This window comes from Rhincodon typus, chromosome 35 (genome assembly GCF_021869965.1).
Source record: "Rhincodon typus isolate 14 chromosome 35, sRhiTyp1.1, whole genome shotgun sequence".
In the NCBI taxonomy this organism is placed as follows: Eukaryota; Metazoa; Chordata; class Chondrichthyes; order Orectolobiformes; family Rhincodontidae; genus Rhincodon; species Rhincodon typus.
Genome location: NC_063366.1, coordinates 5,829,662 through 5,901,750, shown reverse-complemented (window position 1 = coordinate 5,901,750; position 72,089 = coordinate 5,829,662). Strand labels below are relative to the sequence as shown.

Below are 72,089 nucleotides of genomic sequence, written 5' to 3'. Positions count from 1 at the left end.
AATGGTTATCTGAGTGAGGTCCTAACTAAATACCCAGAGGTTTTTCAGGAAGGTCTAGGGGCCAAGGCCACCTTACTTTGGTGAGCAAGAATCAATTCCATGATTCTGCAAGGCCCACCAGTGCCATTTGCCTTGTGTGCAAAATTAGAGGCAAAAATCAGAAGGCTGGAAAGCGAAGGAATCATCAAACCAGTACAGTTTGCGGAATGGGCAGCACCGGTTGTACCGATTGTGAAACCCAATGGGTCAGTTCACCTTTGTGGGGATTTCAGACAAACAGTAAACTGCTTTTCGCAGCTAGATGCATACCAAAGCCCTCGCACAGAGGGCTTATACGCAAAACTTTGTGGTGGGGGGGGGGGGGGGGGTGGGGGGGAGGAGGGTTGTCTTTCATGAAGCTAGACATGAGCCACACCTATCTGCAATTGTGATTAGATGAGGATTCCCAGAAGTATGTTACAATTAATACCCATAAGAGTTTGTACCAATATATGAGACTGCCTTTTGGAATATCATCAGCCTGTGCCATGTTCCGGCGAACAATGGCAAACATTTTATAATGTTTACCCCAGGTCGCTGTTTATCTAGATGACATGCTGATAACCAGGAAGACCAGTAAAGAGCATTTAGAGAACTTGGACACAGTGCTTAAACATTTCTCCAAGGTAGGTGTACAACTTAGGGTGGAAAAATCTGTGTTCCAGGCACCCCAGGTGACCTACTTGGGCTATGCAGTAGACAAGGCCAGTTACACCCATTGGAAGACAAAGTGAGGGCAATCAAAGGTGCCCCAGTTCCCATTGGTATCCAGGAGAGTGCACACCTGGTAAAGTCCACCTAAGCTGGCTTGGAACTAAGTTGGCTTAAATTGCTCAGCAACATCCAAATTAAAACCAACCAGACCTGGGGTTGGTGATTTATTAAGGAAAATTCATTTGTAACCTGACCTCCGTCCTGGCACCATACATTTGCTATTGAGAAAGGGTCAGCCTTGGAAATGGTCTCATAGCCAAAATGCAGCCTTTAGGGAATTGAAGAAGCACAGCTATTGTCGTCTAAAGTGTTGACACGCTATGATCCCAAATGAGATGTGATGCTGACCTGCAATGCCTCCCGTATGGTAGAGGGGTAGTGTTGGCTCACATGGCCCAGCGGAGAGGAACGCCCAATAACGTATGCTTCCAGGACACTGGCTGGTGCTGAACAAAGATACACCCAGATAGAGAAGAAAGATGGGCAGTCATCTTTGGTGTGAGAAAGTTCCACCAATATCTTTACAACGTAAATTTGTAATAGCAAGAAACCCCTGCTAGGGCAGTATAAAGAGGACAGTGCCGTGCCGCACATAGCTTCAGGTCAAATTCAGCAGTGGGTTCTTACTTGAAGTGTGTACAATTACAAGTTGTAACACTGTCCGGGTGGGCGATTGGCAAATGTGGATGCATTGAGCTGCCTCCCACAGGTGGATACACCACAGGTCGTGCTGCCACTGGAAGAACCCACTCAGTCTCAAACTTTCAGGACACCCTTCTCGTCACCACTGACAATATCAGACTGTTGACACACCCTTCCTGGCAAAACTAAAACAGCTGGTGGTGATTGGGAAAACCAAAGGGCCATCACAACCTGAATTGAAACCTTTCTCGACCTGGCGAGACCAGATCACCATATCATGGGGAGCAAGAGTGATTCTCACGAGCAAAGGTCACTACCAGATACCGGCTGAACTCCACCAGGACCATCCAGGGGTTTCAAAAATGAAGATGTTAGCGAGAAGTTATGTCTGGTGGCCAGGATTGAATGCCGACATAGTGGTGGGGCAGTACCCAGAGTGCCTACAAGGATAAAATTATCACCAGCAGGTTCCCAGATTTGTAGGAATGGCCAGGTAAACCCTGGACTCGGTTACATGTCGACTATGCCGGTCCTTTCATGGGCTCTGTGGACACCCATTCAAAGTGGTTCAACAGGCATAGATTCATTCATTAAATACACGGACAATGATTGAAAAGTTGCAGCATCTTTTGCAATACACAGACTCCCAAAAGTGTTGGGCCATCATTTACCAGCAGGGAATTCAAGTATTTCCTAAAGTGAAATGTCATTTGGCATGTAAGGACAGCACCATATCATTGGATGGCACAGTGGCTCAGTAGTTAGCACGGCTGCTTCACAGCCAAGGACCTGGGTTTGATTCCAGCCTCAAGTGATGTTTGTGTAAAGATTTAATGGTCTCCCCGTGTCTGCGTGGATTTCCGCTGGGTGCTCCAGTTTCCTCCCACAGTCCAAGTTAGGTGGATTGGCCATGGGAAATACAGGTTAGGGGGAATGGGTCTGGGTGGGATGCTCTTCGGAGAGTCGATGTGGACCTGTTGGGCCGAATGCTTGTTTCCACACTGTGGGAATTCTATGATTGTACGATTCCAAAGATGTACAGGTTAGGTGGATTTGTCATGTTAAATTCCCCATAGTGTCCAGGGATGTGTAAATTAGATGGATTAGCCATGGAAAATGCAGGGTTACAGGGCGAGGGTAGGGTAGGGGTGGTGTCTATGGTGTGGACTTGTGGGCTGAATGGCCTGTTTCCACACTGTAGGGATCCTGTGACTCCATGATTCTATCCCACCATCCAATGGTCTGGAGGCAACAGCAGTCCAAATTTTCAAGACAGGTTTAAGAAAACAGATACCAAACTGTCCCGGTTCCTGTTTGATGATAGAACCACCCCTCATGCAACTACAGGGACAGCTCCAGCTGGGTTGTTAATGGAGAGAAGATTCCGCACCAGTTTAAATGGACCGGTTGGGGGAGGGAGGTTGAAATGGCATCAGGAATGCTAATACTGGACACAAGACTCCTCTAAGTGAGACAGGCAGTTTATTTCAGGCGACAAAGTTTGGTGTCGAAATCATGGGAATGGCCCTGCATGGGTAAGAGGCATGGTTGAAACAAGGTCCGGTCCCATGACGTACAAAGTACAGGTTGGAGAGGCGGTCCTGAACAAGCATGTGGACCACATGAAAGCTGCAACCTCGTAAATGGGGCAAGAGCAAAACATACCCAGTCCCTCAGAGCATCTGACAAGGATGTCAAAACCTATGGGTTCTCCCCCTTCATCTAGCATCAAAGAAACCTCTGAGGATGAGATGTACATGTACATGTTGCAGCCTCAACGCCACTTGAAAAAATGATGAATTTCAGCCGAGACGCTCCAGGCGCAAGAGGTGGGCTACGGTCCGCTACACACTATCAGTATCCGAAACAGAGTCAGATGAAGCAGACCTGGTTCGAACACACCCCAAAGAGAAGCTACAGGAAAAAAAATTGGGTCTATGTTCCACAATTTAGAGGTGGAGTGATTGGAACGAGATCAGCCAGGTGGACCTCAAAGAATATGAGATCCCTGACTGGGCCTGTTAACCAGGGTGTCCTGGCTGACAGATATAAACAGGAGTGTTAGGGGTTCTGTTCACTCCAACAGTCAGCTCTGTGCTGGTTGGGTCAGTGTCATGTACTATGCATGTGTAAATAAAGGGTGACATGGTGACAGGATACTGGCCTTAATGGAATTATTTCAATAAGGTGACTCATTATTCTAGTGGAAAGCCATTGGATGTAATGATAGAATAGATATACTGTAATGAGAGGGATTGCTCGACAGGTGACTGACACCTGAGGAAACAGTCAGCAGTTAAAAGTGAGTGACATCAGTCATGATTGCCACCATTAATAATCTGATCAAAGATTGATCCCACACTAACTGAACCAATCAGCAACTGATCATACACTGAAACCCAGAGACTGAACACATTCTGTCTGAACCAATCACAAGCTGAGTAGATACTACTTGAATCAATCACCAAATGATCACATGCTGCCTAACCCAGAGACTGAATACATACTGGCTGATCAGGTACTACGTGAACGAATCAGGGACTGATCGAGGAATCATTTCTCTCAAGCTACTCTATCAACTCATTTAATTATTTTAAACCCCTCAATCAGATCGCCCCTTAATCTTTCACAGTCAACTCAGTCTACACAACCTGCTCTCACAAATTAACCCTTTTAGTCCAAGAACATTGTAGTAAATCTCTGCCTCACTCCCTTCAAATGCAATATAACCTTCCTGAGTGGCAGTGCCCGGAATTGAACAGTTCTCCAGACTTGGGAGTTGGTTATCTCAGTTGTTGATTTCCAAGAGTCACACCAATAGCTTAGGTTCAATTCCCGTACGTCTGAGGTCACCATGAAGTCCAGCTACCATCCCTCAATCTTGCTCTTCGCCTGAGCCATGGAGACCCTCTGGATAAACTGGTCTGCCAGTCATCTCTCTACAACTTCTGTAAATGTGATGACTTCCTTTACAAACAGAATTCTGTATAGCTGGAACATAACTTTCACTGGCTTTGGGATAGAAATATTGTCGGTTGTATTTTCTTGTCAGGATAGTCCTAGAGTAATGAACAGTTTGACAGGAAAGGAGGATCACTAATATTTAATGTGGTCTGGTCAGACCTGGTAATGGATGCCTAAATCAGTTGTGGACCAAATATACTCAAATCTTCATCCCTTGGACTTGAACAGCAGGAGGGTTGACCAAAGGTAAATGTAATTTTTGAAACAAGAATGTACAAGCTGGGTTTGAGGGAGTGGCTAAACCAAATTGACAGTTATAGAGCCATTGTGGTGAATGGAGGGTCAAAGGATTAGAAACTCCAAAGTATTGTTCAGTTCACCTGGGGGATGAGTGTCTTGCAAGAGTGGTAGCCAATTGCTCTATGGGCTATACAGGCCACAATTAGTGGGTTTGAATGATGAAAACAAGTTCCTTGGTGTATTGCTAAGGATTGATGTCACTTCGGACCATCAGGATTGGGAGATATACAAAAACATACATTTTTAGGAAATGTCTATTGTATTTGACAAGATTTTTCTCTGATATTGATGACTGGGTCATGGTAAAGTGTTCTCAGGAGTTTGGGTGAGATTCCACCCTTAAAGATATTTTTAAAAAGTCTGCATTATTTATTTACTCAAGATATTTATTCAGTGATGTGGATTATAGATAGATCCTTTTCAAGTGATGGGTCTTTAATCAATACCAAGTATTATTTGTACACTGCTGTCTGGGAGAATCTTGAGTATGGTGAGGCAGTAGGGGTGAGTATCTACAGACTTGAGTTCCTGCAATCCATCACACCAACATGTTGACCTTCAGAGATAGTAAGAACTGCCAATGCTGGAGTCAGAGATAACAAAGTGTGGAGCTGGAGGAACACAGCAGGCCAGGCAGCATCAGAGGAGCAGGAAAGTTGATGTTTCGGGTCGAGACCCTTCTGCAGAAAATGAACTCAGAATAGAACTCTGAGAAAGGGTCACCAGACCCAAAACGTTAACTCTGATGTTTTCTTCTCAGCTGCTGCCAACTTGCTGAGCTTTTCCAGCAACTCCTGTTTTTGTTCCTGCTTTACAGCATCCGCAGTTCCTTCGGTTTTTACCTCACTTGTTAGTGTGGTGTGTTCCTATTCACTGAAACATTCAGAATCCTACAGTAAGAGTTCTGTACTCAATATATTTTGTGAAATGAAACCTAAATCCACAAACCTCTTACTTAGAAGTGATATGGTTAACTAAACCACAGCTGACAACAACTTATAAAATTTCTGTTGTTTTGGGTTCAGTTTTCAAGGGGTTAAATTTCAAGTCTGCGTACAAAATACCCGCTACCATAAACTGACAACTTTGATTTGAGTTTGAGTTTGATCAACAAGTTTGATTTGAGTTAAAGTGGTAACTTGTTAGAGCTGCAGGTCATAGAGCCATATAGTACAGAAACGGACCCTTCAGTCCAATTCGTCCATGCTGACCAGATAGCCTCAGCTGATCAAATCCCATTTGCTGGCATTTGGCCCATGTCCCTCTAAACTCTTCCTGTTCATGTACCAATCCAAATGCCTTTAAAATGTTGTAATTGGACCCATCTCCACCACTTCCCCTGGCAACTCATTCTATCACACACACACACCACCATCTGTGTGAAAATGTTGCCCCTCTGGTCCCTTTTAAATTTTTCCTCTCTCACCTTAAACCTATGCCCTCTAGTTTTGGACTCCCCTACCCTGGAAAAAAAAGATCTTGGCTATTCACCCTATCCATACCCTCATGATTTGATAAACCTCTATAACATCACTCCTCAGCCTCCAACACTCCAGGGAAAAAGCTCCGGCTTATTCAGTGTCTCCCCATAGCTCAAACATTCCAAATCCTGGCAACATTCTTGTAAAACCTTTTCTGAACCATTTCAAGTTTAACAGCATCCTTCCTGTAGCAGGGCAACCAGAATTGTACGCAGTATTCTAAAAGTGGTCTAGCCAAAGCCTCGCACAGCCGCAAGATGATGTCTCAACTTCTATACTCAGTGCACTAACCAATGAAGGCAAGCATGCCAAACATCTTCTTCACCAAACTGTCTACCTGTGACTCCACTTTCAAAGAACTATGCACCTTCATCCCTAGGTCTCTTTGTTCAGCAACACTCCCAGGGTTGTCTTTGGGTCTGGGTTCCTGAAGGTGTGAAAGGTGGTAAAGTCCCTGGTGTCAGCTAGAATGAACATCTGGAGGGACTGTCTTCAATCAGTACTGCTGGTTAACTATTATGCTTTCATTCACTCAGGTAGTTCAGTCGTTTAGACACAGTTCTAACAGTGTGTCAGAAATAAAACTCAAGATAAAACTTGATAAATTCCAAGATAGCTCAGTGCTGGCTTTCGTGCCATTTTAAATTTGTTCTTAATTCTTTCCCTGGCTTTGCCCCTCCCTGTCTCTAATCTCTTCAATGCCTCAGTAATATTCTGGAGTAGAAGCTAGTATATTTTGTGCTTAAATCTTGGATTGACCTCTGACACTGAGAAGAACTTTGTAGGTTGTGAATTCTAATCCAACTCCAGATGGATTACTTCATGAACATGGATTAAAGATGTTGCTGGGGTCACATGCATAATTCCTCAGGCTCTGGGCTCCCTGTAGAATCTGCCCTCTCGCGCCTTTCATTGAGACACGCACATGTTGTAAGATGAATGAAGACATTATCCTGTAGATGCTCACACACTGCATCAATCATGAAGCCAATCAGAAAATAATGTACCATCTCTAAATAAAACTACTTCAGTTGAACATATACCAATTTTTTGAAATATTTGCTCCTTGACAGCATGGTTACAAGTGCCCAGGTTGCAACCAAAGGTTTACACTAGATTTTGTCAGCTTTATCATTGTAATCAAGCTGAAATTGACCTTATTTGGAGTTTTGAATATGTCACATCAAGTATAAATTCAACTTACACGATCTTCAAAACTGATTTATTAAACATCATGCAGAAGTTGGTACCAACCGTAGAAATGACTCTAGACTGTAATAATGAGAGTGGCAAGTTTCTGTTGACTGAGCATGTTTTGAGGTGGTTCTTCAAATTATGCTTTCAATTTGGGGTGTTCAGACACCAACCATCAGTCATATTCCTGACTCCAGAATACAAGCTGTGGCAGCAATTATTTCAGAAAAATACAAGCCCACAGATAATATATATTTTCAATTGTGTCACATAAACAGGAGAACTTTTTAAAACAAATTATTACAGGTCTACAATCCAAAATTTGCATCGTCAAGCAGAAAACCATGCCAGGTTTTGGATTTTCCTGGATTTTGATTAAGGGATCTGTAAAACGCACAATCCTGCTGGATATCCCTAGGGAGGCTCAGTGATAACTAATTTCAGGTCACTGTGACTCTTGGTAGGTATCAGAGACAGGGGTGGCCTGCAGATGTGGTTCAAAGACCTGGAAAGATGAGAATATAACAATCAGAAATGGGAGTGACCAGAGGCCAACAGCAGCCTATGTTTCTAGTTGACAACTTCACTTCCTGGCTTTGTGTTCAAGCAAATGTTTTTCTTCTTCTGGTAGAGGTTAATGATGGCCTCTTTAAAGGCTGTTGCTTAAGCTGTGTGTCATCTTAGCTGCTGCATTCAGGGCAAACCAATTGCCCAAATGGAGCACAATATGGGCATGAGGTCTTTATTTGGAAAATGCAGAGACTATTTGTGGCACAGCCCTGGGAGGCCTTTTGAGTTTTAGGCCAATATGGCATGTGGATGTCTGCCTCTGAATGTCTGTGCACTGCCCTCTGTTGGCAGATGCATAGATATTAATTAGAGACAAAAAAAACTGTAGATGCTGGAATTCAAGATAGACAAACAGGAAGCTGGAAGAACACAGCAAGCCAGGCAGCGTCTGGAGAAAAGGAGAAGTCAATGTTTCGGGTATTACCCTTCTTCAGGACTGGATGTGGGGGTTGGGGGAGCTGCAGATTAAAGCGGGGGTAGCAGAATGGTGGTGTTAGGTGGACACTGGTAGTCGGTGTGACTTGGTTGGTCAATGGGAGGGATGAATCCGGGTCGGTGGCTGAAAGGGAGGGTCACAAGATGACTTGGAGGTGAGGCTGGAAAGGGAGCCAGGGGATGGGTGGGAAGATTATTTGAAATTGGGGAACTCAATGTCAAGTCCTTTGGGCGTAGGGTGCCCAGCTAAAGATAAGGTGTTGTTCTTCAAATTTGCATTCTGAATTGCAGCAATACTTGAGGAGGCCCAGGATGAATATTTCAGAGACGGAGTTGGTGGGGGGAGGGGGGAGTTGAAATGCGCGGTGACTGGGAGGTTAGGCTGGCCATTATGGGCCACGTGAAGATGCTCAGTGAAACGGTCACTTAGTCTATGTTTTGTCTCACCAAAGTAGAGAAGACCACATCGGGAGCACCAGATGCAATAGACTATGTTGGAGGAGATGCAGGTAAAGCTCTGTCTCATCTGGAAGGACTGTTTATTGCCCTGGATGGAGGTGAGGGAGGTAGTGTGTGGCAGGTGTTGCATCTTTTACATTCCAGGGGAAGGTATTGGCAGGTTGGAATGGTTGGTGGGGATTGTGGCGTGAACTAGGGAGATATTAATTCCTGTTTGTGGCACTGCCCTTTCGTAGTCTCGGCAATAATGGCAAGTGGAAGTCTGCCTCAGCTGAAGACAACAAATGCTGGACTTCACAGCGGGTCAAACAGCATCCATGGAGAGAGAGCAAGCTAACGTTTCACATCTAAATGACACTTCATCAGAGCTGAAGTGTGGAGGGGGCAGCATTTATGCTATAGTTGGGGAGGGGTGTGCAGGTGATGAAGTATGGAGTGCTGGGGAAGAAAAGATGTTGATAGTTCAGATAAGTGATCGGAATGTGAGAATGGCAGAATAATAATGTGTCTAACTGCAGGCTAGAAAGAACCGGCAGTCCCACTGGGGTGGGGGGAAGGTTGACCTTCAATTGCACAAGGGTGCTGTGTATCACTCCCAGCATCTTAGGGAAGCAGCTAGTCCCTAAAAGCCCCATGAGCTCTGATGCTATTCTCTGAATGTTGTCTTAAATTTAATTATGTGATTTACTCTGCAGAGTAATTTACTCTCATCTTCTCCTATAATTCCTCATCTCAATTACCCCTCTTTATTCTCTAATTCTTAAACTTTCATTCTCATCCCGTCTTCTTCCCTCTTCCTTTTTCATATTCTTTCTTATCTCGCTGCCATTCCTCTCTCATCTCCATCTTATAAAGATGAGGATAGGGAGAACTTTCAATATTTTAGATGAAAAGATAATGCAGAATCTCCGCGTTAGTGAAGTTGTCCAAAGTCTGGCTATCTGAAAACCAGAACTGTTAGAAAACTGGACATTTTTGATATTCTGATCAATTGGAGAAGGCTCATCTGTTTTGCAGGCATCCAACACAGAGGGCAGTGCATACAGGTTCAGAGACAGACATCCATAGGAGCAGATTACTGCAGATGCTGTAATGTATACTGAAAACAACAAATGTGAGATCACAGCAGGTCAGACAGCATCCGTGGAGAGACAGCAAGCTAATGTTTTGAGTCTAGATGACGCTTCATCAGAGCTGAAGTGAAGTGTGGAAGGGGCAGCATTTATGCTATAGTTTGGGGGGGTTGTGGGGGCGATGGGGTGTACAGTGCTACTGAAGAAAAGATGTTGATAGTGCAGATTAAGTGATCAGAATGTGAAAATGGCAGAACAATGATGTGTCCAACTGCCAGACTGGAAAGAACAGACAGTCCCACTGGGATGGGGGTAGAGGAGACAGGACATAGTGTGACAATGCTGTCACTTTAGAAAAGTTATTTTGTCATGGGTTTTGTTGAAAAGAGGTTGTAAAGGCAGAGGCGCCGAAGTGGCTACGGGAGGGGGCCTAAGTCAATAGATTAAGAGGCCTTTAGGTTTTTTGAAAGCAGTTGTAACAGTGGAAGGAGAATGGCTAGTTCTCCCAGATCGGGCTGTCTAGCTTTGTTTTTAGCTGAAGCAGTGAGAACCTGTTGCGATCACAGAAGAGTTGAAGCTTCAGTAAATGATTCATAACTGTGACTTTCTCTGAAATCTGTCTTGAAGTTGAACGGCATGTAAGAATCTGTATATGAATTTACCTTTTTGCCAAGGGGTGTGTTTATTTGATGTTACTATATTGGAACAGTTAATTAGTAATAGGTACTATGTTATTATTCAGTTAAGTTTTCCAATGGTTATGTTATTCTAAATTCCTATTTCTTTTGTTTGTATTTTAGCTTTAGTGTTTAAATACATTGTGTTTTGCTTAACGTCAAGTAGTTTGACCAGTTGCATCATATCTGGAGTACACGTCACATCTACTTTTAAAATAAGAAAAAGTTAGGGTCTAGGCTACCTTCTTAAAATATTTTGAGGGGGTCTGGTCTGGTCCATAACAATGGTGACGGAGAATGTAAGAAGTAAAGCTAAAAGAAAGGGAAGAAATGGGAGAATGTAACAAGTAAAGCTAAAAGGGAAGAAATGGGAATTGGTTCACAATTTGAAGGTGTGGAACTCAATGTTAAGATGAGAAGGCTGTAAAGTGCCTAGTTCAAAGATGAGATGTTGTTCCTCCAGCTCGCTCTGTGATTCACTGGAGCACTGCAGCATGCCGATGACAGACAAGTGGGTATGCAATCTGGACACGGTGTTAAAATGACCGGCTACGGGCAGGTCAGGGTCATGCTTGCACACAGACTGTAGGTATTCTGCAAAGCGGTGACCCAGTCTGTGTTTGGGGTATCCAATGTAGAGAAAGCCACATTGGGTGCAGTGGATACAACTCATAAGATTGGAGGAAGTACAGGTCAATGACTGCTTTACCTGGAAAGACTGTTTAGGTCCTTGGCTGATGAACAGGGAGGAGGTGAAGGGGCAGGTGTTACACCTTCTGTGATTCCATGAGAAGGTGCCATTGAAAGGGCCAGTGGTGTTGGTGGTTATGAAATGAACCAGTGTCCCAAAGGGAACGATCCCTGGGAAATGCAGTCAGGCGGAGTGTTGGGAAGTGTGGTGGTGGCATTCTGCTGGAGTTGTCTGAAATGGGAGAATGATCCATTGAATGTGAAGGCTGGTGGGATGAAAAGTGAGGACAAGGGGGACCCAATCAAGCTGTTGTCAGTGATAGGAAGGAACAAGGATTGAAGCACAGGTGATAGGTCAGATGCAGTTGAGGGCCCTGTCAACCACAGTGGGTGGGAAACTACGGTTATGGAAGAAGCAAGCCATGTTAGCAGCATTGTTTTGGAAGGTAGCATCATCTGAACATAGGCAAAGGAGCTGGGAAAATGGGATGGAGTCCTTGGAGGTCATGGGGTGTGCAGAGCTGTAGAGAAGGTAGCAATGGCAGTCAGGAGCGTTGTAGTGGATGGCAGTGGACAGTGTATTGCCTGAAATGAAGACAGAGAGGTCAAGAAAAGGAAGTGTTGGAAATGGATAATGTGAAAGTTATAGAAGGGTGGAAATTGGAGGCAAAATGAACAAATTTTTCTCGGTCCTGGTGGGAGCATGAGGTGGCATCAAAGCAGTCGTTGGTGTACCTAAAAAAAAGTTGGGGGGATGCCAGTGTAGGACTGGAACAAGGATTGTTCCACATCCCCCATAAAAAGGCAGGTGTAACTGGGACCCACACAGGTGCCATAGCTACTCCTTTGACTTGGCAGAAGTGAGATGCATTAAAGGAGAAATTGTTCAGTGACAGAACAAGCTCAGCCAGTCGGAGGAGAGTGTTGGTGGACAGGGAGTGTTCAGGCCTCTAGTCGGGAAAGAAACTGAGAGCTCACAGACCGTCCTGGTGGGAATGGAGGTGTGGAGGGATTGGACATCCATTGTGAACATGAGGCAGTTAGGGTCAGGGAACTGGAAATAATCAATATGAAGGAGGGCATCAGAGGAATCACGGATATAGGTGGGCAGGGTCTAGACAAGTTGAGAGAGGATGGAATCAAGGTAGGAGGAAATTAGAATGGTGGGGCAGGAACAAACTGATACGATGGGCCTATCCGGGCAGTCTGGTTTGTGGATTTTGGGAAGGAAGTAGAAGCAGGCTGTCCAGGGTTGGGAGACTACAGGATTGAAGGCAGTGTGTGGGGGGGCAGGATCTCCAGAGGTAATGAGGTCGGAGACAGGCCTGGCAACAATGGCTTGATGTTCGGATGTGCGGTCATGGTTCAGGGGACATTGGGAAAAAGTGTCCAAAAGTTGGCGTTGAGCTTCCCCTCACACACACAAACCAATGTGATAAATGACAGGATAAACGTCCTTTTTGTATGTTATGAAGATGCTTCAAATGTAATTTTATGGCTTTAAGAAGTGTGTTTTGTTCTTTTGTTTTATGAAGAGAGGAGGAGACAGAGGTTCCAAGCCAATAAAGTAAACAGGTTGTGAGGCCTGAATTTTTTTAAAGTTGGAATAACAGAAGCAGCGTGAAGGGACGGGGTCAAACTCCCAACAAAACAAGGATTTTGGTCTAGTCCATAACAATATTACTTCGAGAACTAAAGTTTTGAATGCTTGTGGAAAAGAGGAGTTTATTTCAAGTTTTGTGTTTTTCTTTGGAATTTCACTGTGGATATTGGAGTCTTTTTTAAACAGTTTCCTGGAAATCACATGACTGATGATAACTTTTTGCTCTGCTGTGATCCTCCTGGGAATGTGAGTGGCTTGGAGAAATCCTTGTTTAATTTTGTTCAGTTTAAGATAAGTCTGGTCAAAACCAACTGAGTTGGAAGAATGCTTACTATTAATAAGCTTCCCAGCTTCTCCCATTTCTGAAAAGAAAGCACTCTGCATCAATTCAGAGTAAAACCTATTTGTTCTTTTGAAAGAACATTTCAAGATTCTATTTCCTGATCAAACTATCTCCAAGACTTTAGAGACAACTATGTATGATTAAGAACTTTACCAAATGTGCCAGAACATCAGAGCAATAGACTCCGCAAAATCCCACACTTCATCTTTTGTCTTCAAGAACAACTCACTGGCCAACGTGATTTTTTTTTCCCAGGAAGTAGAGGGTTACATGGAGGTATGACTTGGTAGGGAGTGCCTCCAATGGACACAGGGAGCCCCTGATAAGATATTTCTCCTTACCTGGCACCAGCTTTCAAAGGAAAACTTGCAAGCCCACCCCTGGTCAGATGGGGTTAGGCCATTAGTTCCAGTTAATGGCATCAATAGCCCATGAGTGGATGGGTCATCCAACTCCTCCACTGCCCCTGTAAAACAGGAGAGGCGAGGCTACATGCTACATTCCCCTGCCTATCAACACCCAACAGCAAGGTTGTGACTTTCACACATGCGATAACCATCCTGACGAGGGAAGTTTTGCCAATCACAGACTCTTGGATACCGGGTGAGGATGTGTTCTGCCCTTTAATTTGATGGTATGATTAGATAATTGCATCTAGGTTTAACTCCCTGATTCCTTACATTTACCCTTTAACCTTAATTCATTTAGCCTTCTGGGAACAGAGGACTTGATTTATATAATTCCTCTGAAGGAAAGTTGGCCTGTTAAAGTGGCACAACTGAGAGAGTGAGAGAAGAAAAAGAGCTGGCTCCCTGAAGGAGCCAATGGGAGTGGTGTCAGGAGAAGTGCAGAGTTTGCTTCCATTCCAGTAGGATTGAATCAGGTGGGGAGGGGATGTTGGGTCAGGTTTGTGGGGAGGCTGGGGTGGTGGTGGTGTTGAGAAGGTTGGCTGTCAGGTCCACAAGGTGTCAAGGAGGTGTAGTTTGGAACAGGGAAAGCTGAGTGGTGAGCCAGATTTTCGGTTTAATAGTTAGTCAGAAGTTAGAGTATCTTTCTAATTCTCTAACATTTCCTAAGCAGCTGTTAAGAACAAAGAACAATACAGCACAGGAACAGGCCTTTTGGCCCTCCAACTTGCGCCAACACATTTTGTTCAACTGAGCTGAAGTGAGTCAGAAGCCTCAGAATTGAAGCCTCTGACTTCTCTGCCTTTAAGGGACTTTTTGGGATGCTTCTGGATGCAGGGGTTGCCCATCAGAATTTTCAGTTTGCCTGGCACTTGGAGTATTTTTAACATTAAACACCTAATGTCAGGGTAAAACTGGTAATAGCCAACCCAACGTGACCTTAGAATGAATTGGCGAAATGATGGTTTATTTTACACACTGCCCAAATGGGAAGATTGGGGCTCAGCGAAGGAAAGAAAGATGTCATGTTGTGTGTTCCTGGTCACCAGCCAGTGTCGCTATTGGAAACAGTAAAGTGAGGTGGGGAAAAACCATTGCTTCTGGTCCCCATAAAGAACAGCAAACTGGCAGTCACCCCAAACTAGAAATCAGTCCCTGCAGCAAAGGGGAAAAGGCATTTGGAAGAAGTCATGTTATCCTTTCCTGTTTTACAGAATAATTGCACCATTCTACACCAGAGAGGAGAAATACCACAGAGAGATCCTTACCATCACCCAAGGAACAACAGTAGGAAGACACTAGCCCCGTTGCAGCATTGTTGAACACTGATAAGGTTGGACAGTAAAATGATCATCTAGAAAATAGTTGAGTTGGGGAGCTCTGACATACCATAAGACCTGAAACCAGTCAATGGTGTGGAACCTTCCATCAGGACTAAGACTTGAGAAGAAGTGTGAGTGGTTTCAACTGTGGTGAGAACTTCAATCATTTAAGTCACATGAACCACAAATTCTTTCCTCCTTGTGAGAGACTATTCAGTGTGAGATATCTGAGGAGGCCTCCATATGCTCATAAGATCTACAAACACGCAAGGTCCATCTGCTGTCCAACCTTGACAAGCACAGTCACATGGAACAGAAATTATTGAAGTGTGAGGTGTGTGATAAAACCTTCAAACAGTCATCAATTCTCGTAAAACACTGACGCATTCACACTGAGGAGAAGCCTTTCGAGTGTGAGGTGTGTAACAAGAACTTTGTAGAATCAGCGGCCCTAGTAAAACACCGCCACATTCACAGAGAAAATGGAGAAAAACCATTCACGTGTAAGGTATGCACCAAATCATTTTCACGGTCAGACCTCTGCAGGCACCAGCGCATTGTCACTGGGGAGAAGCATTTCAAATGTGAAACATGTAACAAAGGGTTTACAGAATCCTCAGACTTACTGAAACATTGGCACATTCATACTGGCAAAAAGCCATTTACGTGCAAGTTGTACAACAAATCATTTTTGTGGTTATCGTCCCTCTGTGTACACCAACGCATTCACACAAGGGAGAAACCATTCACGTGTGAGGTCTGTGATAAATCATTCTCCCGGTCATCAGCCATCCGCAGACACCAACATGCTCATATAGGAGAGAAGCCGTTCACGTGTGAGGTGTGTGACAAATCATTCTTGGAGTCATTGGACCTGCGCAGACGCCAACTCATTCACACTGGGGAAAAGCCGTTCAAGTTGTGAACTCTGTTACAAATCCTTCTTGTGGTCATCAGCCCTGCTCAGACACCAATGCCTTCACACTGGGGAGAAACCATTTACTTGCGAGGCATGTGTCAAATCGTTCTCGAACTCATCATCCCTCTATGTACATCAAAGCAATCACACTGGGGAGAAACCATTCAAATGCACAGTCTGCAACAAATTATTTTCATGGTCATCAGCCCTCCAGGAGCACCAACACATTCACACAGGACACACACCATTCAGATGAGAGGTGTATGACAAATTGTCTGATTCATGGTCCCTGTGTGCACACAAATGTTCACACAGGAGAGAAACTATTCACATGCAAAGTGTGTGACAAATCATTCCCACGGTTATGAGCTCTCCATGTACACCAACGCATTTTCACACAGGTGAGAAACCATTCAGATGGGAAGTATGTGAGAGGGCTTTCACCCAATCCCCTGATCTCCTGAGGCATCAGAGGATCTACATAGGAGAAAAATCCTTCAGTGTGAGGTGTGTGATGGAGCCTTCACACAGGCATCGACACTCATGCAACACAAACGCATTCACACTGACGAGAAAACATGTGTGTGCAAGGTGTGTGACAAACCCTTTACAAGTCTTCACACCTCCTACCCCATCAGCAGGTTCACACTGGAGAAAAACTATTCATGTGTAGAGAATGTGGAAAATCATTCTCTGGGTCATCAGACCTCCATGTACACCAACGCATTCACACAGGCAAGAAACCATACAAATGTGAGATGTGTAACAAAACATTCTCAAACTCAACCACCTTCCATGTACACAGATACATTCACACAGGGGAGAAGCCATGTGAGGTGTGTGACAAATCATTCTTGCTGTCATCAAAACTTCTACTCTATCAAAGAATTCACATAGGGGAATAAACCTTCAAGGGAGAGGTTTACGATCACATTTCCATCTTCTACCCTCCAAGGATTCCAGAGAATTGACAAAGAAAGGAAATTCTTCAGATGTAATGTTTCTGACAAGGCTTTCTGTCACATGTTTGATCTTCTGAAGCAATAACAGCCAAAAAGTGGTGAGAAACCATTCAGGTGTGAACTGTGTAAAAAAGATTTGATGTAGTCAGTGTATCTCTTGGTCCATTAATGCACTCACGTAGTGTGAGTTTTGTAATAAAACCCCAGCACATTTATTGAACCTCCTAGAACATCAACAAACTCACTTCAGATATGAATCATTCCAGTGTGAAGGGTGCCAAGATTGTTTCCTCTAGTCCTCCACTCCCACCTGAATTTGGAGCCAGGTCACCCAATCCGGTGAACTGAGAGTTATCCGTCTTGTTTATCCTCCAATGCTCACACAGGAGCAGTTGTTATTCCAGTGAGCTGCCCGTCTCAAACCTCTCCAAACATCAGTTATTTCAAGAAGGCAAATTTAACCTTTGATCAGATTGTCAAACATCACCAAAAAAAAAAATCAATATGCAAAGAAGCTCCTGCTTGTGCACAGATGCTACTGTGTCTGCGAGGAGTTATTTTCCTTCCAAATCTGTGGGAGAAAATATGACATGACAAAGGCTAGCTTTGAAGACCTCATCTCGGAATGATGTGGAGGTGCCGGTGTTGGACTGGGGTGGACAAGGTCAAAAATCACACAACACCAGGTTATAGTCCAACAGGTTTATTTGAAGACACAATCTTTCAGAGTCTCGCTCCTTCTTCAGGTGTCAGTGAGAGAGGTGGCATCAGACACAGACTTAATAGGCAAAAGATCAAAGGGTCATAGAAGTGATGCGAATGCATTGAACAAACCTAAGATGGCTGTTAAATCTTTAATCAGTTAGAACGGATTAATGTGCAAATCCCAGAGGTTCTTTCAAGTCACTGCCCTGAGATAACTAAAGATTTTATCAATATAAAATCTCAGGTGACATCTCAGGTCAGACAATGCATTTTAGGTGCGAAGCCTTGTTTAGAAGCTGGCTGTGTATTAATTTGGAATCAAACTGGTTTTATTTCCAAAGTAGGAATTTATAAAATGCCAAATTGACTGTCTACAAATTGTGTGCTTTTTGAACAAAATAGAATGTATCTGCAATTACAAATCTGCAAATGCAAATTCACCCCATAGATTTTTGTGTGTGTGTGTGTGTGTGTGTGTGTGTGTGTGTGTGTGTTGGGGGGGTAGAGCACTGTGGCGAGGAGAGTGTGTATGTGTGTGTGTGCATGTGAGGGAGAGAAAGTGGGCGAGAGTGTGTGTGTGGTAGAGAGAGAGTGTGTGTGTGGTAGAGAGAGAGTGTGTGTGTGGTAGAGAGAGAGTGTGTGTGTGGTAGAGAGAGAGTGTGTGTGCGCATGAGAGTGTGTGTCTATGTGTGTGTGAGAGAGTGTATCGTGTGGTGGGGTCACCTGTAATACGACATGAACCCAAGACCCCAGTTGAGGCCGTCCTCATGGGTACCGAACTTGGCTATCAGCCTCTGCTCAGTGACGCTGCGTTGTTGTGTATCTCGAAGTCTGCCTTGGAGGATGTTTACCTGAAGATCCGAGGTCGAATATCCTTGACCACTGAAGTGCTCGCCCACTGGAAGGGAACATCCCTGTCTGGCAACTGTTGCACTGTGTCCATTCATCCATTGTCGTAGCATCTGCATAGTTTCCTCCATATACCATGCCTTGGAGCATTCCTGCCTGCAGCATTTGATAGATAACATTGGCTGAGCCACATGAGAATCTTCCGTGCACATGGTGGGTGGCATTCCCACATGTGATGGTAGTATCTATGTCAACGATCTGATATGTCTTGCAGAGGCTGCCATGACAAGGTTGTATGGCGTTGTGGTCGATGTCCTGAAGGCTGGGTAGTTTGCTGCAAACAATGGTCTGTTTAAGGTTTAGCGGTTGTTTGAAGGCGAGAAGTGGAGTCAAAGGGAAGATCTTGGTGAGGTGCTCATCATCACCAATAACATGTCGAATGCTGCAAAGAGCATGGCGTAATTTCTGCACTCCTAGGAAGTACTGGATGACGAAGGTACCCATGAGGGCGGCCTCAACGGGGATCCTGGGTTCATGTCGCACTACAAGTGACCCCACCACACTATACACTCTCAAACACACACACACTCGGTCACACAAACACACAGACCCTCTCTCATATATACACACTCTCTCACCCACACTCACTCATAGATCATAGAAGATCATAGATCATAGACTCCCTGCAGTGTGGAAACAGGCCCTTCGGCCCAAAAAGTCCACACTGAACCTCAGAGCATCCAACCCAGACTCATTCCCCTGTAACCCACCTAATCTACACATCCCTGAACACTATGAGCAACTTAGCATGGCCAATTCACCTAACCCGCACATCTTTGGACTGTGGGAGGAAACCGGAGCATCCGGAGGAAACACACACAGACACGGGGAGAATGTGCAAACGCCACACAGACAGTCACCTGAGGGTGGAATCGAACCCGGGTTGCTGGCGCTGTGAGGCAGCAGTGCTAACCACTGAGACACCATGCCGCCACTCACACACACTCTCTCTCTAGCATGCGTGCACACATACTCTCTGGCTCCCTCACACATGCGCGTGCATGCACACGCGCACACACACACATTTAAATCTATGAGATGAATTTGCATTTGTAGATTTGTAATTGCAGATATATTCTATTTTGTTCAAAAAGCACACAATTTGTAGATAGTCAATGTGGCATTTTATAAATTCCTACTTTGGAAATAAAACCAGTCTGATTCCAAATTAATACACAGCCAGATTCTAAACAAGGCTTCACACCTGAAATGCATTGTCTGACCTGAGATATCACCTCTGGTATATTGATAAAACCTTTAGTTATCTCAGGGCAGTGACTTGAAAGAAATTCTGGGATTTGCATATTAATCCTTTCTAACCAATTAAAGATTTAACAGCCATCTTAGGTTTGTTCAATGCATTCACATCAGTTCTATCACCCTTTGAGCTTTTGCTTATAAGTTCTGTGCCTAATGCCACCTCTCTCACTGACACCTGAAGAAGAAGCAAGACTGCCAAAGCTTGTGTCTTCAAATAAACCTGTTGGACTATAACTTGCTGTCATGTGATTTTTGATCTTGTTCATCTCAGAATACCAGCTTTGTTGTTTTTTATCGATTTGATTGCTTATTGAGGAGTTGTTAAATATGTTCTTTCCAACATTAATGGATGGAATTGATATCATTAAAATGTTAACAACTATCCAGCTTGAAACGGAATGGATGGATACTGTTTATTTTCCAGATAATTGAAGATACCGAAGGCTTTTGCCAATGGCTTCAAAATCCTGAACCTGTTTTCAGGACTTCGAAGTTCTGAACCTGTTTGCAGACTTTCAACACCACAATACAGTGATGGATGAAGAACTCTCAATCTATCAAGCCACTTATTAACAACACATGTCAGCATTGGAGAAATACTGTGAAAAACATTAAGTGTATTGAGTAGCAGGAATTTTAAAACCACTAAGCCTGGATACATTTAAGCATGTCGTGATTAATAAATGACATTAAGACTCACATGACCTGTCATTCTAAAACATTTAAAGGGAATAGTTACCTGAAAATTTAAAATGACTCTGGAAAATGATGAAATGCAAGTACAGTCTGAGTGGTTTTGGTACATACAAAAATTGTTAGTGACTGAAAGAGTAAACAGAATATTACATTTGGATAAATTTGCATAGAACTATAGCAAATGTCTAGAATGTGTTATCAAGTAACATTTTTTAAAAATGGACGTCATCCCAGAGAAAGAACAATCAAGTACATTTTTGAATCAAACAGAAATGTCTGACTTTTAAGATATTATAAAATTATGATATGTTACATTGGACTACCAATCTCTTCAGCACTCTGGAATTAGATAGGATGGTAACAGTTAAATTGCAAAATTCAATGAGAGGAAATAATTAAGGGTTGAGAGTGGTGACTGAAGACATGAAGACAAAAAAAATAGAATAATAGGTTGTAACAGCAATTGAGGTTAAAATTGGGTGGCACGGTGGCTCAGTGATTAGCACTGCTGCCTCACAGTGCCAGTGCCCTGGGTTTGATTCCAACCTCAGGTGACTTTCTGTGTGGAGTTTGCACGTTCTCCCCGTGTCTGCGTGGGTTTCTGCTGGGTGCTCCAGTTTACTTCCACAGCCCAAAGATGTGCAAGTTAGGTGGGTTGGCCATACGAAATTGCCCATAGTGTTCAGGGATGTGTAGGTTAGGTGCATTAGCCACAGGAAATGCAGGGTTACAGGGATAGAGTAGGGGAATGGCTCTCGATTGGATACTTTTCGGAGGTATGGACTTGTGGGGCCAAATGGCCTGTTTCCACACAGTGGGGATTCTATGAAATGAAAATGCATTTTAGTGTAAGGGAAGTTAAGATGAGAGCACTAAACTGATAAGTTTCTCTTAATGATGTTCGTGTTCTTGTCTTTCCTTCTAAGAGAACTGAATTTGATGACCCAGCCACTACCTGAGGCATTGACAGCATATATAGAGAGATAAATAAAAACTCAGATCTTTGATAAGATCAAACAAGGGTCAGAAATGTATGATATGATCTTGGGATACTGATGTAAGTGTACAAAAGTGATTGTTACCTTGGAATGCGTGGTGAAAAAATGTAGTAAACAATGGGTCTCAGACATGCACATGTACTTGACAAAAGGATTAGTGTGCCTGGAAGAGCACAAAAACATAGTGTAAACGATAAATCACTGACCCTTAATCCATAGAGAAGCTGACTTTAAAACAATGGAAGTAGTATTAGTGAAAGAGAGGTTAAAGAAAAACCAAACCAATAGGTGTGATTGGCTATTTTGTCAAAATGTTCCAGAAATGAAAGAATGTAGACTCTGGGAGGAGTGACAATGAGTTGAGTGAAGGGGCCCATCAGATGACATACAGATACCCTGGGGAGAAAAGGGGGAAATCATAAGCAGAAGGTAAAGCCTGATGAACACACTGTAAGTTGTTAGAGCTATATGTTTAATACCATGTGCATTGCAGCTCTGATACAATCATTCATAAAATTGGCAAGGAAGGAAGCATATTGAAGAAGTATCCTCAAGACGTATACAGTTGAAGAGAGTTAGGGAAATTTTAAGTATAATATTTTACTGTTATTGTGTGAGGTGATCTGCGGACTGAGAACTGGTGGATTAAAAATACTAATTAAGGAGCATGAATCTGAATTTATAAAATTCAGAGGTTACAGAGTTTGAATAAAATGCATTTTAGAACAAGTTATGCAAGTAGATTAACTGAAAGTAAACCAGATGTCGACAATTTGAGCAGATCGTTAAACTCGATCAGGGGAGAGCCAACTGCCGAGAGACAACACCTTTTATTTTGCTCTCAGAGAAAGCACCATCTAATTAAATCAGTACCACGGTATTTCTAGCTAAAAGTCCTCACAGAAGCAGTTACAGAGAAAAGCATCCCTGACAGCAGAATCAGCGGCAGAAAGACAATTGTGACGTGAGATCAACAGAAGAAAGGCTGGAGAAAGCAGAGTGTTCCAGAAGACCGTCTGTGCAAACTTGGAGAGATTAAGTTTTAATTTATTGTTGTCTTATTAATTGGGTTTATACAAGTAGGACTTGTGTTTATTTGAACAACATTCCAGTAGAATTTAGTTCAGTTAGGGAGTAGTTAGTAGTCTAAGGGGGAATTGTTCATTTCATTAGTAATTCTGTTAATTTGTTCATTGTTAGGATTAAATAAATAAATTGTTACTTGTAAAGTGGAGATCAGGGATTTTCTTTCTTTTAATCACTCTTTTAACAGATTATGATTGGAAAGGCAAGCTTCTCTGCGTGTTTTGGGGCTAATTATTAGAGGGGAACCTCTACTCCTGTCACAGCAGATTAGGGCTTGTGTTTTGGTTTAATTTTCAGGGGGGGTTTGGCCATTCCCTCTCTGTAACAGCAGTATCAGATGGCCACAGAGCTAAATGAGAGTCTGTGCTGCTCCCAATCTCTAAACATATTTGGGAAGTTAAAGTAGTAAACCCAACAGGACTGATGGTGAGGGAAGGGAATGAGCACGAGTGCATGAGAGAAGTCAATGAAGGAAACGGAGTATCTTGGGGTCTGTCTCTGGAGTTATTGGTAGATGGATCAAGCAATATTATAAGGGAACACCTCGCACTGCACAGGCAGTGGTAGATGTAGAAAGAAACATAATAGATTCCTGGGAAATATTCAGCCTAAGTAGACCAAAAGGATAAATAAGGAAGTGGGGAGGCCCTCTGACGAGTTAATTGTATGTGGGTTTTCCCCCTGCTTCAACCGCACCACGCGCTCTTCTCTCTCCAACAACACGAAGAGAGTAGAAATGCCCAGTCTTGACAGAAGGTCCAGTTAATGGAATAGTACTGTTAAACAAAGGAGAAATATTGTGTGATATTGTAAAGCATAAGCTTATAGCCGTCCTGTGCAATGTCTCAGGCATTCAAAGTTCAGAGTGTTGCTCAGTTCAGCTGAAAAAAAATGTATAATGTATTAACCAATGCAGTAGTGCATCAAGCTGCTGATGTCACGGAGCCAGTAAACCCAGGGAATACCATACTTTCACTAGACCCAAGATAACAGAGGTCAATACCAGGCCTTCCAACTTATTTCATTAGACATACAGAGTATGAATGAGCATGTGCAATGGTAAGATAAATTATGAAAGAATTATAGTGTGGGCTGAGGAAGCTCAGATGGAACAAGGGCTAGGTAAAAAGATAATGAAGATACAGCAAGGTGGGGTTTCTGCGACGGAGGCACATGCTAAGACAATCGATCACTTGATTGACAGAGAACATGAGGATCGCACATACAGATTCTGGATGGTGGGCTGGATAACCTTGGCCAGATCCAAGGGTGGAAGTATCCGATTGGATTGGTGGTACGCAGCTGGTGCAATTAATCCAATCTAAGAGGATACTAGACCACTGTAAGTTCTATCAAGAGTTTATAAATATGGATTCAATGACACAAAAGGGTGTATATTAGAAATCATCCATGCTCCCTCTCCCAACATATTACTCAATCAGGATGAAAAGGGGGACAGTAGTGTGTGTGAACCAGAGATGACATAGATTATATTGCCCCATCACACACCCTGGTTACTATCGCGCAAACTCAAATGAGACACATCAAACAATGAGAACTGGGAATGCTACCCGCTTCACAACCATCTCAAATTATGAGGAAATAGAACCAGCCCCTATTCCACATTTTTAAGTGAACAGCTTAGGGAAATTCAACAGATAGTCAAGCTTCACTAGCAGTCACAAAATAAACTAAACATTCTTGAACAGAATACAGAACAGGAATTTGAGGAACAGAAATGGTAAAGAAAAATATGAATGTTAATATACACCCCTGGATTAGAATAATATCTCACTTAGTAGTAGCAATAGAACAACTATTGGCACTATCAAAGGGACTGATGGCTTGTAGATACTGTCAATGGGCCTTAGTAAAGGAACAACAAAAAACCATGAAAGACATCCGTACATGGGCATATTGATTTGATTGATGCAAATGGATTCCTCAAATCAGGAGTGGCAAGCACAAATGAGGCGAGGAATATCAAGTGACAAATTGTGCGCAAAACTGGGTTTAAGAAGGCTGCCTTTACCGAGAGGGAAGATTGCTAGGGTTGTCCATGACTGAGCAGCACAAAATGACCACTGGCTACCCACGGTATTAGTAGCAGAACATGGCTGCCATTAGTTGGAGACCTTGGGAAAATATTTGATTAAATTAGTGTTCAAAAGTAGAAGAATATTGTAGACTCAAGATAACAGAACGGAGATAGAATATACAGCTGCAGTTGTTTACACATAAGCCACACTACATTTAATTAGTGAATCGATCTGTGACAATACTAATAGTAGGTTTAAGTTAAGATGCTTCAAATCATAGATATACATTCTGAAGTAGCTGAAGACTGACCTATATACAAAAAATATCACTAAAAGCATTAGAGGAGAACATTCAAATAAAATTACAAGAGCAAACCAGTCTCAGACAGTAAAAGAAGCCCCTGTATTATTACAGGGAGAATTTTATCACCTAAACTAGCAGAATTTAGAATTTGGGTTAAATGAACATTTTGCCTTAATGACTACCACCTGGTGGCTCTGACCTCAATAATCATGAAATGCTTCGAGAGGCTCATCATGGCCCACATCAACTCCAGTCTCCCAGCCTGGCTCAATCCCCTACAATTTGCCTACTAATGTAACAGTTCTACCATATCCGTAAGCCTGCACTCAGCCCTGGAACATCTGTTCATCAAAGACACCTACGTCAGACTTTTGCTCATTGACTACAGCTCCGCCTTCGACACCATTACCCCTCCAGACTGATCTCAAAACTCTGTGACCTTGGTCTCGGCTCTGCCCTCTGCAACAGGTTCCTCAGCTTTCTGACCCACAGGCTGCAATCAGTGAAGATAGGTAACTGCACCTCCTCTACTATAACACTCAAAACTGGAGCCCCCAAGAGTGCGTCCTCAGCCTCCTACTGTACTACCTTTTTACTTATGACTGTGTTGCCAAATTCTGAAAGAATGCCATTATAAGTTCGCTGACGACACCACCGTAGTGGGACAGATATCTAACAACTACAGAAGAGAGATAGAAGGCTTGGTGATGTGGTGCAATGAAAACAATCTGTCTCTCAATGTCGGCAAAACTAAAAAACTGATCATTGACTTCAGAAAGAAAGGAGAAGAACACACCCCCATCTACATCAGTGGAACTGAGGTTGAGAGGGTGAAGAGTATCAAGTTCCTCGGAGTGACGATATCCAACAATCCACCCTGGACTTCCTATGTAGATGCGACAGTCAAGAAGTCACAAGAACGACTCTTCTTCCTCAGGCGGCTCAGGAAATTTGGCATGTCCATAAGGTCCCTCACCAACTTCTACAGATGCACCATTGAAAGCATACTGTCTGGGTGCATAACGGCCTGGTGTGGCAACTGCTCTGCCCAGGACCATAAGAAACTACAGCCCAGACCATCACAGAAGCCAACTTTCTATCCAAGGACTCCATTTACATGGCTCGCTGCTGCGGAAAGGCTGCCAACATCATCAGAGACCCATCACATCCTGGTAATGATCTCCTACAATCTCTTCTGTCAAGCAGAAGATACAGAAGCCTGAATATATGCACAATCAGGTTCAGGAACAACTTCTTCCTGGCAGTTATCAAACTGATGAATGGACTCTGTAGCCTCAAATAACACTGATCCCACTAACATTGATCTCACCTAGGGCACGCCCTGTGCAGTGTAACCTGTATGCCTCGATCTAAATCTTTTTGATCTGTTCATTCTTTGCTTACTATGATCTGCCTGTACTGCTCATAAACAAAGCTTTTCAGTGTATTTCAGAACCTATCACAATAAATTAATCAATCAATCAACAGATTGTAAGACACCCAAGGATAAAGGTAGAGGTGTCTAGTAAACATGGTAAGAAAGAAACTGCTCCCAACTCGGTAGCTAAAGAATTCTAACAGTAGGTGTGACCATATAACTTTATTGGAATTAATATTACAAATTTATAACAACTAGTTAAAATTTGTATGTTCTGTAATGAGGTTAGTAAATTGTATAATGGAAGTGATAGGCAAGTATCCAATTAATTGGCAGTTAACATGGTGCAGCTGGCAAATATCTGGGAAGAAATGTACTTCAATACACTGTCCATTGTGAAAAGCCTCAAGAAGGGAGATAAAAAGAGCCTGGGAAACATCATGAGACCGTGGAAGGCCAAGGGATTGCTGCAAGCCTGTCCATCTCCAGTTGTGCAGTTATATGATTAGCTTAACTGGAAATGGATGTAATTAATAAATAATATGATTGGTTTGTAAATATTAAAGGCAGGATAAAACAAGTGTATAAAAATATATGACTTTCCTTTGTTTGGGTAAGAGCTGTATAGATTTTCAGAGCATTTCTTCCCACTGGTATGATCGCAATAAACTCTTTGACACCAGAAGTGAACTCTTGGGTGTGGTGTGAATCATTTGATCATTCCAACCCAGCAGCATATTGTCCTTTATTCTTTGAATTTCTCTTTGGGCATCAATCTTGAGCAGTTTAAATGCTGCCTTCTTGAGTTGTAACCTTGAATTATTCTGCTCAGCAATGAAGGGTCATCACTTTAGTTCCAGGTCACATATTTGAATGTCATGTTCACCGAGCCAGTTCTGGTGATGACAATACTGAAAACAATGGTCTGGGTACAGGCATTTAGTACAGCTGTTTGGAAACTGAGTTGGATGTCTGAAGATTTTCCAGGTTGGTCGTGAGCACAACTGGAATTCCGCTCTTTGGTCAGGCTATTATTCATCTGAGATATTGGTCTTCCTGGTGAACCTTTGGACCTTGTAATGTCTTGATATTGAGTGGATGTTCATCACTAACTTGAACAAGTCAATGATTTAACCAACAAGCCGCATTCCCCCGTGTGGATTTATTCATATAGATGTCAATTAGATGACTTAGATTTAGACCTTTCAGAGGAACCTGCAATTTGATTTTTGTTGCAGACAAAAATAAAATTTTGAGAACAACAATTGGAACTCTTCATTACATTCATCCATGCATCCAAATATTCAACTCCTAAATCATAAGACCAGAAGACATAGGAGCAGAAATTAGGTCATTTGGCCCATCGAGTCTGTTCTGCCATTCAATCATGGCTGATAAGTTCCTCAACCCCATTCTCCCGCTTTCTCCCCGTAACCCTTGATCCCCTTGATAATCAAGATCCTATCTATCTCAGTCTTAAATGTGCTCAATGACCTGGCCTCCACAGCCTTCTGTGGCAGTGAATTCTGTAGATTCACCACTCTCTGGCTGAAGAAGTTTCTCCTTATCTCCATTCTACTAGGTCTTCTCTTTACTCTAAGTCTGTGCCCTCGGCTCCTAGTCTCTCCTACAAATGAAAACATCGTCCCAACATCCACTCTGTCCAGGCCATTCAGTATTCTGTAAGTTTCAATTAGATCCCCCCTCATCCTTCTAAACTCCAATGAGAATAGACCCAGAGTCCTCAAACGTTCCTCATATGTTAAGCTTTCCATTCCTGGGACCATTCTCGTGAACCTCCTCTGAACCCACTCCAGGGCCAGTACATCCTTCCTGAGATATGGGGCCCAAAACTGCACACAATACTCCAAATGTGGCCTAACCAGAGTCTTATAAAGCCTCAGTAGTACATCCCTGCTTTTATATTCAAGTCCTCTCAAAATAAATGCCAACATTGCATTTGCCTTCCTGACTACTGACTCAACCTGCAAATTTACCTTGAGAGAATCCTGGACTAGAACTCCCAAGTCTCTTTGCACTTCAGACTTCTGAATTTTCTCCCCATTTAGAAAATAATCCATGCTTTTATTCTTCTTACCAAAGTGCATGACCTCACTTTCCCACGTTGTACTCCATCTGCCACTTCTTTGCCCATTCTCCTAACCTGTCCAAATCCTTCTGCAGCCTCCCCACCTCCTCAATACTACCTGTTCCTCTACCTATCATTGTATCGTCTGCAAACTTAGCCAGAATGCCCACAGTTCCTTCATCTAGATCATTAATGTATAAAGTGAAAAATTGTCCCCACGCTGAACCTTGCAGAACACCACTTGTCACCAGCTACCATCCTGAGAAAGACCCTCCGCTTTCTGCCAGACAGCCAATCTTCTATCCATGCTAGCATCTTGCCTCTGACACCATGGGCCCTTATCTTACTCAGCAGCCTCCTGTGTGGCACCTTGTCAAAGGCCTTCTTGAAGTCCAGGTAGATAACATCCATTGGCTCTCCTTGGTTTACCCTGCTCATTATTTCCTCAAAGAATTCTAGCAGATGTGTCAGGCATGACCTCCCCTTGATGAAACCATGCTGACGTTGCCCTATTTTATGATACACTTCCAAATATTCAGAATTCTCATCCTTTACAATGGACTCCAAAATCTTACCTACGACCAAGGTTAGGCTAATTGGCCTGTAATTTTCCGTCTTTTGCTTTACTCCCTTTTTAAACAGGGGTGTCACGTTAGCGATTTTCCAGTCCTCTGGGACACTCCCTGACTCTAGTGATTCTTGAAAGATCACCACTAATGCTTCCACCATCTCTTCAGCTATCTCCTTTAGAACTCATGGGGTGTAGTCCATCTGGTCCAGGACATTTATCCACCTTCAGGCCAATAAGTTTTACTAGCACCATTTCCTTGGTAATGGCCACCATACTCAGCTCTGCCCCCTGACTCTCTTGAATTTTTGGGAGATTACTCGTGTCTTCCACCGTGAAGACTGACGCGAAGTAATTATTCAGTTCCTCAGCCATTTCCTTGTTCCCCACTACTATCTCTCCACCATCATTTTCCAATGTCCACTTTTGCCTCTCTTTTGCCCTTTATATATCTAAAGAAACTCTTACAGTCTTCATTTATATCACTGGCTAGCTTACCCTCATATTTAATCTTCTCCCTCCTTATTTCTTTTTTTGTTGCCTCTGTTGGTCTTTGTAAGCTTCCCAGTCCTCTGGTTTCCCACTGCCCTTCACCACATTATATGCTTTCTCTTTTGCTTTTATGCTATCCCTGACTTCCTTAGTCAGCCATGGTTGCCTCATTCTCCCTGTACCATGCTTCTTTTCCCTAGGAATGAATTTTTGCTGTCTCCTGAATTACTCCCAGAAACTCCTGCCATTGCTGTTCCACTGTCTTTCCTGCTCGGCTCCTCTTCCAGTCAATTCTGCCCAGCTCCTCCCTCATACCTCTGTAGTCACCTTTATTCAGCTGTAATACTGTTACCTGATTCTATCTTCTCCCTCTCAAATTGCAGAGTAAATTCTAACATCTTATGATCACTGCCTCCTAAGGATTCCTTCACCTTAAGCTCTCTTGTCAAGTCTGCCTCATTGCACAACACTAAATCCAGTATTGCCTGTTCCTTTGTGGGCTCCACGACAAGCTGCTCCAAAAAGCCATCTTGTAAGACATTCCAAAAACTCCCTTTCTTGCAATTCACTACTAACATGATTTTCCCAGTCCACCTGCATATTGAAATCCCCCATGATAACTGTGACTTTGCCTTTCTTACACACCTTTTCTATCTCCTGGAATATCTTGCACCCCTGCTCCTGACTACGGTTTGGACTGACCAACTCCAACTATGGTTCTTTTACCTTTGCGGTTCCTCAATTCTACCCACACAGATTCTACACCATCTGACCCAACTTTGTTTCTTCCTATTAATTTAATTTCATTTCTTACTAATAAGGCAACCCCACCCCCTCGGCCCACCTGCCTAGCTTTTCGATAGGATGTATATCCTTGAATATTCGTGAGGCTTTGTATCTTGTGCTCCAGTGATGTGGATGTTCAAGAAGCTACATCACATCCTGCAATTACTTTTTGATATGACAGTAACTGTCTTGAGTGGGAGACCTGAAACTGAAGCTTCAAAATCCAGACCAGCGTCAAACAGGGCTGTGTGATCACCCCATTCAAAATTTACCTGACAGTGGCTACTGACCTCAAAAATCAACTGCCCCGTGGTGTCAGTATTAAAAACCATTGATGTGAAATTCATTTACTTGAGCCACCTCTGTGCCAAAACTGAACTGATTATCACATGTACACATGATGTACAATCTTCAGATGACTGCAGTGTAACTCCACGTCAACAAAAATTCCAGAGCATAGAAACAATTACACTCCTGTGTTGCAGCGAGACCTGAACTGTATGTGTCACTGATACATAAGACTACACTGGTTAACAAAGTCAATATTTGCAACCATTTTGTTGATTGTGATAACATTGGCTGAGAACAGCCATTTAAAGGAGAATCATCATCTGACCACCACCAGGAGAGAGACATCTTGAACAAAAATTGCTCACAGCAGCAACAAAGGAAGGTATCCAGAAAAATCCAATTAAAGGACTGCTATACTAAACCAGACTACCAACCACCACAGCCTGCAATGCCATAAAAATGAAACAACGGAGAGTGTGTTCCCTCTCAGGACCTATTCTGTTTACTGAATCCACTTGTGGGAACAACTTGCAACTATTTCACTACAAAAGCCATCACAAGTAGTGAATTTGATTTCAAACCCTTTTTCAAAGTCGGAAATCACATGACACCGGGTTATAATCCAACAGGTTTATTTGAAATCACAAGCTTTCAAAGTCACTTCACCTGATGAAGGAGCAGTACTTTGAATGCTTGTGATTTCGAAAGAACCTGATAGACTATAACGTGGTGTTGTGTGACTTCTGACTTTGTCCACCCTAGTCCAACACCAGCACCTCCACATCACAGCCTTTTATTTTAGGAAGAGAAACCTTTGCAATCTATGCTTGCAACAATATTGGAGAATTATCACATTTTCATCCTCAGACACAACTTTCATCATTGCGTATTATTTTAGCTCAACTGTAATTTTACTTAAATAATAGTTAGCAATAATTGTGTAATAAAACTGATTTTATCTTGTTTAAAATATAAGCTATGCTGCTGGTTATTTTTAAATTGAAGCACTTGTAATTGAACATAAGAGCTTATACAAATTGTTAGTTCCCTCTGAAGAAATTTCTTGTATATGGTTGTTACATTTTGGTGTAGGCCAAATGTTGTGTTGTTGTTGTTTGTCTGCTGTTTTATTCATCTTATGTATAGGTTTATTAATAACAATAAATTATTTTTTATCTTAACCCAAATTACCTTATTTGGCAGCATTGTGAGTTCTGGTTCACTGTCACTTGTGGACTGGAATATTTTCTCCTTTGGTTTACAATTTCCAGTTCACAGGGAGCATAATATTTCCCTAAGAAAGAAAGACTTACATTTATATATCACCTTTCATTATCCCGGAACATCCAAAAGCGTTTTTTTTTTAAAACAGCCTATGAAGCAGTTTTGAAGTATAGTCACTATTGTAATGCAGTAAATGTCATAACTGCACACAGTTGCTGCATTGAGACTTAAAAACACAACCTTCTGACTCAGAGATGAAAGTGCTAGTTAAGACACAAATGACAAAAAAAAGACACAGCTGACAATAACATAATTTTGTATTGCATTAGATTTAGTTTCTAAGGGGTTACATTCTAAGGCTATCTACAAATTTTTTAAACTCCTTTCATAATCTTGCTATTCCCAATCTTGGTAACGTCTTTCAGCCCTAGGTCTTGTAATGGAGTGTGTAGGCTTACAGTTTGCAATCACTAATTTTTGCAATTTTATGTTTTTGCATTTTATTTCCATTTTGCACTTGTTTTTCATAGAAAGTGTTTTGAATTGGTATTAAAACTTAAAAATAGTTACTGAAAAATAGACATTAATTTAAGACTGTGGTTATGCTTTTAGTAATAAGTGATCAATATTAATATCATTAACTATGGACCTATTTTCTTCACAACCCCAAGAACTGTTTCATTTTGTTTTCAAGCGGTTTGCAACATTGTTTATTGTTTTTCTCTCCTTGCTAGATCTGTTAATAGAAAGTTGTCTTCTATTGTTTTATCAAGAGTTAGTTCTTTCTAGTTCAACGACCCTTGAACTACAAACCAGAGCAATGAATAACCTTGCACATGGTGTGGAAACAGGCAAACAAGTTTGACTGGTGAACAGCACAACCTGTTTGATAGCAGGTTGTTGTATAAACAGCCTTAGTCCTGCACTGTGTACGTCTCATGGTGCCTGTGAGAATTTGACAAGGGCTCGTAGTTGTCAGATTCTTGTTTCAGTTAAGTCTAGGAGGAGCCCAGGACTTAAAGGCGCACAGCATCCAGCATTTGTTGTGGCAGCAAGGGTGAACTAGTCAACTGCTGAAGGCTACAGAAGGCGGAACATTAATAGATGACTGATCTAGAGATCTGATGAATGTACCAAAAGGAAATTACATTTGGGAGTTGTCTAGAACACATCAAATTGAATATGCTGTTTGTGCTATACTACATGTTTTCTTTCTTCATTTTTAATTGTTAATTTAATAAAATTGTTGTTTTCACATTTCATTTGGCATGAGTCACCTATTGTTATTACATTCAGAGGATGTGTCCGAACCAGAGTAAAATGCAGGAAAGGACTCTCAGCAGATAAGTGTCAGGCATGATTCTCAATGCTTTGGTCCCAGAGTGGAACTTAAGGTTGTGGTTTTAAGTACAAATCCAGATGGATTGCTCCATGAACATGGATTAAGGCTGTTGTCAGGGTCACACAAAGAGGTTGAGAGGCCCTGAAGAAGGGTCACTGAACTCAAAATGTTAACTCTCTTCTCTCCACAAATGTTGCCAAACCTGCTGAATTTCTCCAGTAATTTGTTATTGTTGGTTACAACCGCCAGACAGGCAGCAGTAAAGGCATATAATTAAGAGCTGAATAAAAACCAAAGGAACTGCGGATGGTGGAATTCAAAATCAAAAGCAGAAATTGCTGGAAAAGCTCAGCAGGTCTGGCAGCATCTGTGCAGAAAAATCAGAATTAACATTAACTCTGATCTCCCTTCACAGATGCTGCCAGACCTGCTGGACTTTTTCAGCAATGTCTATTTTTGCTTCCAGTTAAGACCTGATGCATACACAAGACACTTTTTTCATACCCATACCACCCCCCATCACAAATTTAAAAGGGGAAGTTGGAGAGTGAAAGGTAGACAAGTATTTAGGGTAAAGAGTGGATAGCTGGGAATTCCCAAGATCTCTTCCTCAGATCAGAAAAGAAAATATTGAGGATAGAAATGAAAATCAATGGCCTAAGTGTTTCCAATGTAATGCTGGAATTTGCAAGGTAGGCTAGTGGGACTAATTGGGGTTTGTGATGAGTCCAAAAAAGAAACTCGATAGGAGGATAACACAGATCAAACTGTCACTTTAACTACAACTAACAGACCAGAGGTAAAACACTGCTGTGGGTGCAAGGAAGTGAACAGAATGTCTAAAAGATATAAAGGGTTTTTGTCTAAAGGGAAGATAACCCATTTTTTAATCAAATGATGAAGCTAAGCCCATAACTATATTGAGTGATTGTAGGGGCTATTCAAATTATTTTGATGGAGAAGGATTTGGTTTTTCAAGAGAATTCAATGAAAGCCCAAGTGTCAGTAAACAAGATAAGTGAAGATTATATCTTGGTTGCATTGAACAAAAGTCCAATTGAATTTTGACTTATTATCTGAACCACTGGATATCAGGGTAGTTAAGAGATTACCAATGGATGGAATTACTTACTCCTGGGGAATGGTTTGACAGGAACGAAGGTTATAGCTTTGCCTATAATCATGGAAACAGTTGCAGGAACAGATCCCAGGTACTTTTCCATCATATATAGTAACCAGACCAATGGTGATACAAACACATCACCAGAGGTCACAGTAACACTACACTGCAACCAGATGTCAGGGTAGTTGAAACTTCAATGAAAAATGAGGATAATTAAGAAGTGTGTCTTCATGAATTGAGGCTCACAGAACAGTCCCAGAGTTAAGTAAGTTGACACAGACAGCTCACATTGAAGCTGAGATTATATGAGTTCCAGGTTATTATCATATTGAAAACAGTTCTGATGGGGAACTCGAAGCATCCACACAGACTTGCAGATGAAGAATGGATGGTTGTTCATCAAATCAGGCGTTGCCAGATATTGTAAGGAGATATTGCTAGTAGCACTTTAAGTTCCTATGAAGTTCCTAGTTATAGCACATAAATATGCAGAAAACATGGGCATCAAAAAAAAGCTACTTTTCATGACCAAGACTTCATAAAGATCTAGTGCAGTTTTGTAGAACATGTCAGACATGCAAGGAGGTAGGAAATTTTGATAAGTGACTAGATCAGCGCTTTAGATACTGATTCCAGTTTCTGAAGAACCAGTTAGTAGATTGTGTAGGAGCATTAACCGAAAACAGGGTGTCAGTGCACAAGAGAAGCAAAGTGAACTGGGGCTAAATGGTGGCAGTTCAGCTTCTCAGTAAAAGCCTGAGGGACAAAGCCCTGATCAAACTCAGTCAGAGTGGCAGCAAAGCAAACCTGGGGGTGAACAGCAGCCGTGGTGCCTGTTAATAAAAACTTGAGGGGCAAGGCCCAGATTGAACTCAGTCGGAGCATCAGTTAATCCCCAAAAGAATTTGAAATGGCTGACAAAAGCAATGTCTTCACAAAAGCAAAAGTTAATTTGTAGGTACTGGTCACCTCCTTATTCTATTTCCAAATTTTAACATTGTATACACATTGGTAGTAGTAACGCTAATAAGATAAAAGAATCAACATAATTAAGTGAATAATATAACTAAATAATTAAAACTCGTTAAGACTAGCAGTATGGGTGGCGTACCAAAGCTGCAGCGTGTAGGAGCTCAAGGATAGCGTTGCAATCCAGGACAAACACAGAACAACATAGCACAGAGATAGTAAGAACTGCCGATGCTGGAGTCAAAGATAACACAGTGTGAGGCTGGAGGAACACAGCAGGCCAGGCAGCATCAGAGGGGCAGGAAAGTTGACGTTTCTTCCGAAGAAGGGTGCTGACACAGAACGTCAACTTTCCTGCTCTTCTGATGCTACCTGGCCTGCCGTGTTCCTCCAGCCACACAATGTTACAATATAGCATAGGAACAGGTCCTTCAGCCCACCATGTCAATACTGACCATGATACCATTCTAAACTAATCCCATCAAACAAGATCCTTGTCTGTTCAAAATAAAAACCAAAAGAACTGCGGATGCTGTAAATCAGGAATAAAAACAAAGTTGCTGGAAATGCTCAGCAGGTCTGGCAGCATCTGTGAAGGAGAAAACAAAGTTAACGTTTTGGGTCCGGTGACCCTTCCTCAGAACTGATGGTGGCTGGGAAAACGTCAGTTTATATGCAGAAAATAGGGAGGTGGGTGGGGTAAGGAGTAAACGAGAGAATAGAGCCCAAAGAGAGAGAAAGACACATGGACATACAAAAGAGTTGCTAATGATCAGGCTGGGAGGGTGAATAATTGTTAATGGGGACTGTTAGGGACTAACAACAAGGGGTGTGTAATGGCAGGCTACGTGGTAACAAAGCCTAGTGTGTGGGGCAGGGGGGCTGGGACATGGGAGAGTTTAGGCCCTAAAATTATTGAACTCAATATTGAGTCCGGAGGGCTGTAGGGTCCCCAAGCGGAAAATGAGGTGTTGTTCCTCCAGCTTGCATTGGGCTTCACTGGAACACTGTAGCAAGCCAGAGACAGAGATGTTGGCCAGGGAGCAGGGTGGTGCATTGAAGTTGCAGGCAACGGGTAGTTCAGGGACCCTGGACTACTCGTTGCCTGCCACTTCAATGCACCACCCACCTCCCTATTTTCTGCATATAAACTGACGTTTTCCCAGCCACCATCAGTTCTGAGGTAGGGTCACCGGACCCGAAACGTTAACTCTGTTTTCTCCTTCACAGATGCTGACAGACCTGCTGAGCTTTTCCAGCAACTTTGTTTTTGTTCCTTGTCTGTTCATATGTCTGCCAAAATGCCTCTTAAACATTGCTTTACGTGCTTCTACAACCTCCCCTGGCAGCACATTCCAGGCATCTACCAACCAGTGTAAAAATAAACATCTCCTAAACCTATGCCCACTAGTATTTGATATTCCCACCCGGGGTAAGAGACTCCGACTGTCCAAGCCTCCCATAATTTTATGTACTTCTATCAGATCGCCCCTCAGCATCTCTGTGGTAAATGACTGACGTTTCAACTGAGGGTTTATGTGTTGTTTTTACTTCAGATTTCCGGGATCGACAGCGTTTTGCTTTTTGATTAGAAAAGGAAATACTGGAGCAAAAGTTTGGTACCAAGTTTCTTCCAACGAGAATAAGCGTTGTATTCGGCTCTCTGACGAGTTTAGGAGAAACCAAACTTGCGAGTTATCACGAGACAACAAGGTGCAGGGCTGGATGAACACAGCAGGCCAAGCAGCATCATAGGAGCAGACTCTTGCTTTCAGGCATCAATTTTCCTCGAGCGTTGTCGTATGACGGTCCACGAATTCACTTCTCTAAAGGAAAAGTTCTGGCCTTGAGCACTCAATTTTCTCGGAATTTACGAGTTGAAGGCTGAACGAAAATAATCTGGATTCTTTGTGCAGCAAATATTTAATGAACCCATGGGACCAGGGAGTGTGCCGGTTGATCAAGAGATCCACGTAATCAACGTAAAAACACACATAAGTAATAGAATAGTAACATGGGAGGGGTAATACAGAGCAGTTATACTTGCACCTAAATTTACTTTACTCCCATAAATCAGTGAAATAACAATACAATTTTGCCTTAAATAAAATTTACAGGCAGAGTGCCTCTCGCTTCCACCATCAACTGACTAGTCGGAGATTGAAATATTACAGTAAACTCTCGGTATTTCAGGCATATAATTCTTTTTGTACGCCGGTTAAAACAAAGTTTGCTGTACCCAGGAGGCAGTCACACCTCTTCGGACAAGGTATTCCCGATACGGTGAGGAACAGGAAGGTGTGACTACGAGTTAGGCAGGAAGAGGGACCCAAAGGATAGGCAGATGGATTAATGGATACCAAGGAGAGGATTGGAGCAGTTCCCCTTGATCTTATTGAATGGCGGAGCAGGGCTGGAGTGCTCTACTCTTGTCCCTCATATCTTTACAATGGTGTGGGGAAAACAACCGGATTCCCAGAGGCTTATTCCTTTTATTGTAAATGGACAATTACAGCTCGGGTAGAAGTGGAAACGTTAACTCCGTTTTCTGAAGACAATAAAGACTGCAGATGGTGGGAGGCAGAGTCTATAGGTTGAGGCTGGAAAAGCTGAGCAGGTCAGACAGGGCCCGAGGAGCAAGAAAGTCAACGTTTAGAACCGAAAGTCGTCCTGAACTTTTACTTTCTACTCGTTATGAACAACCGACCGATAGACACTCTTGACAGGGTGCTAGCGTCGCGTGGTGAAGTTTACCACGAAATCACTGAGCTGTCTGGGTGTGAAATGACTGAAAAAGTCGACATCCCGCAAACGCTTTGGGGAGGCACCATCGGACACTCTTTGGGGATCATCCACAGAACAGGTACAGAGGTTTAAGATTTCTTACAATTGATGGCCGGAGATTCCTCAAAAGTATTCACTGGGTGGTTTAGTCTGTCTCATCGATCGCCGGGAGATTATACATTCATTTTGTAAAAAGGACTCAGCGACGGTTGAGATACGGCGTTTAAATCTGGGAGCGCGAGCCCCAACCGGGGAAGAGGGCACTTAGCACGTGGGCGGTGTAGGTGCGCGCCTCGAGGTTTAAGGCGGGGGGGGGGGGGTGCGGGTGTAGGGGGCGGTGTTGACACTACAACCGGCTGCGCGCCCGCCTCCGGCAACTGCACGCGAGTGCGCGCGCACAAAAGCGCATTCGTGTGGAACGCGCCCAAAGCGGACACCTGAACCATTGGTGGCGGTGGCTGGTGAGGCAGTTTAGTGAACCCATTGGGATCGTTGACATCGACTGAATTTCACAAAGGACTATTATTTTGGGAAACGGAGTCACTGCCGTTCAGCACCGCCCTTTAGCCAACCCACTTCCTCCATCGTTAGGGGCTACAGCTGGACAGAGCCGGTGAGACCGCCTGTTCGCAGCGCCTGCGCAACAATGGTGCTGCCCTCAACGGATCCGCCTCACTGTGATTGGTGAAAAGGATGATGGATGCGCGTGCTTTTGCGGGAAAGGCCACTTAATTGGCTGAGAGGGATGTCAATCAGAGATCCTCACCTCCGCACATTCATTTCCGCTCGGGGGTTGAAGATCCAGTAAGGAGATGGTGAGTGTAGTTGTAGGATTGTACAAGGGTGGTTGGGTGAAAGGTGGCCGTTCAATCTGTCTGATCTCTGCAGGGGCAATTCAGGTAGTCCCATCCTCTCGGCTTTTTTATCTTGGTCCATGCTGGTTGGGGTGTGTGTTTATAATATTCACCGGATTAGTAATCCATACTCTGAGCCATATAGTTGTACAGCATAGGAACAGACCCTGAGTCCAGGGATTCAAATCGCACTGTGGCAGTTAAAGATCTTGAAGTCAATATAACTCTGCTATGGAACGATGGCCTATTGAAACATTGTCGTAAAAGCCGAAACAATTACGGAATAGTGTAAACTGAGGCAAAGATAGAAGTTGCTGGAAAAGCTCAGCAGGTCTGGCAGCATCTGTGAAGAAAAACCAGAGTTAACGCTTCGGATCTGGTGACCCTTCAACAAAACTGATGGTAGCTTCATTTCTGAAGATGGGTCTAGGCCCGAAACATCAGCCTTCCTGCTCCTCTAATGCTGCTTGGCCTGCTGTGTTCATCCAGCTCTACACCTTGTTATCTCGTAATGAGGAAAATGTTGGTTTATGTGCAGAAGATAGGGTGGGGGAAGGGGTAAGGCGTAAACGATAGCTGGGGATAGAGCCCAAAGAGAGTGAGAGGAACAGTTGGACAGACACAGGAGTTGATAACGATCTGGCTAAGAGGGTAATTATTTGTTAATGGGGACTAACTATACGTAGTGTGTAATGGCAGACAGTGATAACAAGGCCTGGTGTGTCGGTGTTGGGGTGAGGACATGGGACAGGCTCTAATATTATTGAACTATATATGGAGTTTGGAGGGCAGCAGGGTCCCCAAGTGGAAAGTGAGGCAGTGTTCTTCCAACTTTTGCTGAGCTTTGCTGGAACATGGCAGCAAGCCTGACACAGATGTTGGCTAGAGAACAGGGTGGTGTTAAAGTGGCAGGCAACTGGAAGTTCAGGGTCTTTTTTTTGCAGGCAGAACGTAGATGTTCTGTGAAACAGTCACACAGTCTATGCTTTGCTCTCCCAATGTAGAGGAGACCACATTGTAAGTAGTGAATGCAGGAGACTAAATTGTGGGAAGTGCAGGTAAAGTGCTGCTTCATCTGGAAGGTATGTTTGGGCCTTTGGATACTGGGGGCGGAGGACGTAAACGGGCAGATGTTACACCTTTTGGCGGTTAAAGGGGAAGGTGCTGTGGGGTGTATTGGGAGTGAAGGAAGAATGGACCAGGAGAGAACGGCCCCGGTTATGCCTGGCTCTTCGTGGGGTATGTGGAGCATTCCTTGTTCCAGTCCTGGCCCTCACACACAACTCTTTCTCTCATATATTGATGATATCATTGGTGCTGCTTCCCGCTCTTTTCCGGAATTGGAAAAGTTCATCAATTTCACTTCCAGTTTCCACCTGGCCTGTCTCTGAGTCCTACCTTCCCTTCATCAACATCTCTGATTCCACTTCTGGGGAATAGACTGGCAACTAACATTCCACTGACTCCCTCAGCTACCTGGACAATACACCCTCACACCCTGCTTCCTGTAAAGACTATGTTCCGTTCTCTGAAGATTTTCTGAAGAAGGGTCTAGGCCTAAAACATCAGCTTTCCTGCTCCTCTGCTGCTCGGCCTGCTGTGTTCATCCAGCTCTACACCTTGTTATCTCAGATTCTCCAACATCTGCAGCTCCTACTATCTCTTCCATTCTCTCAGTTCCTCCGTCTCTGTCGCATATGTTCAGATGAGGCCAGTTTCGACAAGGGAGCCTCAAATGTCCACCTTCTTCCACAACTGAAGATTCCCCAGCACCATTGTCAACTGGGTCCAACCCATCTCCCATACATTCACCCTCATCCCCTCTCTTCCCTCCCACAACAACAATAGGTTCCCCTTGTCCTTGCCTACCATTCCACCAGTTTCCACATCCAGAAGATCATCGAGCGCCGATGCTGCCTCCACCAGACACAAGCTCCACTCCCCTCCCTTGTCCGCCTTCTGCAGGGACCGTGCCCTTTGTCGACTCTTCCTTTACTCCCCAACTCACCCCCCCGGCACCTTCCCCTGCAACAGCTGAAAGTGTAACATCTGCCCACTTACGTCCTCCGCCCCCAGTATCCAAAGGCCCAAACATACCTTCCAGGTGAAGCAGCACTTTACCTGCACTTCCCACAATGTAGTCTCCTGCATTCACTGCTTACAATGTGGTCTCCTCTACACTGGGAGATCAAACATTAGACTGTGTGATCACTTTGCAGAGCACCTATGTTCTGCCTGCAAAAAAGACCCTGAGCTTCCAGTTGCCTACCACTTTAATACACAGAGATGGGTAGCATCTCTGTCTCGGGCTTGCTGCAGTGTTCCAGCGAAGCTCAGTGCAATTTGGAAGAAAAACACTTCATTTTCTGCTTGGGGACCTAGCTCGCTCCAGACTCTCTCGAATTCAATAATTTTAGGGCCTGAACTCTCCCATGTCCTAACCCCCCTACCCCAAACACCAGGCATTGTTATCACACTACCTATTGTTAGTCACCAACAGCCCCCATTTACAGCTATTCACCCTCCTAGCCAGATCGTTATCAACTCCTTTGTCCAACCGTTCTTCTCTTTCATTGGGCTCTAACCCCACCTATCATTTACTCCTTACCCCCTCCCCCCACCCTTTCTTCTGCATACAAACCAACATTATCCTAGCTATCATCAGTTCTGAGGAAGGGTCACCAGACCTGAAATGGTAACTTGATTTTTCTTCAGACCTGCTGAGCTTTTCCAGGTACTTCTGTTACTGTTGTAAAAGCACCTGGCTTACCTAATGCCAAATAGGGAAGGAAATCTTGACTTCCTTACCTGGACTAACCTGTGAGACTCCAAATCGCTAGCAATGTAGTTGATTTTTAATTGCCCTCCGTTTGGGTAGTTAGGGGTTGGTAATAAATGCTGGCCCAATTAACAGGAGCCTCTCAATGAAGGGAAAAAACCCTGCAGTGGTTCCATTAGACAACCCCAGTTCAAGGAGCTAACTAATTAAAGAATCAGAGTCATACAGCACAGGAAATGGATCGTTTTGTCCAACTCATCTGTGCTGACTAAATCGATCTAGTCCCATTTGCTAACATTTGGCCCATATCCCTCTTAAACCCTATTCGTGTACCCGTCCAGTTGCCTTTTAAATGTTGTAGTTGTACCTGCCTTCACCACTTCCTCTTGCAGCTCGTTGTACACATGCACCACCATCTGTATGAAAAAGTTGCCCTTGAGGCCTCTTAAATCTTTCCCCTCTTATCTTAAACTTCTGCCTCTAGTTTTGGACTCCCCTACACTGGGGATAAGGATCTTGGCTATTTGCTGTGTCTAAGCTCCTCATGATTTTATAAACGTCTAACGTCATCCCCCATCCTCCAACACTCCAGAGAAAAATAATCCCAGCCTATTCAGACTTTCCCTATAGCTCAAACCCTCCAACCTCAACAACATCTTTAAATTTCTTCTGAACTCTTTCAAGTTTCACAACACCTTTCCTGTAGCAGTATTCTAAAAGTAGCCGCCTCAGTGTCCTGAGTCACGTGTGCTAAATACCGCCATCACCACCCTGTCTACCTGTGACGCCATTCTGAAGGATCTATGCAGCTGTACCCCTAGGTCTCTTTGTTCAGCAACACATCCCAGAGCCTGACCATTAACTCTATTGCTCCATGTCTCTTTTGTTCAGATGCGTTACCACCGTACTTTTGTGGTAACCTATTTGCAGTCAGCCTCTGAAAACGACATTGTTGATTTAAAGTCATTCTACTACCCTGCTAGCTAAACCAATATAATTAGATACCCTCAAGGCAAGTTCGCAGTTTTTAAATAAAAATGCAATAATCTTCATGAGGAAAATGTCTCAATTCTGCTGTATCAGCCCAGAAGGGAATCCTGAGTGTGCAACCTGAAGATACCTGAATGGTTTCCTTCATAGTGAGAAACCGCAACAAGATCTCCCTGTGGTTGTAAACAACTGATTTTCAGGTCAATGGATCTCATAACAAAAACTATAAACTGAAAAGCTAATTCGAGCCATGGGTCCATACGTCTAGTTTCTGTAGTCTTCCATCTGCATCTGCTATCTCATTGGACAGTTCTCTCAGAAAAGCATCACCTTGCAATCTTTCTACAGATTTTATCCTACAATATCCATCCACAATGGTACAAATGTGTTCTCAGTTTACTTCCCTAGTAATGACTAATATGGTGTAGTACTCATTCTTCAGTTAGGAGGGAAGTGATTAGTTTTTCTTGAACTTGTTTGATCTAAGGCCATGGCACTCATGGAGTCAATATTGAAGACCTCCTCAGCTGCCTGTAGGATAGGACATTCCCAGGCATGGTGACAGAGAAGTCTGGGATTTTCCCAGATTGATACAATTCAGGAAGTCTCCCTGTTACTTGACCAGTCTGTGGGTTGCTCTCCTGACTTGGGAACTCGGACCTTGGTAAGAGAAACTTTACAGATTTCATTGGGTTGAGATCACCTTCACAATTCTGGCATTGTGTCAGAATAAAAAGAAGATCTCTCTGATAACCCCCTTTATTGTTGCATTTTGTAGTGATTGTTTATCATCGTTTGCTCGGCCACTTCAGAAGACAGTCAGTTTGCCATGTTGTATGGAGTAGTCACGTAGACTAGTGTCACAGTTTTCCTTCCCTGATGGATAATATTTGGAATTCTAGGATAGTTTGAAAGTTTTGATGTCATTTTGATTTTATTCCAGAAATTCCAAAAACTTCAAATTTAGATTCACAATATGGAGTGGTTGAGGCAAATAGCTTTTAATGGAAATTAGATAAACACATGAATGAGAAATTAGGAGGGAAATCTCAGTTTACTGAGATGTAGAGGGGTGAGAGAATGTTCATTATGAAACGTAAACACCAGCATTACCTATTTCGCACAATAATTCTATTTGTAAAGCTTTCCATGGTTGAATTTGAACTCCCAATCTCTGAATGGTTTATTCAGTGCCATAGAATTCCACTATCATACCAGCAGATGCAGTTATTAAAGTTTTTTTTTTTTTAATGCTTGCTTTCTTTATAGATTTTACCAGAAGGCCTTGGCTTTTCCGAAAAGCCTGGTTTTGGAGATTGGTAGTTTTGCCCAGTGCTGTGGCTAATAGACTACACATCCCAAACTCTGCTTAGTGATTTCCCAGATTAAACCAGAAACCTTCAATCAGGTACCCTGAAATAACATTTTCCTCAGCTTCTAGCACCCTCTGCTCAGTGAGTTTTTTTTCTTCAAATAATTTTGGGAAATAAGAGGAGGATTTTCAACGTATTGAATCAAGATTTCACCTGAGTGTCACTTTGTTAAGTACATTTCCTAAAGGTCAAGGCTCGAGCTTTTCATGAATTGAAAGCCAGTTAACGCTATGCCCACTCTCTTTCCATTGCCCTCACTGTGCTTGGGAAGATGTTGGGTGAGGAAAGAAAGTAGCCACATTGTCTATTCCTGGTCCCTATTCAGTGTCCCTGCTGGAAACAGTTCCCTCACAAGTGAGGGAAAAGAAAGGCCTTGTATCTGATTCCTCCACACAGGGAATTAGCGAACTGTTCCACAGTGAGTGCCAGTCTCTAACTGAGAGTCAGCCACTTCAGCAAAGAAGGAGACGGAGATGGATAAATCATGTTTCCTTTTCTTGTTTTACAGAAGGATTGCACTGTACTACTCCAGAGAATACAAAGAGGATAGATACCGCAGAGATCCTGACCATCATCCAAGGAACAGCTGCACAAAAGTGGGAAGACATCCAGTCCCTTTACAGCATTGCTTGACACAAAGAAGGCTGGGCGGTGAAACCATCATCTGGAAATCGGTTGGGTCAGGGGAGGCTTTGACATATCATCAGATCTGAAACTGGTCAGGGTGTGGAACCTTCCATCAGAACCAGCCTATCTGAAAATCTGTGGATGTTCGGTCAGGGTGAGGCTGAAGAAGTGAGTGGTTCCAAGTGTGGGAAGAGCTTCATTCATTCATCAAGCCTCATGAGCCACTGACTCAATTCTATTCAAATGTGAGGCATTTGTGGAAGGCTCAGCAGAGTCCCGACACCATCTCTCACGCAAGGTGCTTCAGTTGTGAACACACAGACAGGCACATGGAAGAGAAACCATTCAAGTGTGAGGTTTGCACTGAAGCTATTGTGATGTCTCCAAGGCAGATGATGCATGCCTGGGAGAAGCCCTTCAGTTGTGATGTTTCTGAAATGCCTTTCACTCAATCCTCCCACCTCCTGTCCTACCCAAAGATTCACACAGGGGAGAAATCAGTGACATGTGAGACATACAATAGCTCATTCTCACAGTTATCAACCTTCCTCAACCAGGGAGACACTCACACCAGGGAGAAACCATTCACGTGTGAGGTATGCCACAAATCGTTTGCACAGTCATCAACCCTCCGTGTGCACCATCGCATTCACACAGGGGAGAAGCCATTCACATGTAATGTGTGCAACAAATCATTCTCACAGTCATCGAATCTCCGTGCGCACCAACGCATTCATACTGGGAAGAAGCCATATACATGCGATGTGTGCGACACATCATTCTCGTACCCATCAAACCTTCGCAAGCACCAATACCGTCACACTGGTCAGAAACCGTTCAAGTGTGAGGTGTGTGATCAGGCGTTCACACTGTCAGCGACGCTCATGACTCACCAACGAATCCACACCGGTGACAAGCCGTTCAAGTGCGAGGTGTGCAACAAGTCTTTCTCGCAGTCGTGGCCGCTGCTTGTGCACCAGCGTATTCACACGGGAGAGAAACCGTTCACATGTGAGGTGTGTGACAAATCATTCACGCGATCATCGACCCTCCTGCAGCACCGACGCATACACACTGGGGAGAAACCTTTCATCTGTGAGGTATGCGATAAATCATTCTTGCGCTCATCAACCCTCCTCGAGCACCAGCGCATTCACACTGGGGAGAACCCCTTCACCTGTGAGGTATGCGAGAAGTCATTCTCACGGTCTTGGACCCTGCTTCTGCACCAACGCATCCACACAGGGGAGAAGCCATTCACATGCGAGGTGTGTGACAAATCATTCTCAGATTCTTCAAATTTGCGGAAACACCAGCGCATTCATGCAGGGGAGAAACAGTTAACATACGAGGTGTGCAACAAATCATTGTCTGAGTCATCATACTTGCTCCCACCGGATGCCCAGACAGGGGAGTAACCCTTCAAACGAGAGGTTTCTGTTGAGACTTTTGTGACCTTTTCAACCCTCTTGGGACTTCAGAGGATACAAATAGGAGAGGAGCTCTTCAAGCATGATGTTTGCGACAGGACTTTCAGCCAAGTCTCTGATCTCCTGAAACCAGGGGATCCATCTGGTGAGAAACCATTCAGGCGTGAGCCATGTGACATAACTTTCATGCTGTCAGTGTATCTCCTGGCCTCTCGCACATGAGAAACCTGTTCAGTGTGAATTCAGTAATAAGGCCTTTAATCGGTTCTCAGCTATTGTGGAACACCAGGTGAACTCGTTCAGGAGGTACACTCCTGTTCCTGTGTGAAGTCAACCACAATGGTTTACTTGCTGCTGATCTCACCGCACACCAATGTCTCCTTACAGACTTGGAGCTGAGTCACCTGCTTCTGTTTCACTGAGAGCTGTCTGTGTTGTTTACCCTCCAGTGTTCTTACAGGGCAGTTGTCGTTCCAAAGCACCGTCTGCCTCAACAACGTGTGTCTGAAAACTTTCCCACCATCAGTCTAATCATTTCAAGAAGGTCAATTTAACCTTTGACTGAATCGCCAAAAGAAGACATCTCTATGTATAGAGGCTCCTGTATAAACTCAGCATCTTTTCGGTGCCGTGTCAGGTACGTGTCATTCACTGACTCTCAATCTGAACAAGAAGACAATCCAAAACTGAGTGGTTAGAAAGGCTTCAGCTTCTGATTGACCAGCATGAACTCCTGGGACAAGAGCCATTCCTAGGGTGGTAATGGAGGTACTTCAGTTAGCCTCAATGTCTCTGGTCTATGCAGGGGAGAATCAGCCAGGAATCCCGTTACTCATCAGTGAGCCCAGCTGGGAAGTTAGGGGAAGGCAGGATGTATCTTGGCTGTGAAAGTCTCCATTGTCTCACATTCACTGCCTGGCTTTTCACATGCTGATTGGCCGCTCAAATAGAGAGCGCTAGTGGCCAGTCAATGTCCAGTCTGTCCTCCAGGTCAATACCTTGTGGATTGGAGGGAATGGGGAAAAGGACATCAATTTCCCCCGCCCCCTACAAAAACAACAACTTTCATTTATACAGTACCAGTATCGTAATACATCCTGAGGTATTTCACACAGCTACAATCGTATCGAAATTGAAACTGAAACAAGAAAGATATGATAAGGAATAGCGCTGCATCTCCAAGAGGATTTCCTCCACCACGAGATGTGGGTAATTCAGAAGAATGTGTCGGCATTTCCCCAAGTTATGGTCAAGCTGGAAACATCTCAGTAGTTTGCACAGCATGATTTATCTCTTGAACATAGTTACAATTATGACATTCCTGAAGCAAAGGGAAACTCGTTTGCCTCGGAAATCCGTGGAATGAGGGAATGGACTCTTCATGTGAGCAAATGTCTGCCAGCTTCGAGCTCAGCCAGAATACCATTGTGACTGCAGGTTTTTTTTCATCTGATTGCTGGGACTGGGATAGATTGGAAGGTATCAGCTCCTGTTCACAGTTGCTGAGTTGTTTATATATTGACCTTAATGACAGAGAGCCACCAGAATTATTCAGAATGACAAAAACTTGTATATAATACTTTGAGTCTCAACGGCTTAGTGATGAGGTACGGCAGTAGCTTAGAAGGAAAGAAAAGGAAGCAATTCCTGCTCTCTCGATCCTATAATCCTTTTGGAAATTATACCCCTTGTTCCCAAAAATCTGTGGGTCGCAAATCAGCACGGTCAGTCCCATAAAGATCAGTGGCAGAAACTCCCAACCCTGAATAGATGTCATCTATGATTGAGGGACAGGTGAGGAGGAGTTGGGGGTTGTGGTGGTGGTTAAATGAGAAGAGAGAAAAATAGAGTTTTGAGGCGGGAATTCATGAGCATGGAGTCTGGACTCTGAAGACCCAGCCATCATGGTGACATGAAGGAAGTGGGCCACATGTACTGATGAACTGAACTGTGTAGATCTGGAGGGTGACACAGATAGGGAGGGAGTGAGGCCATGGAGCAATTTGTGTTTGAACATGAGAATTTTTAATTTGAGGCACTGGGGACATAGAAACTAATGTAGGTCAGTGAGCACAGCAGTGATAGATGTGAGAGTTAGGATAGAGAGTGCAAAGTTTTAGCTGAGATAAAGTTTATGGAGGGTGTAGGATGGGAAGCTGGACAGAACATTAGTCCAGTCTAGAAGCACCTGCAGTATGGATGAGGATTACAACAGGAGATGGACTAAAGTCAGATGGGAGGGTGTTGAAAATGGAGTTTGAGTTTAAACACATTGCCTATGACTCTGTAGTTATTGAATACCTATTTCTTCACTAGAGACTTTAACCACTCAATCAGTAGGAGATACTGTGGTGATGTAACTCCGGAAATGTTTGTCAACTACCAGAAGTAATACTTAACAAGTCTAGGTAGCAAATCTATTGTCTCATCGTGGTCCTTGCTTCCATATTCAACCTAGAGTGCATGCAACCTTAGTCTTACTTCCCTTGGTCCCTGCTGTTGTCTTCTGTTTCTGTCTTGGACGACAGTCTCTAGTCTTCAGTTTCAAGTTTTACGTGTGCTTTGGTCCCTGAAAGATGGTGCTTTGTTAACGCTTTCCAAGCACAACCATGTGCAGTGATATTACTAAACTTCAGTGTAAGTGACAACAAAGGGGTCAGTTGCACAATGAAGGAAACTGTTGCCATAAAGCTTCTAAGTCTGTCAATCAGCAACTCCAAAGTCATCACGTCCCTTGGCTTCCTGCTCTAAGACCAGCATTATGCAACTCTCCTCAGTGTTTACACTCCAACCCTGAAGGCTCATGCAGCTGAGTAAGACATATTGTACACAGTTCTGTCTAAACTCATCCAGAATTGTCCTTGGCAATTTCAACATCACAATTCCCATCACAGCCTGGCATGGAAGGAAGTCTTGGAAGCCGGGAGTTGGAAACTGCAATGAAAACAGTTTCTAATCTTGGAATTCTATGCAGAAAACCAGCTGTCCATAACTAAGACCTTATTTCCAGAAAAAAAGCATTATTTCAAGTATACATGAAGGTACTCTCATTCTAAACAGTAGGACCTGAGAGACTACTCTTTGCTGCCCCAGTTTGACCTCGAGGATGTCGTGCATTCCCATTGCTAACTGACATGTAAACCGGCTGAAATTCCATTTCATGTTTAAGCTCACGAACATTAAAGGCAACCCTTCAAAGGAACATTAAATCAGAATCTTGCAAATCTCATTGTGCAGAGATAGCTATCAAACCTGCAACACTGGCTACTACAGAACAGGTCAGACAAAAGTACAACTAGTTTAATGAAAGTGACCAGGAAATCCAAGATCTGCTACCAATAAAAAGGTGAGTCCATTGGGCTCCCTCCTCAGAAAAAGATAGCTTACCATCAAGCGTACAGTATCCTTCATTGCAAACTGAGAATTGGGACTAACAGATGGATCATGCTTTGTAGGAAAAAGCACTGATATTGGTGACGTAAACTTCAATGAAGCACTAAAATCTATCTGTGGAGCAATATCTTAAACCCAAGAGTACCAGGCGGAATGCCGACATTAAGACACGAACACACTGAGGAGGAGTTACTCCTGAATCACCAGTCTGAGCGCTATGAGATATTCCTCAGTGCCAAGTGCACATCAGCCTCCTCCAGCAGCAGACTCCGAGAAGAACTAGCTGAGAGCACAGATCTGGGAGAAACTGACTCCATCAACCAGATGATGAGAAGCAAAGCCCTCTGAGTCTGTGCGGCAGTATGGTGGCTCAATGCTTAGCACTGGTACTTCAATGCCAGGGGCCCAGGATCGATTCCACTCTCTGATGACTGTCTGTGTGGGGTTTGCACGTTCTCCCCACATCTGTGTGGATTTCCTACCACAGTCCAAAGATGTGCCAGTTAGCTGGATTGGCCGTAGGAAAATGCAGGGGTAGAGGGGTGGGTCTGGGTGGAATGCAGTTCAGAGGGCCGGTGTGAGCTCAATAGGCCAAATGACTTGCTTCCACACTGTAGGTGTTCTATGATTCTCTGAACTCCACCTGAGAGTTTGAAGCATGGTGACCCTACACGACACTCAATGAATTTGTAAAGGTGTTCCAGGATGGAACAGGACTTCGTGATATTGTTGTCATCACCTTGTACAAACACAAAGAGAAAAATGTCATTATTCCGACTATCATGGGGGCATTCTCCTTCCTATTTCTGGGAAGGTCCTGGGTAACGAACCTGTGAATTCACTTATGCCTTCCATTGCTGAAGGAAGTCTTCCAGAGATGCTGTACAGTTTCAGGACAAAGGGAAGCATCACAGACATGATATTGTCTCTAAGTCAGTTTCATAGACCTTGCAAAATTGTTTGATATTGCGAGTAGAGATGGACTCTGGAAAATTCTTGACAAACCCTGATGCCCACTTGGTTACGGTGAAGCAATCCATGAAAGTCTGTACAGGCAAGTCAAGCGCAGCAGTAACCTCTGACAAATCTCCATATGGTGTTGAGCAGGAATGTGAGCTGGTCCTGACCTTATGCACCATCCTTTTCAGTGTGATGCTGCCACAAGCAACAACACACCTCCAGGAGGAGTTTTCATGTGCTTCTGGATGAATGAGGGGGTCTCTTGGGCATCCTCGGGTATATACAAAGACATGGGAAAACCTCATCTGTGAGCTACCTTTTGCTGATGACTGCATCCATAACTATTCACACATGCAGCGTGTAACAACATGTTACTCCGAAATGATGCAACTCTTCAAACAAAAAATTAGTTTAAACAAAACTGAAGCACTGGACCTCAAGACAAGTATCTACTAGACGTTATCATCGAGAGAACCCAGCTGAATGCTTTTGAGCAATTTACCAATTTGGAGAGTTTTGATGCCACCATAGACAAGGAAGTAGACAACAGGCTTTCCAAAGCAAATAGTGCATTCAGTATACTCTACTAACAAGTGTGGAGAACTGTAAACTCAAGGCGAGGACCAAACTCTATGTGCAAAGACGTAATCCTCACCACCCTCCTTTATGATGCCCAGTTAGGCGTTCAGCACTGCAGTCATGTACACCTTCTTCAATGCTTCCATTAGCATCGCCTCCGCAGCACCCTCAGGATCCACCGTGAGGGCTACACAACAACCATTGAACTCCTGGAAGCAACCAACATCACCATTGTCCTGCAAGGCCAACTGATTTGGGTGGGTCATGTTGCCCAGCTGGACAACAGTTGCCACTCAGGATTGTGTATGGGGAGCTGACCAATGATACAACCCTCCTAAAATCTTGGTGTACAAGAGGAGTCAAGAGAGAGGTCCAAGTGAGATGAGGCTAGATTCTAAATGTATGATCAATCTCTGGCTCTTAATCATATTTATCTCCTAATGAGACTTCCCATTATCTTCTGACTTTTTCCTATGATGTCATTTATTTGACCTCTTTTTATAACTTCTCACGAACAAAATGACACATTTTACAGTATGTTATTGACCCATTTGCTCAGGAGAAGAAGATGTGTGCTGTCATGCCCTCCTGATTGATACCATGAACCTGTTGTCTCAGACTTACTTAACTGAGCGTTCTCATTAAATAGAATCCTATCACGGTGACCATTTTGATGTAGAGGTCATCTGCTAGGGATTATTCTAACTACAGTTGGTGCTTGGATCAAATTACTTTTTAAAATCAAATGGTCAATGGTAAATATAACCTAAAAAATAGAGATTGCAAACTAGATAATACTTAACCTGTATAGAGTGTATATAAACTATGTGCATGATGACAATCAGTATGTGGAGGATGAGTTGTTGTTGATCAGTATACTTAAAGATTTGGTTAATACATAGTCTTATGGAATAAAGGTCAAAAAGAATTATACTGTAAAGACTATTACTGAGCATAACACGAAGACAAATAATAGTGCGATTTAGCAAAATATGGCTTATGTTCTCAAACACTATAAATTCAGACTAGACTAATGTAGAATTAATCTTTTGCTCTTTTCTACTTTGCATAATAAGTCTTTCTAACTTTTCTCTGATGGCCATAAAGCCAAGTGTTTGGTAAGGATTTAATGGGATGCACAGTTGTTCGAGCTTGCTGCTTCAACCGTGATAAACTGCAAATTCTCACTTTGAGATACGGTCAAAGTAAAGCAGGGGGTGTGCCTTTTAACTAAAGATGGGTTACAAGCTGAGTCATGATATATTGTGTATAATTGTTTTAAATGAGCTACAATTAAACATAATATTGTAAACTGATGACCATACTTCGATTATTTGATCATAAGTAAACTTAAACTAACCATTAAATGTAAATTTCCCTCCATTTCCAGTCTGAAACTGAGCTGGAGACTGAAGCGGTTGACACTGACCGTATGATTGTTGGAGATAAGTGGAGAAGAAGTTAAGAATGTAGGAACTGGAGTAATCCCCTGAGACTGTTACATCATTCAATTAGATCATGGCTAATCCATATCCCCACTCTTTCTACCTGCCTTAGTTTTGTCACACTTGATCCCTTTGCCTAACAAAAGAAAGATATCAAACTTGGGACTTGGATGCAGATTTTGAGTCATTGCAAGTGCTTTATTTTGTTTGGTTGAACAACTGTTGTAAGCCGAACACACTCTTGTTTGTCTGTGATTTTTACCAATCTTCTCTATAGATTTATAACTCAATAAATTCTTACTCTAACCCAAAGTATCTGACTTGTCAGCACACTGTATTCCTGTTCACTGAAATACTCAAGAGCCTACTTTCAGAATTCAAAGGAAGAATGAAGTTGAAGCTTTTTGTATTGCACTCATCAGGTCTAGAATACAAGAAACACTTGAGAAAGGAGAACAATTTGTACAGTAAGAGAAGAAGGTGCTAATTGGTTGTGCTATCGCTGGCATAGAGATGCAGAAAGAAGAGTTCATCTTAGTTCTCAACAGTGCAAATAAACTGGTTGGTCAGGTTATTGTCATGGGAATGCGGCCGAGACTGGCAGAATCATGACCCATTTTTTATCAAAAAAGGTGCAATATATATTCCTTTCGCCTCTGTAAAACAGTCGTGTGTAGCTTTTGGCATGTGCAAATTCGTCACATTGCAAGTCTGACTGACAATCTTTAACTGCTTTTTGGTATAATTCACAGCACACTTCAAGTTCTTTGATAAATGTTGACCGACAGCAGAATCAGATCTAATGTTGAATCAGAGATAGTAGGAACTGCAGATGCTGGTGAATCCGAGACAACAAGGTGCAGGGCTGGATGAACACAGCAGGCCAAGCAGCATCATCAGAGCAGAGAGGCTGACGTTTTGGGCCTAGACCCTTCATCAGAAAAGGGGGTTCTGAAATAAATAGGGAGAGAGTGGGAGGCGGATAGAAGAGGGATAGAGGAGAGGATAGGTGGAGAGGAAACAAACAGGTCGAAGAGGCGGGGATGGAGCCAGTAAAGGTGAGTGTAGGTAGGGAGTTAGGAAGGGGATAGGTCAGTCCAGGGAGGACGGACAGGTCAAGGGGGCGGGATGAGGTTGGTCGGTAGGAGATGGAGGTGCGGCTTGAGGTGGGAGGTGGGGATAGGTGGGAGGAAGAACAGGTTAGGGAGGCAGGGACGAGCTGGACTGGTTTTGGGATGCGGTAGGGGGAGGGGAGATTTTGAAACTTGTGAAATCCACATTGATACCATTGGGCTGCAGGGTTCCCAAGCGGAATATGAGTTGCTGTTCCTGCAACCTTCGGGTGGCATCGTTGTGGCACTGCAGGAGGCCCAGGATGGACATGTCATCTGAGGAATGGGAGGGGGAGTTGAAATGGTTCGCGACTGGACGTCCAGTCCCTCTACACCTGCATTCCGCATGCAGATGGCCTTAAGGCCCTCCGCTTCTTCCTGTCCCACAGGCCCGACCAGTCCCCCTCCACTGACACCCTCATCCGCTTAGCCGAACTCGTCCTCACCCTCAACAACTTCTCTTTCAATTCCTCCCACTTCCTACAGACAAAGGGGGTAGCCATGGGTACCTGCATGGGCCCAAGCTATGCCTGCCTCGTTGTAGGTTATGTTTAACAATCCCTCTTCCGTACCTACACCGGCCCTAAACCCCACCTCTTCCTCCGTTACATTGATGACTGTATCGGCGCCGCCTTGTGCTCCCACGAGGAGCTCGAACAGTTCATCCACTTCACTAACAACTTCCACCTCAACCTTAAGTTTATCTGGACCATCTCTAACACCTCTCTCCCCTTCCTGGACCTCTCTGTCTCCATATCGGGCAACCACCTAGAAACCGATATTCATTTCAAGCCCACTGACTCCCACAGCTACCTAGAATACTCCTCCTCCCACCCACCTTCCTGCAAAAATGCCATCCCCTATTCCCAATTCCTTCGCCTCCGCCGCATCTGCTCCCAGGATGAGGCATTCCACTCCCGTACATCTCAGTTGTCCTCGTTTTTCAAGGACCGTAACTTCCCCCCCCTCAGTGGTCGAGAACGCCCTGAACCGTGTCTCCCACATCTCCCGCAACTCATCCCTCAGACCCCGTCCACACAATAAGAACCAAAAAAGAATCCCCCTCGTCCTCACGTACCACCCCACCAACCTCCAGATCCAATGCATCATCCTCCGACACTTCCGCCATCTGCAATCCGACCCCACCACCAAAGACATCTTTCCCTCCCCACCCTTATCTGCTTTCCGGAGGGACCACTCTCCCCGTAACTCCCTTGTCTGCTCCACACTCCCCTCCAGCTCCACCACACCCGGCACTTTTCCCTGCAACCGCAGGAAGTGCTACACCTGCCCCCATACCTCCTCCCTCACCCCCATCCCAGGCCCCAAGAAGACTTTCCACATCAAGCAGATGTTCACCTGCACATCTGCCAATGTGGTATACTGCATCCGCTGTACCCGGTGTGGCTTCCTCTACATCGGGGAAACCAAGCGGAGGCTCGGGGACCGCTTTGCAGAACACCTACGCTCGGTTCGCAATAAACAACTGCACCTCCCAGTCGCGAGCCATTTCAACTCCCCCTCCCATTCCTCAGACAACATGTCCATCCTGGGCCTCCTGCAGTGCCACAACGATGCCACCCGAAGGTTGCAGGAACAGCAACTCATATTCCGCTTGGGAACCCTGCAGCCCAATGGTATCAATGTGGATTTCACAAGTTTCAAAATCTCCCCTCCCCCTACTGCATCCCAAAACCAGTCCAGCTCGTCCCTGCCTCCCTAACCTGTTCTTCCTCCCACCTATCCCCTCCTCCCACCTCAAGCCGCACCTCCATCTCCTACCGACTAACCTCATCCCACCCCCTTGACCTGTCCATCCTCCCTGGACTGACCAATCTGCCCCCAACTCCCTACCTACACTCACCTTTACTGGCCCCATCCCCGCCTCTTCGACCTGTTTGTTTCCTCTCCACCTATCTTCTCCTCTATCCATCTTCTATCCGCCTCCCACTCTCTCCCTATTTATTTCAGAACCCCCTTCCCCTCCCCCTTTTCTGATGAAGGGTCTCGGCCCGAAACGTCAGCCTCTCTGCTCCGATGATGCTGCTCGGCCTGCTGTGTTCATCCAGCCCTGCACCTTGTTGTCTCAGATCTAATGTTAGTCACAGTGTTCTGGGATTTGCAAGCACAGGCTGATATCTTGCTGCCCATTGCTCTATGTCAATTGATGGTACCTGCCAGTAGTCAGGATGTGTAGCCAACAGACATTGGGGTGACTCTGCAATGACTAGAGCTATATTGAGCACAAAAGAAGATGGCTGTGGTGTTGAACGTCAATTATTTCAGTTCCAGGGCATCACTGCAGGAGTTCCCCAGGGTACTGTACTCAGCTCAGCCATCTTATTCTCTGTCAATGATCTTCCGTCACCATATTTGATTTGATTTTGATTTTATTGTCATGTGTACTCAAGCCCAGCAGTACAAGAGTACAGTGAAAAGTGCATAACTTTGTTACGAAGGCCCAATCTTAGTTACAAGTACCTAGGTACAGAATCTTAAGAACAAGGTAGAAAGAACAAATTTAAGCATTGCAGTAATTATAGTATAGCGTAAAATATATGAAATAAGGTTAAAAGTTACATATTGTAGATTTTATTTCTTTTCTACTTAAAGCTAAGAAAGCTGAAAGTTCAGACATTACAGTCTTTCTTACATGCTTAGCCATGATTGGGCCACACTTAGCGGAATCACCTCATGACCAGAAGTCCATGCTGAGGCCGTGCCAGGCTGAAAGACTGCCATGAACTGCCAAAAGACTGCAATGCTGTGCTGAGAGACTGCCATGCTGGGCCAAGCCATTAATCACTACTCAGGTGCTGAAGCTAACTGCATCCATATACAGCAAGACCTGAACAATATTCATGCTTGGACTGATAACTAACAAGTATTATTCACACCACAACAGACAAGCCAATAACCATCTAGGACAGAATGTAACCACTGTACCTTGATTTTTCGATGGTATTACCATCACCAAACCAGGAATTGACCAGAAACACAGTTGGACTTGCTACATAAATATTGCAGCTACAAGAGCAGGTAAGAGGCTAGGAATCCTGCAGTGAGTATCTAACTTCCTGACTCTCCAAACCATGTCCACCATCTACAACATACAAGTGAAGCGTGTGACAGAATACTCTTCATTTGACTGGATGAATACAACACCAGCAACACTCCACAAGCTTGACAACATCCAGAATAAAGCAGACCACTTGGTTTGCACTATATGTACAAACATTAATTACTAATGCTGAGTAGCAGCAGTGTCACCATCTAAAAGATGCAGTGCATTAACTCACTAAGGCTACTTTGACAACACGTTTCAAATTCAAAACCTCACCACCTAGAAGCACAAGGGCAGCAGTTACCTGAAACACACATACCCACAAGATACCTTCTAAACCACACATCATCCTTACTTCACTGTTCATGTCAAATTCTAGAATTCCCTTCATAGCAGCACTTTGGGTCTACATGTACCAAACTGATTGCAGCCAGAAATGCCAAATCCCATGAATGAATTTAAAAAGGTAGGCAAAGTTTTGGTATGATTTAAGCTGGTAACTAGTTAGAGCTGTAGGTGTCAGTGCTGTCTTTGTGTCTGGGTTCCTGAAGCCATGAAAGGTAGAAAAGTCCCTGGTGTCAGCTGGAATGGCCATTTGATTGCCTTCAATCGGCACTGCTGATAGACCATTCTGCTTTCATTCACTCAGGGAAAGTTATATTGTTATAGTTCAGTGTGTCAGGAATAAAACTCGAGGAATATCCCAATGTTCACTAGAAAGCTCAGCATGACTGAGGCTTTTGAGTCAGTTTTCAAATCCCTCCATCTGCTCCTGTCTCTTATTCTCAGTAGTCCACTGGGATTTCAACGAGGAATTTCTGCTGATGTCCTGGAGTGGGATTTGAACCCATATCCCTGTGCAGTTGAGGATTTAAGTCCAACTGCAAATGAATTCTGTGACCATGAATAATGTTGTTCCCAAAGCCACACAAATCATTTCTCAGGTTCTTGACTTCTATTCAACCCTCAACCAAAATTTACAAAAGCATATTGCAAAATGTGTAAAAAAGAAAATATCCTGTAGATACACGCTTACTTGGTCATGAAACCAAGTTGATCATAGTGTAATGCCTGTAAAGACCCTTTTCTCGTGTACTGTGGGCTAAGAAATAGGAAAAGATACTGCTATAAATCGAGGTACTGTGGAAGATGATGCTGCAGTGTTAAAAAATTGAGCTACTGGAATTCCTTGTGAGTTGTATCTACCTTATTTACAGCAGCAGGGGAGGATGCTGGATGTTTCCGTTCCGTGGGTGTCCATTTAGGCCAGTTTTACCCAGTGACAGATTGTGTTTGATTCAAACAGGACAGTTGTGTTCAAGAGTATTCAGTACAGTAACAACTTTTTGATTAGTTCCTGGGCAGGTGGCAATACAGCACAAACATTCACCCTGTAAAAGAAAGAGAACCCAAATCTCTCTCTGCCACTCTCTCTTTCTCTCTGTCTCTGTATCTTTTGAGTGGAAAGTAAAAAAAAATCCCAAGGAACTAGCTACTCTATCTCTCACCTTCTCTTTGCAAATTCCCTTCTTGAAAGGAAAAGGGGAAAAAAACTCATTCAGAGACACTGAAAGGATAAATCTTCAATCAGTGAATGGAAGATTGAGATTTGGTGTGTCCACAACCTCCACAATCAGGTGACCCTGATTGGCATCTTCAGAAGATCAACCAAGAAAGAATCATCTGTGTGTGTGAATCAATGCATCATGAAAACCATTTTGTCTTTTGTATGAATGAGACTGAAAACAAAGGATTTAAAGCAGAGACAATAACTAGATTACTTTGTTCTTTAATTTTGCTCTGTCAACATTGATGTGTTGTTAATAACCGGCAAAGTCTTTTGTTTAAGATACAAATGTGTGTTTAGAATTGATTATTTACAGAGTCTGGGACTGGTTATTCAAAAGTTTGGTTAGAAACTATTGAGATTAATTTTGAGGGTCTTTTGAAAGTTTTAATTTTACAGTGTTGCGAATACAGAGATAGTAAAGCTGGTTTGGTTTGGCTGACTGCATCTGACTCTATGTCATAACAATACAATAAATATTAGTTTTTTTGTTAATGATTGGTAAAGAAAACCTGATGTGGGTATTCTTGTAATTTGAATTCAACAGTTCAGTTAATTTGGACAATTCAATGATTTAATCAAATTTTCACATTTGTCCCAACCCCCAGGAATAGTGGGCCTTGATTTCTAGTGCTCTATTCCAGGGAGTAGTGACAAAGCTTGGAGGCACTTCAGCTGGGAGTTTGGGACAAAGACAATGTAAGATTGTGTGTGGAGTTAGTGAAAGTGATAAAGGATTGAACAATAAACATCCATGTTAGTTTGAACAATTTTCTTCCCTAAAGGGCATTAATGATGGGTTTCAATATAAACTGATGATATATTTATTGACATGCTGTCAAATTCACCATTTTGTCCCCAATTCACAGGCTTCTCCATGTTAAAAGATCTCTCGTTGTTCCAGGAAACTATCCTGATTATATCCAACAAATTCATGGTTTTTTCATAGTTTTCAACAAATTTCATACTTTTCTCATTATAACCGCTCTTCCTCTACACAAAACTTCTTTCATTATAAACTACCCACTACTTGATCACTGGTATCAGGTCTGTAGGCAAATCCTACTAATATCCTAAATGCTTTTTGACTCCTTAATTCTACCCATATCGGGCTCTTGAATGTTTTAATGCAATATTTCTCCTGTTTCATCTTTTCTAATTGAACCATCCAATCTAAAACAATTTACAGTCTGATATATTTATATTTAAAACCTCTCATTGCTGGAATCAAGTGTTACTATGTTGGCCTCTGCTGGGACCAATGTGATACCCATCACTTATGCCAGTATGTGGTGCAAAGTAATGGTTCTTTGAGGTAGTTTGCTGTCACAAATCCTCCTCTTTCTATCTGTGTCCAGGGCCTATCCTGGTATAGTATTATGGATAGACCGTTGAAGACAATTAAGAGAAGAGGTACTGGTCTTGGTTAACTGATTTATTGCCTGAAAGCAAGAAGTATAACTTGTATTACGAGTTAGACATGGTTGCCAGGGCTGTTAGAAGTTGTACAGAATACATCTGCTCCCAAAAGGTGTTGATATAGAATTCAACTGTCTCCAGTCAAAGACTGTGTGACCTCATCAGATTGGGTGGAGCTCAATGTAGCATGAACATTAATGTCTTCTGAATCATTACCTTATATAGAATCTCCCCTCAAGCTTTTTAGCCTATAGCTACCCATTATATATTCATGTCACTCCTACAGATATTATATCTACTAGTGGCCCAATTCTTACCCCCCCAAGTATCTTATTTTGCAAAATGTAAATAGTGATTACTTGTTGTCCAAGTGGCTGTCTCCTTGTTGTCGGAGGGGCATGTCTACATTTGGCCCCTCTGGTTCCCCTATTTCTGCTGCTAAATTATCCTTGGGGTGAAGAACCAGTCCATTCCTATGGGGCAACAAATGACCTGAGCATTTCACAGTTTACCCAGAGCGTACTTTCTTTGGGCTGTTCACCTTGATTCTGATCAATGAACTATTTCTCCACTGGTAAACCTTTAATTTTATGGAGCTAAGCGTGACTCCCTCCCCTCACTCTCCAGCTGCTTGGATTTCACTGTGAATTCTCTGTGTGATGGTCTCAATATTACAGAAGATGTCTAACTGTAACATATTTAATCTATTGTGGTATAACTCCAGCCTGGGCTGGATCCAGTTTAACATATTCTAGGGGGACTGGGGCTAGTGTCAGTATGTTTACTGTTGGGTCAAGGATTTCAGTATGTCCTATTTTTGCCCAGGAGCTGGTGGAGGACTCTTTACTCTCACGTCCACTTGTTCATTCACACACTGGGTCACGCTGTATGAGTCACTTTACAGGAAACTGAGACAGTTCGTGACTGTTCAGCTTTTTAATTGGTCGTTTTGCTGAGGCGAACCAATCTGCTTCTGGAATTTGAGTTCAGGAAATGATCACAAGTTCGAGGCGAACAGTTAATTAGAATTTAATAGATTGACTTGTTTTACGGTATTTCCCAGTGTGTAAACACTGATTACCCCTCAGAGTGTTTAGGTATTCTAAGTCTCTGATCAGAATAGGGACAGTGACTTCCCAGAATGTTGCTGATCCTTTTCTCTATATCCCTGTGTTTTTCCTGGGTCTCTCCCGGTAAGTACAGAATTCGGCTTTCCATTTTCACACTCACTTCTCCAGCAAACGGCGAGGACAGGAACTTTCCTGGGACTTTATGGGAGTGGAAATGTTAGTCGGTTCTGTCAGGAATTAATGTCACGATTGTACCGATGAGGAGCCGAGGGGAGAATTTCCTTTCATGTCTGTCTCACTGTGTATGTCTGTGTTCTTTCTCTGTATTTCTGTGACTCAGAGTGTGTCTCAATCTGTGTCTGTGTGTTAGTCTGTGTGCGTGCTTGTGTGTGCATGTGTCTGTGTGTGCTTGTGTGTCCGTATGTATGTGTGTCTGTTTGTCTTTGGATCCCTGCCTGTCTCCTTCTGGATATTTTTTTCTTGGTCTCCATCTCTCCGTCTGCTCTCTCCTCTATCCCTCTATCTCTGTTCTCTCTAAGGATCTCTGTCTTTCTTTCTTTGTGTCCCTGTGTTTCTGTTTTTTCTTTGTCTCTTCTTCAATGTCTCCCTCTGTCCCTCTCTTTCTCTCATTATCTCTGTCTCTGGTTCTCTTGATTGTCTTTTTTTTCTGCGGTCCTGCCTCTGTCCCTGCGTATGTTTCTCTCTCGATCTCATTGTTTCTTTGTCTCTTTCTGTCCAACAGTCTTTCCCTTTCTCTCTCCCTGCAGGTTTTGCATTAGAGGGAAACAGCCGTTTCTCTCTCCTTGCACTTCCCAACAGATCTAAAATGAGCTGTTGGTTTCTGAAGCCCAGTTGTCATGAGTCTGAAAATGCCTGATCTTGTCTGCTCTCGTAGGCAGCTTCAGATTTTAGACAGGAGACTGTCTGGAAATACCAGCAGTAGCTTTCTTTTTAAGGCTCCTGCGGCAGAGTCAGAAGGTCCGGGTTTGAGTCCCACTCTGGAGATTTGTCATAACGGGTTGATTCAAAATACTTACAGGTGCTTGCTTAATGTTTGAACTGAAAGAATGATATATAGTGAATAGGCAGCTTCTAGAAGCATTTTATTTCCTGCCAGGAAATCTTCTGATGCAGAGGTAGTAGGAACTGCAGATGCTGGAGAATCGGAGATCGTCAGCCTTCCTGCTCCTCTGATGCTGCTTGGCCTGCTGTGTTCATCCAGCTCTACACCTTGTTATCTCAATCTTCTGATGCCTCTTCAGATATTCACTGATAAAAATCTTCAGGTCTCCAGATCATCAGATTTGGGATCTAAATTGGGAGATGCAAGTCAGGATTCTGGGATTGTCTGGGATTCTCCACAACTGTTCCTGACATGGAGTTCAGAATCAGAGATTTGGGTCAGATATATGTGCCCTATTTGCACACTGAGCCAGGAACAGTCACACAGTTTAATACCTAACAGTCTGACAGTGATCAGCTAATCATTACAACCAGACAGGCCATAGCCTAGGACACTAACCTGAGGAACTCGTGCAGAGATGTCCTGGATCTGAGATGGCTGAACTCCAAAAACTACAACCATCTTCCTGTGTGCTCCAACCAGCAAAGAGTTTTCCCTCCGATACCCTTCTTGATGCCACACTTGTGAAATGCAGGATAAAGGGCTATGAGGAACAGGCAGGAAAGTGGAGTTGAGACCAAGATTAGATCAGCCATGATCATGTTAAATAGTGGAGCAGCCCAAAGGACCGAATTTGCCTACTCCCACTCCTAATTCCTATGTTTCGATGTCAAGGGCAGTCACTCTCCCCTCATCTCTTGAATTGAAAGAAATAGCTGAAAAATCAGAAAAGGACTGGGTTACAGAAGTCTCCACCAGTAGAGTCAATGCACTCAGCATCATCCCTGAACCTGACCAGAAGATCTGGGCCATTGTCTTCGGAACCTTTTTAGCTGCTATTGGAGTTAGGATAGGTATTTGCTGGTGTGAATGCACTATCCGGATTTGAGCATTCCTACCGTTAAACTGGAGATTGTCACTATGTAGGTGAGCTTCCCTTGATCAGCTGGTAGTGTTTGTGAGTGTTTATTCAAGTGTGCCTTGAATTTGTTAATTTTTATTTTCTATAGACAGGAATAAATTTATGGTAATGTATTTAGCCACCTCTGGCACCGCTGATTTACCTGAGTATGTTGGAGTGGGAATGATCGACGGAGTTCCAGTGGCCTATTATGACAGCAGTGCCCCTCAGATAGTCTCCCGACAGCAGTGGATGACAGATGCCTTTGATGAGGAATACTGGGAATATCTCACAAATCGAGGGAATAAACATTGTGCCATTGCAAAAGAGAACCTGAAGATGATGATGAAGAGTACAAACCAGACATCCGGTAAGAACAACGATACACACACTTCCATTTGCCCTTTTCTTTGTCTCCTCTTCATCCAAGGCTCCATTTCCATGTGATACAGTGATTTGTGATAGAATAATTTATGTGGAGTTATTTCAATTTAGTGTATTCCATTCACTGCTCACAATGTGGTCTCCTCACATTTCAATTACCAAGTGTTTTCCTCTTCTACGCTAAACTAAGCAAGCCCTGTAGATCCCTACCCTGAAAGAGGTTGGAAGCGGCTAATCAAGAAGCTGGTAGCTAGCTTGTGCAGCAGTAAGTACGGATTTCACAAAAGAAAACCATACTTGACCCAACCTATTGATAACTTTGCGGAGGTTACAGAGAGAGTAGATAGTGATAAATTGATAGAAGTAATTTATCTGGATTTTCAAAAGGCCTTTGCTAAGTTGGCCCACAACAGACAAATGAACAAGGCCAGTGAATATGGAGTCACGGTCCAGGTGGCAGAACAGATTGCAAGTTAGCTTCAAGACAAAATAGAGAACAGGAGTAAAAGAAGTTATTCAGAGTTGCAGAAGGTGAGCATTCTCCAGAACTGGGACCACTGCTGTTCACAATTTACAGCAACGCTTTGGACTTTGGAATCAAAACTTTTAAAAATTGCAGCTGACACCAAATTGTAGGAGTTGGCTGTGTTTCTTGGGAATTGGGAGATTGTTTATTAGTTAGAAACTGCAGATCTAGGTGGGGGAGAAGAAAAGTAGATCTTGTCATATAAATACATCAATTACTAAAACCTACGTCACAGCCTAGCAAAGTCATTAAAAACCGTGAACCAAGCACTTGGCTTTATATCTAAAGGAATAGCATTGAAAATTAGGAAATTATGTTAAATTTGTATTGATCAGTTACTTAGACTACATACTGCCTGCAGTTTTGGTTCTCACGTTATGATAAGAATAAAGCATTGGGCACTGGAGATGGCACAGAGAGGATTTATAACAATGTATTTGTGGGTATACATATGAGAAAGGAATTGCAGGCAGAGTCCGTTCTGCCTTGGGGAGAAAAGGGCTAAGGTGTGTCAGTTGGAGGTTTTAATAACTTTTAAAGATTTTGATTGCGTGGATGCAGAGAGATCATTTCCACATTTAGGGAAACTCATTCAAAGCCCGAATATATGATAGCCAGAGAAATCCAACAGGGAATTTAAACTTCTTTTACCCAAAGAGCCGCCGCACAGTCATTAAAGTAAATAGTATTGATGCATTTAAGGAGAAATTAGTTCAGTATTTGAGAGAAAAGGCAATAGAAGATTACAAATGTAGGTTTACAGCAAATAGGATGGGAGGAGCTCAGGTTGAGCATAAGCACTTGCAGGGACTGGTTTAACTTCTTTCGGTGCCAGAAATCCTGTGTAATTCTTCTGAACACTCAACTTCTGTTTCTCTACTTTACACACTGTCACTCCCTTTGGCTCTGCAACACCAACTCCTTTGTCATTTAACCCGTCCCCATTCCAATCTGTCATTGATCTTCTCCGTTATTCTATTTCTAAACTCCCTCTTTCACTTGCTCAAAACCTGTTACATATTGAAAAATTTTCCCTGCCTGACGAAGGTCATCAACCTGAAATTCTTCCCCAGTCTGTGGATGCTAGCTGGTTTATTATTATCTCTCCTGACTGCTCTTTTCAGTGAGTGTCAGCTGGGCATCCGTATTTCGTTACACTACAGTCTGTGACCCTGAGATGTACATACAATGTATGGGCAGTCCTGCCCCTAGCAGCACAGCATTCAGTCAGGTAGACAAGCTAATTCCTTCTTTGATGGGATGTTTGTGTCACTGACAAGGCCAATATTTGTTGCCTATCCCTAATTTGACATGAACTGGGTGACTTGCTCAGCCTTTTCAGAGGCCAGTTATGAGTCAACCAGCATCCGGAGTCACATGTTGACAGACTTCCTGTCCTTAAGGACATATACTGAAGCAGATGGATTGATTTGATACTACAATTGGTAGTTTCACAGCCAACATTCATATTCCTGATTTTATCATCATCCAGGACAAAGCAGCCGCTTAATTAACATCAAATCCACAACTTTCAAAATTCATCCCACTACCATACTGCATAATTCCCCATTTACTGCACCTTCATACTACACAATAGCTACAATGTGTACTACCTGCAAGACGCCCTGCAGCAATTCACTCAGACTTCTTTTACAGAGCTCTCAAACTAGCAAACTCCATTATCCAGAAAGACAAGTTGATGTTTGTTAACACCATCACCTTCAGCTTCACTTCCAAGTTACACAGCATCCCAAGTTATTGCAACCCCTGTCCAATAAGAGTGAGTGGATTATGTTGTGGTTGGTTGACTCGTCAAGCTGGTTCATTGTTCTGCAGACGTTTCATTACCCTGCTGGGTAACGTCACCAGTGCAGCCTCCGATGAAGCGCTGTTGTGTTTTCCGACCTGTTATTTAAACTCTGGTGTCTGTTGAGCTGGATTACCTCACTTCTGGTTTTCCTTCGCAATGGTCTAGCTGTATGTGTTTATTGATGGCTTTCTTAATGGACTACCAGGCTTCTAGGAATTCCCATGCTTGTCTCTGCTTTGCCTGTCCCAGGATCCTGGTGTTGTCCCAATCGAATTGGTGGTTTTCCTTATCCATGTGGATGGAGATGAGTGAGTATTGGTCGTGTCTTTTTGTTGCCAGTTGATGTTCGTGTACCCTTGTGGTTAACTTCCTTCCTGTTTGTCCAATGTAGTGTTTGTCACAGTCTTTGCAGGGAATCTTGTATATGACATTAGTCCTGTCCATAGTGGGTAGTGGGTCTTTGGTCTGGGTGAGCAGTTGTCGTAGGGTTGATATGGCTTTGTGTGCTACTCTGACGACCAGTGGTCGTAGAAGTCTTGTAGTCAGTTCAGATGTGTTCCTGATGTAAGGTAGCATGATGAGTGTGTCGGGGCGTGTATTATCTTCCTGGTGTCGTTCGTGTGACAGGCATCTTCTGACCCAGTTTTTCAGGTTTCCATTGTCTTTGAATACTTGGAAGAGGTACTGTTCTTCTTCTCAGCGTAGTTCTGTGCTGCTGCAGTGTATCGTTGCACGTTTAAATAATGTTCTCACACAACTTTGCTTGTGTGTGTTAGGGTGGTTGCTGTTGAAATTCAGTACTTGGTCAGTGTGTGTGGCTTTCCTGTGTACCTTTGTTAGGAATTCCTCATTGTTCCTGCGTTGGCCCATGACGTCCAGGAATGGGAGCTGTTTATTCTTCTCCTCTTCTCTTCACCCTTGGAATTTCAACAGCAACCACCCTAACACACACAAACGAAGTTGTGTGAGAACACTATTTAAACGTGCAACAATACACTGCAGCAGCACAGAACTACACCAAAAAAGAACAGTACCTCTTCCATGTATTCAGAGACAATGGAAACCTGAAAAACTGGGTCAGAAGATGCCTGTCACACGAACAACACCAGGAAGATACTACATGCCCCGACACACTTATCATGCTACCTTACATCAGGAACACGTCTGAACTGACGACAAGACTCCTACGACCACTGGGCATCAGAGTAGCACACAAACCAACATCAACCCTTCGCCAACTGCTCACCCGAACCAAAGACCCACTACCCACTATGGACAGGACCAATGTCATATACAAGATTTCCTGCAAAGTCTGTGACAAACAGGAAGGAAATTAACCACAGGGGAACACGAACATCAACTGGCAACAAAAAGACACGACCAATACTCACTCATCTCCATCCACATGGATAAGGAAAACCACCAATTCGATTGGGACAACACCAAGATCCTGGGACAGGCAAAGCAGAGACAAGCACAGGAATCCTAGAAGTCTGGTACTCCACTAAGAAAGTCATCAATAAACACATACGGCTTGAGCCTGTATACACTCCATTGTGAAGGAAAACCGGAAGTGAGGTAATCCAGCTCAATGGACACCAGAGTTTAAATAACAGGCGGGAAAACACAACAGCTCTTCTTCGGAGGCTGCACTGATGATGTTTACCCAGCAGGGTAATGAAACGTTTGCGGAACAATGAACCAGCTCAGCGAGCCAACCAACCACAACATCCACAAACCGAGCTACAAATCTACTCTAAAACCTTCGTGATTGGATTAAATTAGTGATAATGTTCACTGAGGTGCCTGTCACAGAGGAATGAATTTGTTTGCAGTGTAGGAGATATATGAGTTGTCAAGAAGTGAGGAATGTAGCTGTGATAAGCATGAGGGAAAAGAGGGCAAATATAGATTTACATAAGGCCTTTCTCAAACTCAGAACAGCTTATCTTTAGAGTCACAAAGTGGTCACTACTGCAGTGCAAGGAATAGAGTAAGCAGCTTGAACACAGCAAGTTCCCACAACAACATGTGACAATACAACACTTCTTATGATGTTGACTGAGGAGTAAATATTTGTCAACAGACTGAGGATAACTCCTCAATGTTTCTTCAGAATAATGCCTTGGAATCTTTGATACCTCTCATTAGAGAGAGAACGCTGCTGATGTTTTAACATGAGGCTCACCATGCCTCAGGCAAGGGGACAGATTGAGAAGGGGTAGCCTCAGCTAGTGTGGGCATTAAACCTATGCTGTTGACGTTACTCTACATTGCAAACCACCCATCCAGCCAGCAGAGCTAGCCAATGCCCCTGGGTAAAACCACCACCAGTTTTTTCTTTCTATAATGAGACAGCAGCCTATATTCTAGTTAGACTATGAGTGACTTCACCATGGAGATGATGTCATATAATATGAGACTGCTTCAGCAAATCTCTTCTTTGCTTTGAAGTGAAGTTGGGCTCTGATTTTGTGTTTACAGTAAATCTTATGTGGGTATATGAATAGGAAGGATTTAGAGGGATATGGGCCAAATGTTGGCAAATGGGACTAGTCTGATTTAAGATATCTGTTCGGCATGGATGAGTTGGACCAAAGGGTCTGTTTCCATGCTGTACATCTCTATGACTTTATCTATATGAGAAGGGAGAACAGGTTTGGCATTTCACTTGAAACGTGAACAGACATAGTGAAGTGTGGGGCAATGATTGTATGACCGAGCAGGGAGAAGAACGCAGGAATATTGTAGCAGTGAGGCTGGTGCTGTGAACCTACCTCGTGAGTTCATTGAACATTCTTCATCATTAGCTACAGGCCCCAGGAGCTGAGTTCCTCACATTGATTTTCTTACCGACCCATTTTCACTTGACAGTGTAGGTGTGGCCTGGATGGCTTCATGTCCCTTGAGGGGAACAGGATTTATCTCCTGTGCACCATCAAAAGTAGTATACACTGTGCAAGTTCTGTAGAGCAGCCTGGGTTTCACAGAATGGAGATATTCACAGGCAGTAGATATTTTCACGCAAATATTCCTTCAGTACTATGTACAGAATCAGTTTTACAGTAATAAATCCTGCTGTGAATGAACCAATAAAGGAATCCATTGTAATACTGAGCTATTTTAAGTTTACTATAATCTGGTATAGCAATATAGAACCCACAGAGAAATTTATCATGTAATAAAGAAACATTTCAACCAATAATAGCTCTTGTTTCCTGTTCATTATTGTCAGGAATCCACATTTTCCAATGGATAAGGAGTGTTGAAATAAATGATGATGGCTCCGTTAAGACATCAATGCGATTTGGATTTGATGGAAATGATTTTATTAGTTTAGAGCCAGACAGAATGAGATGGGTCGCATCAAATCACTTTGCAGTGAAGACTGCGGAAAAATGGAATTCAGATGAATCCTGGAACAAGTATTGGAAATGGCAGTTGGAAATAGAACTTGTTGAGCGTTTAAAACTACGCTTACACTTTGGAAAGGAATATCTCAAAAGGAAAGGTATATATTTCAGTCTGATCTAACTTCACTGATCTATGTAACTGCTCTCCTATTCCATTCTGTGTCTGTCTATTGTTTGTATTTTCACCCTTTCCCATCACAGTTCAGCCTGAGGTGTTCATCTCCAGAAATGAGCCCAATTGTCAGAACAAACTGCTGACTCTCTCCTGCCTGGTCACTGGATTTTATCCTGTAGACATCAAGGTGACCTGGCTGAGGAATGGAAAGGTCATGTCTGAGACACAATCCTCGGGGATTCGACCGAATCACGATGGGACCCATCAGATCCAGAAAGATATTGAGATCAATCCTGGGGATGAGGATCAATATTCCTGTCGAATTGAACACAGCAGCATGACAGAGGCCAAGCTCTATCAGTGGGGTAAGGAACTGTATTAGATATTCATGTGAGAGAGAGAGAGAGAGAGACAGAAAGAGAAACAGGGAAAATGTGTGTGACTAGAAGGATAGAATGAATGAGATATGGATAGTAACAGGCAGGAGAAACGGAGACTGTGCCAAGGAAACAGATTCAAAAAAGGAATAAAAGGAAGACAAACTTGGAAAAATAAAATGAAATACATCACTAAGCAAGTTATATATTGATATGTTTTGCAGTTTTTCCAATGGTTTGGCTGGAGGATTTTGGAATCAATTAATAACACCACTTAGCTGTTTGTGTAAAGGCAACAGACCAGCAGTTAATTCTATACATCACTTAAATTTTCTGAGAAAGTGACTTGATTAGAGTTTTGGTGAAGTGGTTGTCAAAATGATGTTTCTCACAAAGCACATTAATGGGAGACAACAGGAGTCCGTAACACCATACAAACGCATCTTAAATATTACAATGGCCTCAATCCTTCATGCAAAACACAAACTGGTATCTCGAAGACCCAGTGGGGACCTAATAGTTAGGCGGTGGTGGGTTGAGGGGGATGGCGGTGGTGGGTTAGGGGCGGCGGTGGTGGGTGGTGGGCGGGTGGTAGTGGTGGGGGAGGGTGGTGGTGGGTGGGGGGGGGGGGAGCGGTGGTGGTGATGGAAGATAGGGAGTGTAGAAAGGGACATGGTAGTGATGGGACACTGTATGGTTAGGGGGGATATGACTATCCTCTGCAGCAGTGAGTGGAAGGTGCCTTGTTAAAGATGTCTCTTCATGTCTAGAGATGAATTTGGACTGGAGGACAACGGCAGGAAGGGGATACAGTTGTTGTAGTCCATGCAGGAGCCAATGATAGGGATAGAGCTCAGAATGAATTTTCACTGACTGAGTTTGAGGAATTAGGGTTTGCTAAAATGTAAAAACTCAAAGCATTTACCTGGATTGTTACCTCAGCCGTGTGTCAATAGGATCAAGCGGATTAAATGTTAGGCTCAAAAGATAATTTGAGGAGCAGGATTGTGACTGTACCAAGACATAGAACATTAAATGAAAAATAGTCGAAGTACATAACAAGGACAATGCAATAATGTTTGTGGGATTCTTTTTTAAAACTGGACTTAAACCTAATTGGTTAAATGGAAACTATGAAATGTATATCTTTTTAACTTTTCTTTGTGCAGAGAGTCTGTTGGAACAAAGAACAAAAGAGAAGTACAGCACAGGAACAGGCTCTTTGGCCCTCCAAGCCTGTGCCGATCATTGTGCCCGAACTAAACTAAAAAACACACCTTTTGCCCATACTCAGTCTGTATCCCTCTATTCCCTCCCTATTCATGTAACCATCTAGATGCCTCTTAAATGTTGCCAATGTGCCTGCTTCCAAACCTCTTCTGGCAATTTCCTATCACTCTCTGCATGAAAAACTTTCCTCGCACATCTCCCTTAAACTTTCCCTCTGTTACATTTAACCTGTGCCCCCTTTAATTGAAATTTCAACCCTGGGAAAACCTCTGACTATGTACCCTATCAATGCCTCTCACAATTTTGTGGACCTCTATCAAGTCTCCTCTCAGCTACTGTCTTTCCAGTAAAAACAATGCTAGGCTTTTTAACCTTTCCTCATAGCCATTTCCCTGGAGACCAGGCAACATCCTGGTGAATCTTCTCTGCACTCTCTCTAAAACTTCCACATCCTTCTGGTAGTATGGTGACCAAAACTGCACACAATACTCCAAATGTAGCCTAACAAAGGTTTTATATAGCTACAACATGGTTTGTCAACACTTGTACTCCAAGCCACGGGCGATGTAGGCAAGCATGCCGTATGCCTTCTTAATCACCTTGGCCGCCTGTGTTGCCAGATCCATCCATATGTTAGTGTTCCTAAGGGTTCTGCCATTAACAGTATGATTCACACCTAAATTTGATCCTCCAAAATGCATCACCTTGCATTTGTCTGGATTAAACTCCATCTGTCATTTCTGTGCCTAAGTTGCCAATCTATCTATATCCTGTTGTAACCTTTCACAATCATCAGCATTATCAACTCCACAAATCTTCATGTCATCTGCAAACTTACTAGTCAAACTACCCACATTTTCCTCCAGATCATTTATATACACTACAAACAGAGGACCTAAGACGGATCTGTGAGAGGAGACTTGATAGAGGTCCATGCTGAAAAATATCCTTCCACCCTCTGTCTTCTATGACCGAGCCATTTTTGTATCCAACTAGCCAGTCCACCCTGAATCCCATGTGATTTTAGTTTTGTACCAATCTGCCATGTGGGACTTTATCAAATGCTTTACTAAGGTCCATATATACTGCATCCACAGCCCTACTCTCATCAATTATCTTTGTTACCGCTTCGAAAAATTCAATCATGTTGCCTGTCAGTAACTTGTCCATTTTCTTCCAAATGTGCATACATCTTGTCCCTCAGTATCTTCTCCAAGAGCTTCCCCCTCACAGATATCAGGCTCACTGGCCTATAATTTGCTAGATTATCCCTGCTTCCTTTTTTAAACAAGGGAACAATATTGGCTAATCTCCAGACCTCTGGGATCTGGCCTCTGGTCAAAGGGGATGTGAAGATATCTGCTAGTACCCCAGATATTTCTTTCCTTCCCTCTCGCAGTAATCTAGAATAGATTCCATCTGTCTGTGGGGACTTGGTGCATTTTAGGATACCCAAAACGTCCTCCTTCAATATATTGACATTTTCTAGAGTATTCACACACTCATCCCTGGCCTCAACATCAGTCATGTTCTTCTCTTTGGTGAATACTGATACAAAGTACTCATTAAGGATCTTTCCCACTTCCTGTGTCTCCACTCATAAATTCCCTCCTTTGTCCTTGAGTGTGCCTACTCTTTCCCTTGCTACCATCTTTCTTCTCCTAAATAAATAAAAAGCGTTGGGATTCTCCTTGACCCTGCTTGCTAAAGA

The 72,089-nt window shown here is 43.3% G+C and overlaps 3 protein-coding genes and 1 long non-coding RNA gene across 9 annotated transcripts in view; 3 read left to right on the top strand and 1 right to left on the bottom strand.

Moving 5' to 3' along the window:
• Nucleotides 1–15,295: 15,295 nt before the first annotated feature.
• Nucleotides 15,296–17,493, top strand: LOC125486911 (zinc finger protein 383-like; the record flags this gene model as incomplete). Its single annotated transcript, XM_048616467.1, has 1 exon — nt 15,296–17,493. A coding segment is annotated over one exon (543 nt), but the record flags the coding sequence as incomplete, so codon positions are not given.
• Nucleotides 17,494–26,233: 8,740 nt separating this feature from the next.
• LOC125487035 lies at nt 26,234–38,120 on the bottom strand. 2 transcript variants are annotated; one of them, XR_007265611.1, is made up of 3 exons: nt 36,677–37,440; nt 31,587–31,689; nt 26,234–27,384 (listed from the first exon to the last, which is right to left on the bottom strand). It is a non-coding gene; the product is annotated as an uncharacterized LOC125487035 (long non-coding RNA). The 2 variants fall into 2 exon arrangements; XR_007265610.1 differs by lacking the exon at nt 36,677–37,440 and adding an exon at nt 37,941–38,120 and having other exon boundaries at nt 26,237–27,384.
• On the top strand, nt 37,769–52,579 carry LOC125487028 (zinc finger protein 239-like). Of its 5 annotated transcripts, none has more exons than XM_048616877.1 (2): nt 37,769–37,916; nt 44,342–52,579. In XM_048616877.1, exon 2 carries the CDS (start codon nt 44,790–44,792, stop codon nt 45,876–45,878), a length of 1,089 nt encoding a protein of 362 aa, XP_048472834.1. In that variant the 5' UTR covers nt 37,769–37,916; nt 44,342–44,789; the 3' UTR covers nt 45,879–52,579. The 5 variants fall into 5 exon arrangements, with proteins under 5 accessions (XP_048472834.1, XP_048472830.1, XP_048472832.1 ...); XM_048616873.1 differs by lacking the exon at nt 37,769–37,916 and adding an exon at nt 38,333–38,652; XM_048616875.1 differs by lacking the exon at nt 37,769–37,916 and adding an exon at nt 38,669–38,736.
• Nucleotides 52,580–60,444: 7,865 nt separating this feature from the next.
• Nucleotides 60,445–72,089, top strand: part of LOC109922012 — a 55,916-nt gene continuing 44,271 nt past the window's right edge. The window contains exons 1-4 of the mRNA XM_048616466.1: nt 60,445–60,622; nt 62,633–62,893; nt 68,479–68,754; nt 68,858–69,136. Coding sequence (XP_048472423.1) covers nt 60,571–60,622; nt 62,633–62,893; nt 68,479–68,754; nt 68,858–69,136 — 868 coding nt within the window. The 5' untranslated portion in view covers nt 60,445–60,570. The remainder of the gene's footprint in view (nt 60,623–62,632; nt 62,894–68,478; nt 68,755–68,857; nt 69,137–72,089) is intronic.

Coding starts and splice junctions, on each gene's coding strand:
- LOC125487028 (XM_048616877.1), top strand. CDS start 44,790: ATGGAAGAGAAACCATTCAAGTGTGAGGTTTGCACTGAAGCTATTGTG.